We start from the raw sequence: 72,089 nt of genomic DNA, 5'->3' as shown, positions 1-72,089 counted from the left end.
TGATTGAAAAATGAATCGTTAGATTAATCGAAAAATTAATCGTTAGATTAGTCAACTAATCGAAAAAATAATCGCTAGATTAATTGTTTAAAAAATAATCGTTTGGGACAGCCCTAATGGATTGGATGATTGAAGTTTGAAGAAACAAGACATATTGGCAATTTAACAATTTATTCATTTCACAAACAGGAGCCTCTGTAGCATGTGGAAGAACCATACACAGCCACAACAGTCTGGCACCTCCTCCTCATGCTGGTCACCAGCCTGGTCACACACTGCTGTGGAATGGCATCCCATTCTTCAACCAGCATTTGTCGCAAGTCAGCAAACGTGGTTGTGTTGGTCACTCTGGCACGAATAGCACGCCCAAGCTGATGCCACAAGTGTTCAATGGGGTTGAGGTCAGGACTGCTGGCAGGCCGTTCCATCCTCTCCACTCCCACATTCTGGAGGTAGTCTCTGATAAACCCCGCCCTGTGGGGGCGAGCGTTGTCATCTTGGAGTATAGAGTTCGGTCCCAGACTGTGGAGATATGGGATTGCCACTGGTTGCAGAAACTCATCTCTATGTCTCTCTGCATTGAGATTGCCTCCAATGATGACAAGCCTCGTTTTTCCAGTGAGGGAGATGCCGCCCCACACCATCACACATCGGTGCAGCAATCATCATAGCGTTCTCTGCGTCTTCTCCACACTGTGACCCTATGATCCAACTGCCGTAGGCCGAATCTGCACTCATCACTGAACATAATGTTCCTCCACATGTTCAGGTTCCAGTGCACGTGTTGCCAACACCAGTGCAAACAGGCCTGACGGTAAAGGGCAGTCATGGCAGGACTCTTGGCAGCCCTATGAGACCGGAGATTGGCTGTGTGCAGTCTGTTCCGGATTGTCTGGGCAGAGAGCCGTCAATCGTCCTGCAAACCTTGACTGCAAATCTGTAGAAGACACTTAAGTGCTGACAGGGTGAGGAAATGGTCTTCTTGGGGTGTCGTCTTCATGGGACGCCCACTTTGCGGCCTGTCTTTGATGTCCCTCGTTATATGGAACTTGGCCTTCAGTTTGGAGATGGTACTAGGGCTCACTCCAAATAATGCCGCAACTTGGTTTTGCGGAACACCAGCTTGAAGTTGCCCTATCGCAAGGGCCCTATCCAGATCAGTCAAAGCATGCCGATTCTTGGAGCAGACACTTACTGACTGTAGCTGTACTTACAGTAGTAGGGCCAATGCTCACAGGTGCTGCCAATCAGGTGCCAATCAGGCACCTGATTGGCAGCACCTGGGGGTACCAGAAGCTCAAAACAAGTGTCAATAGCAACAGCAAAATAACCTGTTTGAAGATTTGGCAAATTTTTCATGGGCGCAACCCACATACTCAGCACTGCTGCTCATCCCACAAATGCATGTTCCTTACAAATGCGGCACCATTTGAAAGGGAACTAAACAGGCTTTCCAGCGGTATAAGATTAATTGCCAAAAAGCATTGTTACCACAGAGAAATAATCTACAACACAAATTTCCTTAGTTTTTGTGCTAAGTTTATGTGTAAACTTTTAGGCTTCCCCTGACCAAGTGCAATACAGTAGGCTACTTATAAAAGAAAATGTCCAATGCAAAGCAGCTTTTCGCATACCTGAATTGTATTACTTTATCAACTATGACAATATGAAACACTTTAAAAGGATGCTGTGTGATTGCACCATGCACATTTAGACATTAATTTCACTTATTGTGTTAATTTACATTAATGTAGTTTACATTTTAATTTTACTAGTTCCAAGAGACAATGTAAGATTTAGATGAGGTTTCTTTTTCTTTCTTTCGTTCGTTCTTTCTTTCTTTCTCTTTCTTTCTTTCTTTCTTTCTTTCTTTCTTTCTTTCTTTCTTTCTTTCTCTCTCTCTCCCTCCTCTCCCATTCCCTCTCTATCACACACACTTCACAAATTTCAAAATCCTACTTGAAAATCTCAATCACAGTTGGAAGCACAGAAGCATTTGTCAAAATGGCAGTGAAACTGCAGTGATGTGTCAAAAATATCATTAAAATGTATTTAGGAAATAACTATAAAGCTTTTACTATTTTGAAATTGAACAGTTTAAACCCCTCTCTCAGTGAACCTTTGCTTCATGAACTTTAATAGCCCCCTTGCCTGTCCTGACTTACAATACCTTGAAATTAAAGTATCTTGGCACAAAGTCCAGAAAAGATTTATTCCAGTGAAAGACATCCCACTTTAAATGTAGGTCTTTCACTCTCTGACATTTAATTGTACACTTCACACCTCTCAGCATTAATCTTTCTAATTTGATTTGTGACAGATTTTAGTCTGTAGCACATTCCCTTCCTTAACTGATTCATTCAAGTCTTTAAATCTCTCTGTGCTGAGCAGTGGCAGGGTATTGTCAAATCGAGGTCCTGTGAAAAGAAGTATATAAGCATTAAATATGCAGTTGTTGAACCTAAAAATGCCCTTTCACACTGTAGCCTATAACACATGAATTGGAAAAAATACAATTTTAGAAATCCCATTCTTTATAATGGGGTTTCTGTTGTCTAATCATATCCCATTAATGGGTTGTGTATGTACATGTGTAATATCATGATTAAAAAAACAAATCCCGGGGTGCCTGGATAGCTCACCCATGTGCAGAGGCTCGGTCCTCGCCCTGCAGTAGCCGAGGGTTCAATTCTGACCCATAGCTTTTGCTGCATGTCATCCCCCTCCCTTTCCTGTCTTCAGCTGTCCTATCTAAAGGCCTAAATAATGCCAAAACAATTTTAAATTCCCCTGTCTATTAAGTGAAAAAATGCAGCTTATCATATTGACAACATAAAATTTGAATTTAATGTGTAGTGTTTTTCTTATCTTGCATGCAAAAATCCTTAGATAGCAGAGGCATACATGACCACATACTCAGAAATTGTTTTTCTACTAGTAAGGTAAGTCATCTGAATTGTGCAAACCCTAAAACTTAACTACTTAAAAATGGAAACACAAAACACTGAGTGGGTCCAGAGGCCTATAAACAGGAAATATCTTGTCGCAATGTCTGAATGCCCCATAAATTAACATGCTGATATTAGAGTACCTGGGTGGATCAGTGCTACATTACCTCATGCTTAAGACAATATATGGACTTGCAAAGCTGATATATTGCTCACCCCAAGGGGGAATCCATCTTGCCTGACAGACAATGGAGCTACTGAAAGACATAAAATCCTATCAGACTCCACCAATCGCCTGTAATTAAAAGTAATGAAACAGGCAAATGTGCATATCATAGAGGGAATGTGGATGGGATTCTAAAAGATAGTAGATAGTTTGGTATGAGCAATGCTTTTTGTATCTGAAATAAAGCCATGGCATGTTTATGTGTGCTAGTGGTGTGTGCATGGATATGCATAAACAAAAGATGAACCCTATAGTTTTAAAAGTCTTATTTTGCTTGATTCAAGATGTAATATCCCATAACAATAATCTGTATAACTGTCTAGTGTGGAACCTGCTGAATTCTTGCACTGATTATATTTATCGAGGCATATATGCATGTTTGACTAGAATCTGCTCCATGCCATAAAACACAGAAATGATAAAACAGAAATGTAACTGCACTTTTGTTCTGTTCATGAAAGCCTTAATCTATCAGTTGTGTTTACATGTAGCAGAGAGCCAGCCGGATGACTCTGTCCTTCTCTGTGATAACATACTGTAATATTCCTGCCTGGAAGATGAAAAGGTCATGCTCAACAAAGTGAACATTAGCTGAAGAAGATTTTCAAAAGCCAGACCTTGAACTCACAAGGTGACAAACAGTTCCAGGCTTCAACCCATCACCTTAATTCAACTGCTGGTTGTAAAAATCACCAATTTATCAGATGTCTGTGTTATCAGAAATAACTTGCTCTTGGCAGTGGAAAATTGAAGACTCACTCAGGATTGGGTGGTTAGTTTCTGCTTGAGGTGAATTAATCCTACATGAAGCTCTTTTCTTGGAGACCTCAGAAATATCAGATTTTAAGAAAAAGTGAACTCTTATCGGCTAATAAACTTTATAGTTTGGAAAATTGGACTCTTTAAAATCTCATCCAACCCTTTCCTAGATATAGTCTTGATTTCAGTGATAGTTTTGTGTTGATCATTTTTTATTTTTTTATTTCTAACTTACTTACTTACTTACTTATAACTTACTTACTTATTATTATTATTATTGTTTACATAATGTATTATTTAAATTATAACTTATATTTGATTTTGTAATTGTTACTGCTAATCAGGGTTCAAAATTAGCACCATCTACCAGCCAAATGCCGTAAAATATGTAAGTGGCTGGTAGATTTGCTTTACTCACTAGCCAAAAAAACAATGGTAATCTATTGCATGGCTGGTAAAAATAAAAAAATATGCTAACTATTTGGCTGGTGGAGGAAAATATTAACTTTGAACCCTGCTGCCAATCACTTAAGTGGCATTATGGTTAAGTAGCCGCTGATGAGTATCGCTCATCATACCTAATCAGAAACCAGGGGGCACACCATGATACAGCTGTATGTAGTGTTAAATATTGACTCTGGTACACAGTAGTACAAAAAAGCTGTGTCTATCGTTTGAGGTCTAGCCAAGGAAATCATCACGATGCACAAGGGATGGTTGTTTATTTTCAAATTAAATGTATGGCATTAAATCTTTTTTTGTCAAGGAGAAAAAAGCAACCTTGGTGAAAAAGAAAATCAAATCACAACATCCTTATATTTCAACCAAAATTCCTTCCTGGCATCAACACCTATACTGACCTCCAGCACAATCAAACAGTCAGCATGACATATATGAAACTATTTTTTCACTTTGCAGTTTGAGGACAAGTCAAAGTCAAACCTATAGCTCATTCCATGTGTGGGTGTCTCGATTCATTTTCTCTTGACTTCCAATTTAGAGGGGTAAAAAAAAAGTAAACCCCATGGCAGTGACCTCAGCTGTAGGGCCATGAATAATGGGGACTATTAGTTGCAAGGTAGTGCACTCTGAGAAAAGAAGTCATTTCAGCCACAGGGCTGTTTAATTTAGACATGGCATGGGATGAGACATGTTGCCAAATGTTTTGCATAGGTTAAAAAATATATATCTAGTTGTATGTAGAACATGCTGCAGGTCACAAACATATATCACTTGCTTTTTTTCTCATTCCCACAGGTGCACACTGAATTTCATTCTGTTTTTTCCTCTACCTCCATCCTGCTCAAACATGTACACTCATACACAAAATACATTGTTTGGTTTATAATTAGTGGCACAATTTATTGTTATAATAAGACCCACAGCATCTTTTATGCTAGCTACAATGTTAACTATCATGTTTACTTTATCACACTACAATGGCTAAGCACCCCTCAAAATAAAACATTTCAGAAATTATTTTAAAGGGGTGATAGAATGCAAAACCGATTTTACCTTGTCATAGTTGAATAACGACAGTTCGGTGGGTAAATAAGACATACATAGAAACTCAAATCCCATTGATACCCCTATCCTCAGCAAATCTCACATTTCGAAACTGCTGCTGAAAGCGGGCGAATCTCAACAAAGCTGGATGCTGACGTCAGGATCCCAAAACCTAGTCTTTGTCATGCCCCAACATTTGCATAGGCTACACCACTGACCTGAGGTCAGCTTAGTCTTCTGAATCTAGCTAGGTCATGCAGATCTCCAGAGGTACGCTATTTAATTACTAAATTCACTTCTGAGACTTTTTTATGCGAGAAATCAACTATGTAGAGGTCAAATATGGGCCGTTTTACGAAAATTGATGGCTAATTGCAAATTTTGTCAGACTGTGTGTCGCAGTGCAGCAGGAGCTCAGCAGGCTATGTGACAGCGGCCGGTGCTGCCTCGCCGCTTGACTCGCCGCTTGACTCGCTGTGAGCTAGCTGGATCTCCGTCACGAAGGGAAGCCCGCGGCGCTCCATACCCGCGCAAAGTCACCGGTTCTGGGTTACTGGACTACAAAATCCCATGGCCCTGATGGAGCTCCAGGGCCTGCAGTTAGCCGCGATCTTTAGCGACCCATAGGATGAGGGGACAGTAGCAGCTAACGAAATCCCTAATGTTCACAAAAATGCATTAAATTGAAATCGGACACCATAGTTAGCTTTATAAGACTTTGGGTCAGATGTTATATAAGTGGCGTGACGAAATGCAAACTAAATATACTCTAGTTATGCTGGCAGCTGGCAGCCAGCCAGCTCCGCGGAGCTCCACAGAGCTTCAGTAGTCCAGTAGCCGAGAAACGGTGACTTTCACTGGGTGAGGTTGCCGTTTTCTCGTCAGACTGTGTGGAGCTCCTAAAGTCCGACACGTCTTACCAAATTTGCAATTAGCCATCAATTTTCGTAAAACGGCCCATATTTGAGCTTTATATAGTTGATTTCTCACATAAAAACGTATCAGAAGTGAATTTAATAACGAAATAGCCCGACAAACAATGTATAACTTTGCAGTGTCTGAAATATGAGACCTGCTGTCTCGTCTCCAATGTGTTTCTATGGGGTTCGCTCAAACCAATCAGCACGCAGCTCATCTAAATATTCATGAGCATACCATATTTGGAAGAAAAGCTCTTGTTCCAAATAGGGTAGTTAAGGGCCTAATAAAATAGCACTCGGGCAATTTTCAGCCCAACCAATGTTACATACCCTATTTGGAGACCTTAAGAAACAGTGTGAAATACCCTATATAATCATTCTATCACCCTTTTAATAGAGTAAATTAAGTTCACAGGTACTCCAGTAGGGGTAGCTCAACAGATTTTGTACCCCCCAGAGCTAAAACTAATCTGGGCAAACAGCCTTTTCATTATAATGGAACTTCCCTTTGCAACCGGTTACCTGGTACACTCAAGACAGTCAGAAGCATAGGCAGTTTTAAACAAGGTTTGAAAGTATGGCTTAGGTGCCAATCATAGTCATTACCTATTTTTTCTTTTTCTTTCTGTTTAATATGGATGAATTTGTTTAATGTATGATGAATGATTGATGTGTGACCTGCTGCCACTTGTCCTCTCCCCCTGCCCTTATAGGGACCACAATGGAAATAAGTCTTTGGGCTTTATCGTGTCATCCCTGACTATGTATGTATTTTAATGTATGACACAGAGTACTGTTTCCTATTTTATATTTATGTGGTCAAATAAAATCAATCAATCAATCAATCAATCAATCAATCAATCGGTAGTCAGGTAGGGTTTTCATGAATGAATCATAAAGTTGCAAATTTGTTAGAGCTCAGTTACCATGGCTTTGTTGTCAATTGGGTAACACTCAATAATAGCCATCACTAACACAAATTGATAGTTAATTATACTTAAGTGAATTGTATTTTACTGTAAACAATGGCATGATGATTTATAATGTTTACTAATTATTGGTACTGCTATGACTAATGCAATGTTAACAGTTTGTTTCACACATCATAACATTTTATATATTATATTAAGTATTTGTTAATGGTTACCAAATGATTTGTAAACCTTTAGGAAATTGTTTGTAAACTGTCAATAACCATTATTTGGATGGCTATTATAACGTTGCAACTGATCATTATAATATCTTGTTAATAGTTAATAATTACTTTGAGCATCTATAAACCAAATAAAGATTTAATGGGGCTGACCTAATGTTACTAGATGCTTTATAAACCACTTAATTATGAACTAATTATTTGATGCATGTTTTGCATCTTTCATATGTTCAACTAATTATTTTATATTACACTAAACTAATGAAAAATAAACATATGGGTACATTATAACATTACTAATTAGTAAACATTTATCATCATTTCATTGTTTGTTAGCAGTAAAATAACTATTAATTTACCATTTATTAATAATGCTATTATAAAGTGTTACTGTTAATTTATAGTCACAAAAATAAGTTAAAAAACCATTCCCAGATTATCAAAGGACTGTTGTGATTGGGGCTTAAGGCAAAATGAAGAAGACAAAGGGCGGAAAAAGAAGCTTCAAAGACTAAATTCTTTCAGTTGAATTGGTCTTACGATAATGATCCATTTAACCAGTCTGAGACGTTGGCTGCCAAAGGCATGAGGGGGAAATTACTCACCCGTCTCAAGCGGAGAAATGTTTGTTTCCAAGCTCTGCCCTCAAATTATTTCAATCAAAACACAAATTAAGTGCAATTAACGGAGTGCTAAAACGCTCCGAACCAACTGATATGGAATCATTAGGAGTCACCTGAACCACATCTCCTTCCTTCTTTCTCCCTCTCCTTCTCTGTGTCCTTCCCCCTTCATCAATGGGCCCACACTCAGGGTAAACTTCGCACTTCATTAATTAATTCATCACCTAAAAGCTGAGTATTGATTTTCAGTAATGGCTTTACAAATCTGTTGGACACCTAGCTGCAGGGATAATTAAAACGAATGCGTATCTGCAATAAATCATCTTTAAAAGGGTTAAAAGTCTCACAGTTCACGAGGGAGGTAGGTTACAATATCAACAAACAGGCTGTAATATACCCTGGTAATTAAGGACACCAAAGGACAGCTTTTACGATTATTTTTTTACCATAGTAACATCAACCATAGTGAACTTAATGGATGTCATGAAACACTGAGAAGGAAACTGAATCATTGCAGTATAGAAACTTAAAGGTGATGTATTGTTGGAAGGTTATAGATTGAGTCAATGCGAAATACAAGTGACTAAAGGTCATGGAAAAAACACATTCACAGTGAATGGAGATAAGCGTTGCCAATATTTATGAAAAGCATTTCTTCAGTGCAATTTATTCTAAATTTGTTGTATAGGAAGTTTCTGCAGTAAACCTCCACTATAAAAAAATAATGAAAGTATTCTCATATAAATAGCTAATGCAATATTACAGAAAACATAGGTTAATGCCAGCTTTGAGGCCACACACCTAGAGCTAGCTGTTACTGTAGCTGTTATAAAGCTGCTGTCCTGTGTGGGAAACTGTGTGTAAACAGACACCTTCGCAGGTCACTAAATAAGACTGACCCTGACACTTAAGTCAACTACATTACCCAAACAATATTTGTGTCCAGCTACAACTGAGTAGAAAAGCCCAAAACGGATGCAGTCTATTTTTATATACATGCATGTATTATTATGTTTCTTTTCTGTCATTTCTCTTATCTTTGCACATCTGTTTATGGCAAACCCACAAGGTTCCAATAACACTGAGAAACCTACAGATTTTGTTGATACAGAAAAGATTGTTTTATGTCAAACTGATATATAGAAAATCAATACAACTAAATGCCATTAGCAAAGTGACATTACTGGTTCAAGACCCCATGTGGTTTTTGAATGATTGCCTGCAAAGTTGGAGAAAAAATACATTGACAATTAAAACATCTAAGGGGCCTTTTTTTCCGTAGGGAATGTATATAAAATGGCTGAGATGGATGGTTTGATATAATTGATTAAGGTAAGTCATTGATTAAATGTGCCTGTCAGTATGTCTGATATGCTCCAAAGGCAAACACATCATCACCTGAGCAGGAATGCAACAAAAAGCTTTATTGCAGAGTGGGAGAAGACAATGAAAACAGATGTACTGTATGTACAATGCCTATTTACACTAAAATATCAATGGCTTGAGCTCCAACAAGATGAATTTGTCATTAAGAACATGTAAATGTATTCAGCCAACACCTTATATCATAGTAAGCACAGCCTACCTCCACTGGGGCAAGGCCTGTGATTTAAGACAGGAGATTCTGTTTTATAACACTCTTTAAATTTCTTGTTCTTGCTCACTCTGCCTCCCTCCTCCATCCACTCCTCTCTATCTTGCTTTATCTCTTCTTTCTCTCTCACACACACAAACAAACACACACCATGCCATGCAAATCCTCGGCTTACCTCTGCTTTACACCTACACATACAACGCACAATCTTTCTCTATCTCTCTCTCTCTCTCTCTCTCTCTCTCTCTCTCTCTCACACACACACACACACACACACACACACACACTTACACATGGACATGAACAGGTACACAAACAATTTTACAAAGCTGCAGACAAAAACCACAAAAGAAAAAGTGTGCAATCACGATCTATTCTGTACTCTTCAAAAATGTTTTGAACATATTAGAAAATAAAATACTGACTGATGTGGATACTGTGCAGACTTTATACTGTAACTTATGTTACAGGCTAAGCCACAAGCTGTAGGCCTATAGCTTTATTGTAGACCCTTTTTGGCATCTGTCTACTTGATTAGAACAAATGTTATTACTTTTAATAGTTGTACCATTGAGACTAATTTGGACATACTGTTTTCAGGAATTTATGACACTAGTTCAGTGCTCGTTGGGCCAATTGCTTGGCCTGTGGTATTGCTGCTTGTAGAATTATTCAAAACCAAATTGTACCAATTGTACTTACATCATACTACTATATTTACCTGACACAGAACGTTGCAGATTCAGAATGTAATCACAAAATATCACAATGAAAATGTGGAGTAATCAGACATTAACCTCATGGACTCATGCCAGTGTGCTACCCACCTGGCCCGTTATGAGAGCTAATCCGTGTATATCTGCGTTAATCAACCAACAGAGAGAGAGAGAGAGAGAGAGAGAGGGAGCGAGAGCATATTAGTGTTGTCTTTTTCGTTAACAATGTTGCATGTTGATATCACCACAGTCAGCGTTTATAATGACGGTGGTGTTGTCTCAACTCGTATGATCATTAACGAATTCAAAACTTGTGGCTTGACAGTTAACCGTGAAGTATGGATTTGAATTGGGGGGGGGGGGGGGTATTTAGGCGACGGTAATGTTATTAGTGTTATAAGTTAGCAGTAGAATTAACCGGACCCAGGGTGAGTCTGATGAAAACTGCTGTGTCTGCCCAGTCAGCTCCGAGATTGTCTCACATTGCACAGCGCTGTGGAGGAATAAGCTCTGAGATTACGTTATATTCTGGCTCTGTTTACAAGTGGTGGATGTACAGCTCATAGCAACTTGATATGATATAGTGTCTGGCTTTTGTTTGATATTTAGTGTTGGCAAATGGCTTTTTATTGCTTTTATTGTTACAATGTTCCTTTCAGCTATCCACTCGGGCTCCAGGAAAGTGAAGAAAAGTTAGTTTGGTATATCCAGCAACCACGTAACTTTGCTCTACTCTGCCTAATAAGGCAATCAGGATTTGCATTGGTATGATGCTGCTGGTAAGCCACCTTTACTGGCTGTATCCAGTTTGAGCGTGTGTGTGACAAGGAATGACTACTGAACCCAAAAAAAGCAATGGCCCAATTACTACATATTTCAGTTTTTTTACTGAAGTGTTTCTTAAAAGAATGGTTTGACATTTTGGAAAGTATGCTTATTTCCTTTCCTGTCGAGAGTTACGTAAGAAAATTGATACCACTCTCATGTTTGTATGGTAAATATGAGCCAGCAGCTGGTTAGCTTAGCTTAGCATAACGAATGGAAACAGGAGGAAACAGCTAGCCTGATACATTTTCATTTAGCTGATGCTTTTATCCAAAGCGTCTTCCAATAAGTCCATTCAACCATAAAGGTACATTAGCTTCAATAAGTCAAACTACAATGTGTCACATGTAATTGAAACATGTAAGTGCAATAATTATTTATTTTTCATAACCATCATCTTCTTAGCCAAGGTGCAGTCTGAAGATGTGTAGACTTTCAGCTGCTGTAAAGCGTTCTGCATGTGGCGACTGTGTGTGACGTGCAGGTTACCTTCCTCCTCAAAGACAGACACACACATACACACACACACACACACACACACACACACACACACACACACACACACACACACACACACATACTGAGACATCTCATATTTATTAGAATCCGAATGAATGAATGTCTGAGTGAATAGTCAGAATGTTGTGAATGTATGGAGATACCATATTTTTTAGGTTTGAGTAGTGTACTCTGTGGTACACTGTTCCTGCATTACTTTGTGACATGAAGTTTTTCAAAATGAACACATTTACTGAAAAAAATATTACATTCAACCACATTGGTGGTTGTTATTGCTCTCTATTGACTTGTCCTCCATTTGTCATAGATCCTTATCACAGTTTATCTAGAAACTAACACTTGAATGTATTCATCATGAACTAGATGATTATTGCATGATTCCTTGGTGGATGCAGGTGTACCATGAAGAAAAAAGTTAGAGTAGTGAACCTAATGTCTTTTCCTTACAATGTAGAGTGTTGCGAAAGTGAGTTTAAAATAATGATAAAAAAAGGTATTCTGTAATGCTTGAATTGCCCATTATCACTGTTTAGTCCATCTGTTTATCTGGTACTGAGGTTGTTCATTCACTGTTTTTTACTGCCTGCATTTGAATTTTTCCAAAAAAAAGAGAGGGAACAGCTGAATGTGCAAATACTCTCTAAAGTACTCTTTAAAAGCTAAATATTTGTTTTATTAGAATCAAGTCACTAGAATTCTTAATGAATAGACCATCTGCTCATTGTATTGGCAAAGTGTATTGGCTGTAATTTCCCTTAATCTTCCATTTAGCTGTAAAGGAGGGCAGCATGCAATGGGATCCCTTTTATTTAAAATGTATCCTTTTATTGTTATTATTCTTATATCATTAGTTAATTTGGTCTCCTTAAAGTTTTTATTACAACCATTTCACCTTGCTATTTCATAGAGAATGATGAGGATGTTTTTTAGAGGAATAGTTATTGGAAGCTAAATATGCAGTGTCAACAAGTATGTTTTTAATATAATCAAGTGAAAAATATTATAGTGCAAAAGTAAGATAGTGTAGGGAAGTGGCATAACCAAAATCTTCTAATTTGTCCCCAGCTTTATTAGATTGAATAATCCAACAACATGGAGTTAGCTCTTTTTATGTATAGAGAAAACAATAACAATTTTCTTGTCGTTAAAGTTTAAAGCTATGACTGCTAAGTTGCATTGACTCTTATTGGCATAAAGAAGTTAAGGGAAGCTCGGGTATAAAGACTTAGTTTAATTACTTTGTAATTACTGTAATTGTTGTTTTTGAAACTGAAGTCTATTAAATCAGTTGCAGAAGTGTCAACAGCATAAAATAGTGCTGCATATTATTATTTTTCCTCTTTCTATACAACAAAAAGATGTAAGAAAAATGTACCAACTACATAAAAAACACCACTAGTTGTGTGACTTGATATATTGTCCTTGTCGCACAACTCTAAACCCTTTGTGTTATTTGAAATGCCCAAATCGGACATCCAGTATGTACTGTACATATACTGTGACAGACAGGCAATCCATCCACATGCCCTGGAATCTCCAATTCCATGCTGTGAATTGGCCCAATCACAGACTTACTATGCAGACTTAACGTCAGGCATGCAATGCTACACCTGGGACAATGATAAAAAGACTCCCTCCCTTCTGCTTTCCTCTCACCTACCTTTCCTGTCAATTACCACTCTACACATAGATGGAAAACTGCACATCTCAGCAGTTTGAGAGCCACCTCACTTGAGCATTTCCCAAGGTTTGGATTGCAAAATGATGTGAAAAGCTTGAGGTAGTGGCTTTTGAGGATGGTTCCCTCAGGGATGTAAGGACTTACAAATGGCTGCCTTTAAGTCCTAACTGAACATAACAAGGCCCTGGAGTTCAAAAGCAATAAAGCCCAGGGAGAGGTAGACTGGAGTTGAGGAAACGAGGGAAACACATTTTTATTGGAAAAACTAAGACTAAAAATGGAATTTTGCTGGCACAATATTTTTCAAATTAAAATAACCATTTATTTCACAACAACAGTGTGTGTGCCCACTACAAAATAATTGATGTCACGCTATAAAGAGCATCACATTCAAACCAGTTAAATCAGTTTTCCTTTGTGAAAAACCTTTAAATGGAAGATAAAATGGAGAGAAAAATGGAGCGATGGATGTTAAATTCTCAGTTTTAGTGCATGGCTTTGTTGCAAACCCACATGATGAATCAACTGCACAATAGTTAAAATATATAAGAAAGAAATAATAAATTAACCTTGCTGTTAAAAATATTACTTGACTTCATTTTGGCAAGAACAGGAAATCCATGATTATAATCAACTCTGTGTTACCTGCAATGCACGTAAATGATGTTGACTTTATTATCCAAAAACATAGTTTCGCTATTGTAGTAGGGTGACCAGACGTCCCCGGTTTCGGGGACCTGTCCCCGGCTGGACCTGTCCCCGGAAATGTCCCCGGTTTTCACTGTGACTGATAGACCCGAAATTGGAATGAAAGAAAGAAAACATTGACAAAACGTATAGTCGTGCGCCCTACACGCGCAGGCTCAAGACAGCCAGAGCGAGCACTGCTCAGAACTCAGAGATGTTTTAGAATGCCCATGATGCTAAAATTGCTGTTTATTTACATGGAGTCTGGTGGGTGTAGCGAACGCAATTTCGCGGACATTTTATGTTTAAAAAAAGGATCTTACTCTTTAACAGAAAGGTCGACCTCCTTAGAAATCCTTTCCATAATGTTGTCTGACACTTAGAATATTAATCTGAGCCTGTCAGTGGCAAAACAAGCACTTTTATGAACGTAAATACAAGCTGGACAATTGTCTTGTTTCTACCGCTGCCGACTGCAGCGATGTCGTAATACTGGACCAATGTCAAAGGAAAATATTTTCTCAATAGTTTTAATTGTATCTGATACTCAATGAGCTGTTGCAGAAACAAGCCCAGGTGTGAAGCAATAAAGCAAAAGCTGTCAGATAAATGTAGTGCAGTAAATATTACAACATTTCCCTCTGAGGTGTAGTGGAGTACATGTATGAAGTAGCAGCAGGGGCGATTCTAGGATCAGACCTTTAGGGGGGCTCAGCCCCTATGAGAATGTGACACGGATATAGTGCATGCAAAAGTGTTAACCCCCTTGCTGTGACAAATGGTTTGCAAGAAAATTAACATTGAACTTACATGAAATGTTATCATATTTGCATTCTGCACAAATCTCTACACACCCATTACTCTCTGTGAAATATCTCACAAACTCTTCACTCAACACATGCATCAGTACAACAAGCGGTTCCTGAGTAATCCGGTTTTGAAATTGCAACAAAATTTCTACATGGTCTCCAACTTTATAATTTAATCTCATGTAAACTATTTATGTCAGCACAGATTTTTTTTGTAAATTGCTTAGCCAGTGTATCCCACCATAATGGTTATTATATTGCCAGATTACAGACAATCCCACTTATTTATATATATATCCCACTTACAAATATGAATATATATTTCTACTGGTATGCTTCTTAGTGACATTAATGCAGAAATATGAAGAAAAGACTATTCCACCTGTGGGTGCATGGTTAAAATTCTGAAGTGCAAAATAGTTCAGGCTACAGCACAAATATTTCCATAGATAAGAATAATCAAGTCTAACCTCTGAATTTCTTTTCAAAGTGCACCAGATTGACGCATTTAACGGTTAAAATAGACACAATTTTCTTACAGGGGAGCATGCCCATGGACCCCCCTAGGGGGGCTTGTTGGGGCACAAGCAGCTCTAGGTCTAGTGACGTCCCTGGGGCAGTGTCCCCGTTTTAAGTTTACAAAGATAAAAACATTACCTGTTTTGGAGGTATTTACGCTTCTTAGCTGAAAATGTCCCCGGATTTTGTCTCAGAAATCTGGTCACCTTATATTGTAGTAATTTAGCACATTCAAATGTGTTATCAAAGGTACAATTACAGTGAAATGTAATCCCATCAGCTTCTTCAACTTCTCCATGTTTTATCATAAAGCAGAATTTAGGGGGGGCAGTGTCCTTATTTAGGATCCTCTTTGCAGGGACTTGTGGTCCTGCTCGGTGCTGTTTCCTTAGCAGGCAGTGATGTTCACCCATACAGACGCTCTCAATGATGCTGGATTAGAAATTGCTCAGTCGGTTAAGATGCTAAATTGAACATCAACTTGGGTTTTGTACAAAAATACTGTATGTATGAACATGTTCCACTCTCATAAACAATGCACAAAGGACAGTATGTTTCTGTATGGCATTGTAAATAGCCATGATTTTATTACCGACCATCCATCTTCGTCCGCTTATCCGGTATCGGGTCGCGGGGGTAGCAGCTCCAGCAGGGGACCCCAAACTTCCCTTTCCCGAGCCACATTAACCAGCTCCAACTGGGGGATCCCGAGGCGTTCCCAGGCCAGGTTGGAGATATAATCCCTCCACCTAGTCCGGGGTCTTCCCCGAGGCATCCTCCCAGCTGGACGTGCCTGGAACACCTCCCTAGGGAGGCACCCAGGGGGCATCCTTGCCAGATGCCCGAACCACCTCAACTGGCTCCTTTCGACGCGAAGGAGCAGCGGCTCTACTCCGAGCTCCTCACGGATGACTGAGCTTCTCACCCTATCTCTAAGGGAGACGCCAGCCACCCTCCTGAGGAAACCCATTTCGGCCGCTTGTACCCTGGATCTTGTTCTTTCAGTCATGACCCAGCCTTCATGACCATAGGTGAGGGTAGGAATGAAAACTGACCGGTAGATTGAGAGCTTTGCCTTCGGGCTCAGCTCTCTTTTCGTCACAACGGTGCGATAAATTGAATGTAATACTGCACCCGCTGCGCCGATTCTCCGACCAATCTCCCGCTCCATTGTCCCCTCACTCGCGAACAAGACCCCAAGGTACTTGAACTCCTTCACTTGGGGTAAGGACTCATTCCCTACCTGGAGAAGGCACTCCATCGGTTTCCTGCTGAGAACCATGGCCTCCGATTTAGAGGTGCTGATCCTCATCCCAGCTGCTTCACACTCGGCTGCGAACCGATCCAGTGAGTGTTGGAGGTCATAGGCCGATGATGCCATTAGGACCACATCATCCGCAAAAAGCAGCGATGAGATCCCCAGCTCACCAAACTGCAACCCCTCTCCACCCCGACTACGCCTCGATATCCTGTCCATAAATACTACAAACAGGATTGGTGACAAAGCGCAGCCCTGGCGGAGGCCAACCCTCACCTGAAACGAGTCCGACTTACTGCCGATAACCCGGACACAGCTCTCGCTTTGGTCGTACAGAGATTGGAATACCCTGAGAAGGGACCCCCTCACCCCATACTCCCGCAGCACCTCCCACAGTATCTCCCGGGGGACCCGGTCATACGGCCTTCTCCAGATCCACAAAGCACATGTAGACCGGTTGGGCATACTCCCAGGCTCTCTCCAGGATCCTTGCAAGAGTAAAGATCTGGTCCGTTGTTCCACGACCAGGACGGAATCCGCATTGTTCCTCTTCAACCTGAGGTTCGACTATCGACCGAACCCTCCTTTCCAGCACCTTGGAGTAGACTTTACCGGGGAGGCTGAGAAGTGTGATACCCCTGTAATTGGCACACACCCTCTGGTCCCCCTTTTTGAAAAGGGGAACCACCACCCCGGTCTGCCATTCCTTAGGCACCGTCCCCGACTTCCACGCAATGTTGAAGAGGCGTGTCAACCAAGACAACCCCTCCACACCCAGAGCTTTAAGCATTTCTGGACGGATCTCATCAATCCCTGGGGCTTTGCCACTGTGGAGTTGTTTAACTACCTCAGCAACTTCCACCAGGGAAATTGACGACAATCCCCCATCATCCTCCAGCTCTGCCTCTACCATAGAGGGCGTATTATTCGGATTTAGGAGTTCCTCAAAGTGCTCCTTCCACCGCCCTATTACCTCTTCAGTTGAGGTCAACAGCGTCCCATCCTTACTGTACACAGCTTGGATGGTTCCCCGCTTCCCCCTCCTGAGGTGGCGAACGGTTTTCCAGAAGCACCTTGGTGCCGACCGAAAGTCCTTCTCCATGTCTTCTCCGAACTTCTCCCACACCCGCTGCTTTGCCTCTTTCACGGCAGAGGCTGCAGCCCTTCGGGCCCTTCGGTACCTTGCAACTGCCTCCAGAGTCCTCTGGGATAACATATCCCGGAAAGACTCCTTCTTCAGTTGGACGGCTTCCCTGACCACCGGTGTCCACCACGGTGTTCGTGGGTTACCGCCCCTTGAGGCACCTAAGACCCTAAGACCACAGCTCCCTGCCGCAGCTTCAGCAATGGAAACTTTGAACATTGTCCACTCGGGTTCAATGCCCCCAGCCTCCACAGGGATGCACGAAAAGCTCCGCCGGAGGTGTGTGTTGAAAGTCTGTCGGACAGGGGCCTCCTCCAGACGTTCCCAATTCACCCGCATTACCCGTTTGGGTTTACCAGGTCTGTCCAGAGTCTTCCCCCACCCTCTGACCCAACTCACCACCAGATGGTGATCAGTTGACAGCTCTGCCCCTCTCTTCACCCGAGTGTCCAAAACATACGGCCTCAGATCAGATGAAATGATTATAAAATCGATCATTGACCTTTGGCCTAGGGTGCTCTGGTACCAAGTACACTTATGAGCATCCCTATGTTCGAACATGGTGTTCGTTATAGACAATCCATGACTAGCACAGAAGTCCAACAACAAACAACCACTCTGGTTTAGATCAGGGAGGCCGTTCCTCCCAATCACGCCTCTCCATGTGTCTCCATCATTGCCCACGTGCGCGTTGAAGTCCCCCAGCAGAACTATGAAGTCCCCCACTGGAGCCCCATACAGGACTCCATTCAAGGTCTCCAAGAAGGCCGAATACTCCGAACTCTTGTTTGGTGCATACGCACAAACAACAGTCAGAGTTTTCCCCCCCACAACCCGCAGGCGTAGGGAGGCAACCCTCTCGTCCACCGGGGTAAACTCCAACGTAGCGGCGCTCAGCCGGGGACTTGTGAGTATCCCCACACCTGCCCGGCGCCTCACACCCTGGGCAACTCCGGAGAAGAAAAGAGTCCAACTCCTATCCAGGAGTATGGTTCCAGAACCGAGACTGTGCGTAGAGGTAAGCCCCACCAGATCCAACTGGTAGCGCTCCACCTCCCGCACAAGTTCCGGCTCCTTCCCCCACAGAGAGGTGACGTTCCACGTCCCCAGAGCCAGCGTCTGCTGCCGGGGTCTGGTCCGTCGAGGCCCCTGACCTTCACTGCCACCCATGTGGCAGCGCACCCGACCCCAGCGGTTCCTCCCACAGGTGGTGGGCCCATGGGTTGGAGAGAGAGGTGCCACGTAGCTTTTTCAGGCTGTGCCAGGCCGGGCTCCGTGGCAAACCCGGCCACCAGGCGCTCGCTGACGGGCCCTCCATCTGGGCCCTCCATCTGGGCCTGGCTCCAGACGGGGGCCCCGGGCTTCCTCCGGGCAGGGTCACATCATCTCTACCTCGTTTTTTCATAGGGTTTTTGAACCATTCTTTGTCTGGCCCCTCACCTAAGACCACTTTGCCTTGGGAGACCCTACCAGGAGCACAAAGCTCCAGACAACACAGCCCTCAGGTTCATAGGGACACACAAACCTCTCCACCACGATAAGGTGATGGTTCCCGGAGAGGTTTATTACCAACATAAAATATAATTCTATCCCAGCACTGGCTCGATGACTGTCCAGAAGGTTAACTTAAACTGAAGATTCATTACTATGTCAATTAGTTTGCTATTGTTTTGTTTGTCCCTATTTACATTTTAGTGACGCGTCTGTGTATTTAAACCTAATTGACATTGATTCCACAGAAAGAGGTTGGAGCCCTGCCCATAACATTGTTGTTTCCTCACTACTTGATAGTCAATTACAGCTTTATGTATAGACCTGTGTGGTTAGCATCTATCAGTGCAGCCCACCACCACCACCATGCATGAAGTTCACTTAGGATTTAAAAGCCATGGGTAGCTAGCCATTAAATCTGCCCTTTTTTCATAATAACCATTTCATTTTAGAATCTAATTTACACATCACGACGTACTGTACAGGAATAACAAGAAGTGCTTGTGATGCCACACTAGCTGGTTGGGGTTATAAATATTGAAAGAACCCCAACTGATAGCCATTACCCTGCTCTACTCCACCTAATAAGGCAATCAGGACTGACTTGGTATGATGCTGCTGGTAAGCCACCTTTACTGGCTGTATCCAGTTTGAGCGTGTGTGACAAGGAATGACTACTGAACCCAACAAAAGCAATGGCCCAATTACTACATATTTCATTTTTTTACTGAAGTGTTTCTAATAAGCTAAATAAGCAGGGCATGAAATTAACACCCGACTACCCGCCAAATGCGGGTGAATTTTGCAATTGGCGGGTAACACTGTCAATCTACCTGCCACATTGGCATTGGTATTGTAAGTGCAATGATAAGTTAAAGTCCAAAAAGTACTTTATGAAACCATATGAATGTGTGTCCCAGGCCAGGCCAGGATAGGAAATTAACTAACAATGTAAAGATCAACAAGCCACTGACAGTGACAGATATGTTTATATTTGATTCATTCAATAAATTATTATTTTTGGTCTTAAATCCACCAGCCATTTTCATATTACACCAACATTTGCAGCATCCTGAGCCTTTTTGGTAAGGTTACTAGGAAATCTCCGCCCAGAGTAATTCATTCATAGTAATAATTAGTATTCTCCCCAAAACAAGTTTCCTTTTTATTTTTAAAGAACTATACAAAAAAAATTTAAACTTTTTTTGCAACTTTCACTGTATGTGAATCCCTATGCAGGATTATCAAGGCTGGCCCCCCCTACTACAGTACGTGAAGACGGCGCAATGTCCACAAGTAGGCTACCATCAACAGGACAGGATAGGATCATAAAGACACAGCAATTCTTGTTTTTCACCTTTATGAGGCAAAACAAATTGGCTGGTAAAAAGTAACTGTGGCCACTGTGGCACAGTGGCTGGTGGTCAAAAAAGTTAACTTCAGGCCCTGCATGTAAGTGAAACATGTAAGTGCAATTATTATTTATTTTTCATAACCATCATCTTCTTAGCCAAGGTGCAGTCAGAAGATGTGTAGACTTTCAGCTGTCCTGATGTCAATTCCTCCCCAACATTTCCAAAAGATGCAGTTTTAGTCCAGATGACAGTTTCTCCAAATGATCCAGCAATGTCAAAACCTTACTGGTATATTGTACATTCTGCTTTGTGCAGCAATGATGGCTACAACTTTCACCTTCTGCATTACAAACATCATCCATCATGATACAATGGGACATCCCATTAAGTCATTGATTATTCAAATACACAATCCCACCTGGTAGATCCTTTTGCCTTTCATGGTAGAAGGGGTCAAAGAACAAGACCTGGACAGAAATGAACTTGGATGTAAATGTGTGAGTATCACTTCAGATTTTTCTCACCAGAGGATGACTGATGACTGTTTTTCTGCCTGACTGCCACAGTGGGTTAAGACAAGGGGCTTTATGATGCATGGACATCCTTCGTTACTAATTAACCTTCATACCACACTAATTAATTAGATTCCAGCAAGGTCAACCTTTCTAAATGGGACAATTAAGTACCTTCCTCATACAGTGTTGCACAGTAAAGAGCCTAACAAAGCCTAACAAAGAGACAGGAGAGATATTTCTGCAGAGAAAATGGTCAAATGTTTTGCACATTTTACTTAACTAATTAAAATGTCTTAATTATCACGTGCAGAATTTTTGGGGATGCACAGGTAGTTGCTTTTCTAGTTTTCTACCTATTTAATTATTTAAATATATATTCATATTTGTTTATAATCAAGTGATGGCAAAGACATAATCCCGTTCTTGTCTTAACTGCTTGGCAGTAACCAAGTTGCTGCCTATGGATCATAGCATGTACTACATTTATAGGAAACTACAAAGTCTGTAATTTAAGCCAAGGTAAGTACCTCATTGTGCTTTAAAGGTGATCAAAAAACTAGACTGTTGTCTATCTAAGTAGTAACCCGGGGAGAGGAACCAAAATAAGAGATAAAATGTATGATTTATTCATGTTATAACAATAAAAAACCTTTTGTTGTATTCGGAATGTGCATGGGATGTGACAGTGACCAAGGATGGATAGGGGTGAGAAGTTCAAAGAACAGATAATAACAGGAAAGAGAAACACTGTGGTCTGCACAAACACAAAAGAAGGCTGTGTATAGCAACAACGTATTCAAATGAACCAAGGTAATAACTTGGCGATGTGAGCATGCTGTGGGCCAAAGAATGGCTTAACAACCCATTAGAGATTTCACTAATGATTGTGGTAGTTGTAAAGCAGTAACATTAACACACACATTTTGATTTTCTTTGAAAAGCCTAACAGATCTATTACAAAAAAAGACGTTGTGAACGAGAAGATGTGAGAGTTGGGAAATTAAGCCTGCATGAGTACACACACACATTTTCACTACTGGGCGTAATGGACCAGTTGGACAGGACAGCTTGCTTATGTTCAGGAAAAAAAACATGTAAAATAATGACAGAGTACACACACACACACATGCACACACACAATCCTTTACATACACATGTATAAACACATGCAGGCACAGTACATATGTATCTCTTATACATTTGCATACTGTGCACAAACATGTGAGACAGAGACAGTGGGGTAGGTATCATTTAAGAGACTATTCCCCCTGTACACTTGAGCCCATATCTGACTAACAGTGTGGAACCAGCCAAATGTGGCAGCCAACTGTTCCACATCCTCAGGCTATCCCTGGACTTGGCCCGAGTACAACAAATTGTAACATTGTGGTGTGCATGTTTGCATTTCTTTGTGTGTGTACACTGGAGAAGGACCACAGACAACAGTGGGTTTGTGAGATAAAAGAACTGCAAAGAATAGCATAGAGGGATGCAGGTGACTTGAGGTTGTGCATGTGTGTGTAGAGAAATGACATTGCATCTAATCTCTTCATGTGTTCAGACATCATGTGGTTACCAGTGGATCAATGTCAGGTCACACTATATTAATGCTGAAGCAATTCATTAATTAGTACAGTCGGTAGACAGAAAATTCACATACAATTTTGATGAATGGCAAATTTTTTGAGTAATTTATCAAGCAGAAAACAACCAATGCCTTTGCAAATCTGGGGTTTACACTGTTAATTGGACAAAACATGCAATAAGATAATAATAATAATTATTTTTTGGGCATTTAAGGCCTTTATTTGTATAAGACAGCTTAGACTTGAAAGGGGAGAGAGAAGGGGAATGACATGCAGCAAAGGGCCGCAGGTCGGAGTCGAACCCGCTGCCGCTGCTCCGAGGAATAAACCTCTACATATAGGCGCCAGTGAGCTAACCAGGCTCCCTGAAAGGCCTTTTCATATATTCATTATACAGTATGTTGGTTGCAGCACTCAAATAATGCCAGAGTAGTATTTTTCTTCTGTGATTGCTTGTCAGGTTTATGTAAAAAAAAAAGTGTCCCCCTCCTCCTTTCAACCAAACTAAAATAAAATTGTGTGTACAATTTTATGTATATTTTCTTTGAAAATTAGGTCATAATGACCCAAGCATTTCGACTTTAAAACGAGTCACATTTAAAACCTTAATGCCATTTCTGTCAATAACTGAAGCCTACTGATTGTCTCTGTCCAGGTGTGTGTGCCTAATTAAAAACAATTAATAAGTTCTTATGTAGAATGTGTGTGTGTGTGTGTGTGTGTGTGTGTGTGTGTGTGTGTGTGTTTTCGTGTCCACGTGTGGGTGCTCATTCAGGCGTGCATGTATGTTTGTCTGTTCTCCAGACGTCTAACTGTGCCTTTGACAGAGATTAATAAGCAGTAACCCCATTTTAGGACTACCATAAGGCTCTAACCCTATATTTTACTAAACCCCACATAAATAAAACCACAGGGTGCCATTTGCTTGTAAAGACAAAAGGTTCTTTACACATTATTGGCATACTGGAAAATTAATCACTGGAAGAGATCTGAGAGAAAAGAAAGAAAAGATTGTTTTTTGTCAAAGACTGTAAGAAAGAAATAGACAGGCATACGGAAGTAAAAAAAGTTGTTTTTCCCATTTCACTGCACTCGCTTTAAGAACCGTCAGCTTCCAGATGGTGTGTTATCATTTTTTATTTATTTCTAGGGAGTGATGTAGTTAGATGACATGGCTGATGAGAATGTTTCTGTGATGCGCCCTGGGACAAATTAAATGCCATAAAGAGTGCAAGGTTAAAGAGCCTATTACACAATTTGCTTAAATCACAGTAAGCACTGCAGGTTTTAACATAAGGCCCTTCTCAGTGTCTTTTAAAGGAATTCTCATTTTGGAAAATAGACTTGCTGTCTTACCTGGATTTTCCACCAGGTGCCTCTGTGCTGCGTTCTAGCTGTGTTTTGTTCCGTCCTCTGTCATGTGCCATACCACTGGGAGCGTCTCAGAAGCGGAGCATCTTGCCTGCCCGACTAGCAACTTTTATTGTCTCTACAAGAGCTTGAAAGAATAATCACATCTTGATTAAGCTAGTATACCTTCCACTCCAAGCACACCTGCAATTAAACACCATGCCTTCTCTTTTCTGGCGTTGTCCTAGTCTATATCCACGATGTTCCACTTCCTGGATTGCTCCGGTGCAGCCGGAAATTCCGCCGGATGCACCTCTTTAAGGCCCGATGTCCGTTTCCTTCCACTTTCTTTGTGTTGGAATTTTAAACTCCGGTCAATTTATGAGTCCTCATAAATCCAGCAAATTTAAAATTCCAACACAAAGAAAGCGTAAGGAAACAGAAAATCAGGGCAATCCCGGAAGTGGAGCGTCAAGGATATAGACTATGTAGCAGCTAACTCAAAGATCTGTAAGCACCTTTTGTTGACTAAGGCTCGAATATACTCCAGACCAGACGCACATGTACACGGACACCACAGATGCATAGTAGCTTTGTCAATACTATCCGCTTAAAGGAAGCGTTCCACTAATGCCTAATTTTTTTTAGGGTATTGGTCCAAAAAAGGTGCCAGTACCCTAATTCAGCAGTTACATGACATGATCATCGCATGTGTCTTGTATACATTTATATTCATAAGTATATATTTTAGGCTTGAACACGATTACCGACTATTCAATTATTTGATTTAAGGGATCCTGATTAGACTGCCAATCTCGCAGTCAAATCTTTGCAGCGTCTGAAAATGTGGTTACGAAACAAATGATCACTCCATTGGGCTATATGAGGGTGCTGAATTTCAGATTTTACATTATAATAACTCACTAACACTAACTTGAGTACTAGTGGCACTTGATAGATTCTCTGGTGAAGAGACACGTGCTAAAAAGTTTGATATATTTTTTAGCATCAGAGCTTAGCAGAAATGTGTATTTTGCCAACCAGGACCTGAATCCAATGAATCCAACATGTAACCAGTTATCATAACCCAACCCTACCAATCTCTCTAAATCTAGGTAGATACGAGATTTGGTTATGCATTTCCCAAAATGTTTGTTTTCCCTTTTCCAAGATTCAGTTTTTGTAGATAAATATTGTCCACTGGCATACTGTAACACTTTTCACAAACAACATTACTACAGTAATACAAGTTGCTGCCCATATAACACACAAAATACTGTAAGAAGCCAGTTTCACATTTTTTAAGTCTGCCAGTTTTTTCTAAACTATTTAGGTAATTTCATCAAGTCTATTATGCATGTGTAACCTGGTGAAACCCTTAGAGAGAGAGATTGAGTGTTAGCAAGAGAGTAGAAGGGGTAATTAGAAAACACGCTTGTATTATATTCATTCATCCACCAGGGAAGTCCAGCAACACAATGCTTTGGCACACAGAGACAAAATACCACATCTCCAGGTGTAATTTATTAAGGAGTGATGGTAGATAATATGGATGCCCTGGCTCACACAGGAAACAATGTATTATCCAGTTACCATTTCAAAGAGCTAGCACTGCAAAGAGCTTAGATTAATGATGCACCTGTTTGGTCTATATGGAGTACACATTAAAAGCCAATGGCTTGCATATATTTGAGCTTATTAAGAGGCTAGCAATGGAGAGAAGGAGAGTGGTTCATGGGAGATGGAAATTAAAAGAAAGAATAAGAGGACATGAGAGAGAAAATGAAGAAGAAAAAAAAACATAAGTGAAAGAAAAGAAAAAAAGAAAGGGAAGAAGACAGCAGGAGGAAGAAATAGATAAAAGACCAAATGGGAAAAGAGAGACGGAGTGGGAGAAAGTGAATAGTTCATTTTTTAAATGATTTTCATTGGTCTTTCAATTTCTTTTCCTTGCTTATCTTCTGTTGGATCCTACTGTATTTTTACAAATGTTTATCATGTGAAGCACTTTGCGATTTTGTCTGTAAAAGGTGCTATATAAAATAAACGTATTATTATTATCATTATTAGACCAAGTGCTCCCAGAAAGCATACTAAATTAATCAGATACATGTACATAGATGCCACAATGTGTATATTATTATCACATAGGCCATTGTGTTGGGTTTACTATAAATTAATGTCCATTACAGAGCAAGGTTCACAATAAAGACAATAAAGAAACATAATTTGGGGACACATTTATCTCCCATAATGACAAGACGCCCTTACAGCCATTGCCATTAACAGAGACAGTAGTTTCTCTTGTTAACTAGTGGTAGTGTTTATATTAATTTTAACAGGACACAAAGTGAGTAAATGTCCTAACCACTGCTCCTCTTGGCAAAAGACAGCTGTTTATTACAGGCAGTGACGATTTAATGCAACGGCTTTCCTGGGCTGAAGACCAGTGGCCCTGGATTTCAAAGAGCATCTGAATGTCTATAAATAATATCATACTATTATAACAAAACAATAATAATTTTCAATGCCAATGCAGAGACATGAGAGCTCCGGTGCTCAAAAGTGAAATGTCCAGAAAAAGAAAAGAAAAACAAGACCAAGGAGTTACTTATAAAATACCAAAGTGACTCAGCTACCCGACAACTCTGCGGCAGCTAGTGCTAACGCTAGCATTGTGTGTCAATAGAGTGGCTTTAGCCAAGAAGCCAACAAGCAGATCTCCGTATTGCAAATGCAGGTTGTGAAGAGTTTCTGAGTTAAACAAGTACATCTGTACGCCGAAGGGCAGCTTCCGCCCCCGCACCAGCAAAATGGAGAGCCTGCAGCAGATGACACTGAGGGTACAGTAGTTGCTGTAAGCACAAGACCAGATGATCCATACAAGACTGACCCTGCAAATGGGGAGATTCCATTGATGACACTGTTCATGCTTACTTAACTTGTCAAAACAGAGATGCTGACCTGTTCACGTCAGAGCGGCAATAAAAAAATACCCAAAAACGTACGTGGCGTGATGTCCATTGTAAGTGACATTCTTCAGAAGCTGGAATTCAAGGAGTTAGTCAGGAATTTTCCTGCCAAGAAATAACCAGGAGTAGACACTTCAAAGGGTAAGTCAATCTTTAATATCAATGCTTATTATTATGGCATTACTATTCTATACTGTTTATGCAGCTTGCATCTGGTGTTGTCTGTTGTATTGGTGGTAGTGTTTGCAGTGGTGCAGACATATTGCTGATAGTGTTTGTAGTTGCACTTATTTTTTTAAGGGTGACATGTCTTTCTTTTGGAGAGAGATGTTTGTGTTATTTGAAAGATGTGATGAAGCATACATGAGGTAAAAATTATGTGTACAGCATGTTTTTTTGGTGAGGCTTGGCTTAGCAGTATCACTATGTTCAGAGGTAAATGGTTCGATGTGGTGGTGGATACAAAGCCAGGCAGACCATACACTCACTATGCAAGTGCGTAGGCCACCACAAATTACGCAAGGGCCCCGCTTTCCCCTCGTAGTGGGGAGAAACAACTTTGATGAGAGAATGAAGCAGAACTATCCTTCTCGTCACGAAAAAAAAAAAAAAACAACATGAGAGTGAATTGCGGGAACAGCAATCAGGTAAACTTGTGTTTAACTCTCCTTTCCAACTTTGATGTCAGCAAATAACAGCAATGTTAAAGTGCTCATATTATGCTCATTTTCAGGTTCATAATTGTATTCAGAGGAGGTTTACATGGTTTAATTTTCAAAAGCTGAGATGTATCCTTTTGGGCCAAGACTACAGCTGCAATATCTCAAGTTAAAACTTCATTTTAAAATGTTTTGAACACAAAAACAATTGTATTAACGCAACTGAGGGTGTAAAAAAATCACCTTCTCTGCGAAAGACTTTAGTTTCACAGTAGTCTATATCGACGACGTTTCTTTTCCGGGATTGTTCAGGTGCTGCCAGAAATTCCACCGGATGTCCGTTACCTTCCGCTTTCTTTGTGTTGCCATTCTAAACTCCGGTCGATTTAAGAGGACTATGGTTAACTGTTCCTCAGATCTCTGCAGGGTAAATCCAGACAGCTAGCTAGACTATCTGTCCAATCTGACTTTTCTGTTGCACAACTAAAACAATTTTTGAACGTACACATATTCCATCAAAACAAGTTCCTTACCGAGGCTATTTTGCAGCGACACCATCATTGAGTCTAGCGCTTAGCGACGACCAAGACGATTGTGGTTGGTTTAAAGAAATGTCAATAAACCAGAGCATGTTTTTCTCCCATCCCGGGATGTTGTGTGGACTAGACAGACCCTCCTCCGCAGTGAGGTGGAGGAAGGTCTGTCAATGCGAGACTAGTGTTACAGAGTCATCTTAGACTGAAAGAAGGAAAAGATGATGCAGAGACAGAGTATGATGATGTTTTAGGAGTAGATGGAAGCTACTACTCTGGAATGCAGGAAATTGATTAAAAAAAAAAAAAACTACACAAACCCTACTGCTGCCACTGGACCTCAGTTACAAATTGCTCCTGGCTACAGTCCTGCAGCTCAAGATGACACACTGCAAGTAAAACATTCTTATTTACTTTAAGATCCTTTAATAATTGTGAAAGCACTCTTCTATAGTTTGTATTTTTCCAAATTTAAAAAATAATCCAAATTGTGTTGAATTTTGGACTTTACACTATGTAGGATGGAAGTCAATGGATGAATGGAGCTGTGTTTCAGAGTGCTCCCTGACCTCCCTTATGGACCTTTACTGACAAATATACAGTCTGGCTAATCGTCAGAGGACTGCACTTGCTATTACACACTGCACAGCCCCACAGGGACGGTCAAAGAGAAAATAATGGATAATTTGCTGATCTGGACATATTCTTTTTCTCCCTCTCCTGCTGTGGATGCATATGTGTCTCTGTGCCTGACTCTCTGTGTGTGTCTATGTGTGTGTGTGTGTGTGTGTGTGTGTGTGTGTGTGTGTGTGTGTGTGTGTGTGTGTGTGTGTGTGTGTGCGTGCAAAGGTAGAGAAGTGAGTATGTGCACATGTGCAGCAGAGGGAAGAGAGAGAAAGAGAATAAATGACTGTAATAATTGAAGGTGAACATTACAGGGCATCTGCTCTCTTCCTGTGTTTTTCTCAATGTTTCTCTCCCCCATTGCCAAATATGTATTGATTTCCATGCATATTTATAATCTGCATAGTGGGTCTCCAGTGTTTTCAGAGGTGATAGGCCTGCTTGGTGGAGCAGAATCAACAATATTGAATATACACAGACTCTCCAATCCCTCCTCTAAGCTCTGATGATGTGAAGCATTCGTTTCCAACTCTAGTTTGTTCGGGGCATTGTGTACCTTGGGTGTGGTGGAAGGTTGGTTTTATGTTGCGGTCAAGCATTATTTATTCTTGCTTCTCTTTTCAGTTTTATTCTCTAAATCCAATTTAATATAGATGTATGTACTCCATTGTGCTACAGTTTCTGAATTGTATGCATTGGCATACAATCTTACATACAGTCATATGTTATTGCCTATTAAACTCTACAGTTTATATTATTTCTGCATGCCATTAGATGTGATTATATGTCTTCATACTTGCATTACTTAAGTCTTCAAGCTGGTTTATGGCACTTTGATGAGACAGCATCCCCCAAAGACACCCAACATGATTAAGTCCCCACTAATTATGGGATTAATTGTAATTTTACACAATTGTGTTCTACTTTTTCACTCTACCTTAACACTTATTCCGTTAATTTATCTTCCATTTGACATTGAGAGCAACTATGACTTCATAGTTTATTTCCTATCAATAGACTCTTTGAGCATCAAGCTCTCAGAGGGGAGGCACAGGATAAAGACAAGAGACAGGTCTCCTAAGTGGCTCTTCATCTGCCTGCTGTCAGGCTTGACCTTGCTCTGATGGCTGTGTGTGTGTGTGTGTGTGTGTGTGTGTGTGTGTGTGTGTGTGTGTGTGTGTGTGTGTGTGTGAGTGTGTGCGTGTTATTAGTGCATGTTTCCTTCGTGGATTTTGTGTGCGATGAGAACGTGAGCACAATACTTTTTGTAGGTTAAGAACTTTGTGTGAGCATGGATTGTGTAGGTGCTTATAAGCATATGTATTTGGGACCAATATGTGTAGTTTCTGACTAATTTAGTAGTAAGTCTTAACCCTTCATAAAGCATGTTTCTCATCTTTCTCCCTCTCTTGCTCTTTGTGATTTCCTGACTCACGTTATTTTAACCAAAATGTGTTTGTCTCAAGGTTTTTTTACTGTCCTAATCACTTAATGAACCACAAAGGCGCTGCACAACATGTGTGAGGTACACTGGTCTTAGAGAGGGGCAGTGGTGGCCTAAAGGTTAAAGAAGCGAGCTTGTGACAGGGAGGTTGTCGGTCCAATCCCCAGACCGACAGGATAAAATCTGGGTGGGGAAAGTTAAAGAGCAGTGTTTGTCCCTCCCTCATTACCACCACTGAGGTGCCCTTGGGCAAGGCCCTTAACCCCAAACCACTCCAGTGGAGCTGCATAGTGGCCAGCAGATCAGACTGTGGTTGTACCGGGCAGCGTCCAGGTATGAATGTGATCAGGGCGTTCCTGCAAAAGAGAGGTTGCCTCTCAGTGAACCTTCCCTGAATAAATAAACGTTTTATGGTGTTATATATGTGTCTCATTCCTGAGCAAGTAATTGTATGTTTTGAGCACAGAGAACTATATTTTGCAAGCACATTACATTTTGAATAGGAATTAAATCTCACAAAAAATAATTTTGTTTAAGCAAACAAAAACCTATTCCGTGCTCAATAAATGTATTTGCATGTTTGCTATTATCCATATTATTGTTTTGAAATGAAATGTATTCAACAACTGATTATTAAATAATAATTAAACACAAGATTGTTTTCCACATTACAGTAGTAAGTTTCCACCACAACATTAGGAAGACAGAGCTAATTATAGTCTGGAGAGCAGGAAAAGATGGAGCAAGGTAAAGTCACTGTCTGATCAAGCTGTTAAGTTCCAGTGACTACCACCTCACACAGTGTCAGGTATTCTTGTCTTGGAATCACAATGTTTACATATTGACCTTTCATTCCATTACAATGAAAGGTTTTGGAGGTCCCAGCTGCAATAGATAACAGCACATCTGATGGAAAAGAAGAAGAAAAACATAATTATGAGAAACTGTGTTTCAAGATGAAAACAATATTATCAACAGTAGCTGTTTTTAGATATTGATGATGCTATTGCTGTGAAAACTATTGACAGAAATTGATGTTACCTGGGATTATCATTGCCATTGTCATTGATGAAATTTCCAGTGCGGATCTCAGCACCATTGATTCTTTCCGAGACAGCATCTCTTCTGTTGGTGATGGTGACAGTGTTGATTTTATACGTCTTCAGGAGGTCCAGTCTCCACCATGGTTTTACATCATTTCCTGCGTGGCTACAGGATCCCTGTCCCCAGTCGCTAGCACGATTTCCATCAATGGCCCTTTCAGGGACGCCATTGTCTTTCACAGAGGACTGAGTCACTTGTCCACCTTTAGCAATATTAAGATCTGTACAAATTTACAAAATGTGTCATTAAAGTTAGGCACAGACATATTACATGTGTTGATCTGACGAAATTTGTCTCTAAAGAACAGGTAGTCAGTATTTTTGATTGAACTTTCAATGTGACTGTCTGCTCAAAGTATTCTATTGGTCACGTTATATGGCATAAATTACCAATTGGAGTAGTTATTTCTGAAGGCTGACCAGTGACTTCCACCTCACACAGTGTCAGGTATTCTGCTCTACCAAGAATCACAATGTTTACATAACGACCTTCCATTCCATTACACACAAAGGTTTCGGCGTTGCCAGCTGCGATAGACGAGATAAGAGCACATCTGACGAACAATAAAATTAAACAGAATTATGCGTAAAACTGGGTTATCAGACACAAACAACTAAGCATACATCTTACCACTAGTTGTATTTAGATTTTGATCATATTATTGCTGTGAAAAATATGGCTTTCTGTTAGGGAATTATGTAGATATCCAGTGCACAAATTCCCGGTCACTTACACAACCAATGGTAAATATTCAAATCTAATATAAGACAGAAAGTGCTGTTACCTGGGATTATCGTTGCCATTGTTATTGAGGGAATTTCCAATGCGGATCTCAGCAGCATTGATTCTATTGTTGAGATCATCTCTTCTGTTGGTGATGGTGACAGTGTTGATTTGATATGACTTCAGGAGGTCCAGTCTCACCATGGTTTTAAATTGTTTAATGTGTGGCTACAGGATCTCTGTCCCCAGTCGCTAGCACTATTTCCATCAACGGCCCTTTCAGGGCCGGCATTTTCAAACACGGAGGACTGAGTCACAGTTCCACATTGAGCAATATTAGAATCTAGACAAAGTTATAAAATGTGTCATTAAAGATAGTTTGAGGAAGCCACAGATTATTCCATGTGTTGATTTTACCAAAGCTGCCAAAGAACAGGCAGTCATCATATTTTTACTTTTACTATAACTTTTACTGTGACTGTCATGTAAGTCATGTATTGGAAACATTATTGTTATGAAATGTGATTTAAAAAGACAGATTGAGAAAGGCACACATATTATGGATGCCTATTACATACTAAACAATTGAAATTATTGGGGAAAAGTCAATAATTTGATTGAACAAATTGAAAGAATAATCTCACCAGATTGGCCACTTGTCTGTCCTAGAACAGCCACAACACAAAAACTACGACTGGAGTCATCATCCTGTGGAGCGAGTTCACACTCACATAATATTATTCAATCTTAAAGATCGTGTACTCAACATGCAGAACAATAATATAGCAGTAAACAAATATGTGCTATAAAATATAGCAAAGTAGTGGCGTTCTGAACAGAGAATGAAGTCACACTTTTTCCGTGTGTGTTGTAATCAGAGTTTCTCTGTATTATGTATTGGTAACCTGTCCAGCCACACGTGCATGTTGGTGGATCTAAGTGCATGTGAGTCGCTCCCTTTGGCATCAGTATTTAAGGACATGGGGATGAGAACGGGCTGTTGAAATTGTTAGCCCTTTCCTTCGGGTTCATTTCCCGCTGGCTGGCTAGTCGCCAACGACTCCCTGCCAGTCTACACTGCTCGCTGCCCAGGTCGGGTTACTGCGTAAAGTCGGTGCAAACACTGAGTTAACGCAGTAACCCAATGAAAACACCAGCCGCTGATGAGCACCGCTCTCCCATGGAATCATGCAGCAAACATGAAAAAGAAAAAATTTAACATAAAAATTGAGAAACTTTCTTTCTCTCTGGCTTTGTGCAGCAATGTGTATCTTTGGAAGCCTGTTTTTATCAATATCAGGAATGTTGAGGATCCTCTCACAAAACTCTTTACCCTAGCTCTGATGCACATTCAGACTTTCAGATCTAAAAAAATTATTTTTTAATAGTAATGTTTATTACCTTTTCGTTACCAAGCTGTAATGTTAAGTGATTCCAGATTTAGTTTATTTTACTGACAAAATTCCAAATGTAAAATAAAAGGAAGAATAAAGTTGATAAGTATTTCTAAGACCTACCTTAAATCTCTCTTGAGCGCACTGGAAGCAGCTGTGATTTGAATGTCTGCAAAGAGAGCTGCAAGTCTTTTTATACTTTTTTTCCAAGCATGATTGACAAATGTTAGATTAATAGATATCCTGATCAAACATCCTGGTGTTGTTATTGTTTACCTTTCAAAGGTCAATGTTCCTGTCTGACCACGTGATTTTGAGGACACACGCTGTGTTTGCTCAAATAAAAGACAAAGTTTGTGGCAGGAAGTAGAGACAATGTCCAACTACATACAGTACATGAGTTCTGGTGCAAGGCATATGAGAAGAGATATATCTGTTACCAGTTAAATATAATGCAATAAATGTAAATTAAAAAAAATGTAAACCAACCTGTTTAAAGGTTTAACTTGTTTTCATGAACTACACGTACATAAAGTACGTGTGGTTCATGAAATGTGGAAGCCTGTTGAATGTCGAGGATCATCTCACAAACCTTTTTACCCTAGCTGTGATGCACATCCACACCTTTAGTTTAATTTTTTTTTACTTAGTTATGATTACCTTGTCATTACAAAGCTGTAATGTAAGGTGATAACTGCTTTGTTTAATTTTTCCATGTGCTTTCTAATGCACTGGTAGCAGCTGTGATTTGCACAGAATCCACGTGCACGTGACAGCATGTGTGAATATTTTCTCGCATATTAGTCTCGCATGTGTGCGCTGTCTGAGTGGCAGCAGGTCCAAGTAGCTCTGTAGTATGTATTGTTTTTGCGTGAGTTTCCCTGTGTTGTATGAATGGCACATGATGTATACTACTTTGAGAAGAGTAGTGTACACAAGAAAGGAACTTCTGGTACTACAGAAGATCAGATATGGGGCCAGACATCCCATACCGGCTGAGCTGGCCGGCCCCTACACAAAGCAAAATGCGCTGTCCATGGTTCTTAAACAACAGCGAACAATAGTCACATGTAGTCCGATGACATCATGTAAGTGAATATTAATAGCCATTCGGATTTGCCGTTGGTAGAATTTGGCCAACATACTTGCCTTTCAGGGCTTCCGTACAGTTTCCCTCTATCTCATGTCTTTCCTCTGAAGTAATCTCCATCCCACCTAGAATAGTTTCAGACAAAACATTTAACTGACACATGTCAAATTTACCCTTATAAGATTCCTGTCCTGATTAAAACATCAAGGTCTCTAATATAAACAAACATAAAAAACATGAACAAAATGGGACATGACCACATAACAAAAAAAATAAATAACATGGACAAAACATTATTATCAGTGTTGCTGCATTGTGCTTATGTTATTTTTAACAGTTGAAAAAACTTTCTTTCTCTCTTACTTTGTGTAGAAATGTGTATTTTCTGGAAGCTTGTTTTCATCTCACAAACCTCTTTACCCTAGCTGTGATCCATACCTTAAGATCCTGAAAATTGTTTGGTTTTTTACATAGTTATGATTATTACCATGTCATTACAAAGCTGTAATGTAAAGTTATACCTGAGTTAGTTCATTTTTACTGTCAAAATTACATATGGAAAATATGGAAAAGGAAGTATAAAGATCAGTAATTCTACCAAAGACCTACCTTGAACCTCTCGAGCGCACTGGAAGCAGCTTTGATTTGCATGTGTGCATATCGGTGAATCATGTTTGTGCAGAGCATGATTGACAACTGTTGGATTAATAAATACTCTGGTCAAATAACACATGTTGTTTTTATAACTCTTCAAAGTTCAATGCACCTGTATGACCTATTGATTTAGGGGGCACACTGTGTGCTCAAATAAAAGACAACGTTTGTGACAGGTAGTAGAGACAATGTACAACTATATACAGGGCATAAGTTCAGGAGCAAGGCTTATTAGAAGAGATATATATGTTATAGGTTAAATGTAATGCAAGAAATATTAATAAGAAATGTGTACACAACTTTGTTTTAAGATTTTTAATGCAACAACTCATTAATGTAAGCATAAATAAATAAATAGAGTAGCTGACTGCATTATAGATCCTTTTCGAGCATGTAGTTTGTGGTATGTGTTGAACTGCATTCCATTATACAGAGATATGTTTGTTACTAAGCCCAACCTCATTGATATGAATGGGGTTGACACCAACACCTGATAGTATGACGCAATATAATTCAAAGGCACTACAAATTGCCACCTCCAAAATTATCATACCGTTTAATTTACACCTCTCTCAAACTGTTTCACCTAAAACTGAACATTATAGCCTCCACGAAGGTATGTCCTATTGCAGGACAGTTGTATTACATTAGACTGAATTAGTTTTGGCTAGGTGTAGCTAAAAACTGGCAACTGAATATATGTGTAAATGCACTCGTACATCTAGTGTTTATATTTTAGTGTTTATAGTTTGTAGCTTATTTGATGTAGAGTGGATGTTGTTGCTAAGATAATACCATGATGATAGCTTAAAGCAAATACAAGGAGTTTTTAACTTGTTATGAAACGTATCTCAATTTACTACTGATGCCTCTTTATGACCTGCATTAGCAAAAAAAAAAAAAAAACATCAGCCAGAAGATTAGCTATTTCTATATAGTTACTCTTAATGCCTGTTACCGGATACCAATCCCCACAAAATCAGACCACACAATTTACGGCACACAGACCAGAAGAGCCTATGTTTACATTTACCCAAGCAAAGTTTTGCAGTGAATAATATGGTAGCCAGTTAAAAGTCAACAGGAAGAGATTTATCTTTAGAGAATTTTGTTATTTCCTATATCGTGGACCTGGTAACAGGGTGTAAGCAAAGCATGGTACTTGTTCTGTTGTCGGCTGCAAAAACCAACAGAAAAGTCTTCCTGTAGTCAATCATCTGAGGATGACATGACCCAGTAGATTATTTATTTTTTGACTGAAATGTGCCTACCAAAACTGGAATACTATTTCTCATCTGGGACCAGTACACAGTAGGATTAACACTGTGCCTTGTTGTGTTTTTCTGCATTAAACTTTCATAAAAACTGTTATGACTCTACATATCTCAGTGGATTAAAACCATGCCAGGAATCCTACGCTAGGTGTGTGGTTATACCAGTCTGCAGAACGGCTGTGGGTCCAGAATAGTGACATTCTGTCCTTAGTATGTGTAGGGACCTACAGAAATACAGCTAAATAAATACAGAAGTGTTTATTTCATACAGCTAAATATATGAATAAATTGTTTAATTTCATATATTCACACTTATTTATGTTTGTACTGTATTTATGTTGACACTACACTGCAATAGAATATGTACAATCAATTTGAAACAATCATTTAAACTTAATCGTACTTGTAACCTAATCTCAGTTTACTTCTATTTAACATTTTTATTTATTTATTACTGTGGCTATGTTACTTTATACACGTATTGACTTGCTCTTTTCTTACTCTTATTTTACCTTGAATTTGACTGTGAGCAACTGCAACTAAATAATTTCCCTAAAGGGATCAATAATGTATCCTGATTCTGATATCTGGGTAAATTCAATGAAATTGAAATTTCCCATAATCCTTTGTTTGGCCGTGAATTGTAATGTATTTTCTGACTGGGTAATCTAAGCCAATCAGAGATCACTATGTTGGGAAGTAGGAAAAACGGGGAACTCTGAGCTTGACTGATGTTTGTAGACTAAAGTATTTTTAAAATATTGGCACAAGTATCATTTTGCAGCTAACACAGTCGCAGTTTGGTAACTTGTTATCCTGCAGTTTTAAGTGAAGTGCAACCATGTTAGCCGCGTTTGTTGTTTTCACTATATTTGGAAAAGTTTTAAGTGTTAACGTTAAACTGTATTAACGTTAAGCTAGCGCCGTCGGGACAGTCAGCTGTAAACGCCAACCGCAGCTTTCACCGAGGACTTCGCTGGAGGACAGTGTAATTGCCACTCCTTATAAGGAGGGACTCCACCGCTGGACCTACGTTGCCACACAGACGGATTGCTTGCTATACCTGGCCTGCAGCTGTCTCATCAGCCCAACTGTTGACTCTACTCAGCTGTTTTTTCTTCCTTATCGCGGATCGGATACGTGAGTAACATAGATGTTTCTATCGGACACAGTGTGTCTCAGCTCATTAAAGGATCTGATGATTGATTGATTCATGTGCACAAACTTAAGGGGCCCCAACGGTTAAACGGTAAAAACCCAAGCATTTAAAAATATTGAGCTGGTTAAACCCACAAGTAGGCTATCATTTAATTGACTGTTAATTGTGTTGAAATATAATTCATGTTAAAGTGTTAACTGTTTAATATTTGCTAAGCTAAAATCATCTTAGGCTTTGGTTAGCTCTGGTGTGTTGTTGTTTGAGTTTTTTTTATTTTAAAATTTAAATCTACCAGAATTTCATATCTAAAGTGGTGGTTCAGAATTTTGGACATAGGACCTCATTTCCAAGTTAGCTAGTGTGTTATTTACATAGACGGTATATAAACTGGACCAACAGATCCCGTTGCTCTGGACGGAGACCAGTGAAGGATATTAGAAGCACTTTTCCGGTGAGCGCTGAGCGTTACTGGCAGCCTCCAACTGAGAGAGACGACGTAGATGTGACGTGAGCCACGTGTCTGAAAGTTGGAAGTCTTCTGGTAGCTGGGCCAAGAGAAATCTCAGTCATTCCCTATCTTGCAGAGACGGAATGCGTAGGTATATGTAAGGAGATGACATAGGCACAGGCTAATTATTGCTAACTAAAATGCTAGTTAACATTGAAACTGCCTGTGAGATTATCCTGTACTATACGGTAATTCCTCTACTATGTGACAGCAAGTCGCGTAGTTATGACACAATCGTTAGTCTATTTTTACAAAACCGTCTGCTACGGAGCCATAACGTGAGATACAAGGTAATGGAGCCTTTTATACATTGTCATGTTTCTTTAGAAATAAACAATGGACAAATAAAGTCTTTACACGCTCCAGATGTAAAGTTATTCGCTGTCAAAGTGGCGCCAAAATGAATGGCAGTCAATGGGATGCTAACGGGAGGTGATGGCTTGGTAGCATCAAAATGGCGCCATAGGAGCTACGCGTTCTGGGGAGAGGCTTATTACCCCCTTGGTTATTTATCAGTGGAGACCGTTTTCAACACGTTTCATCCAGTCCTTCTAGTTGCAGAGTTTGCTGGTGCTAGGCTAGCGCAAGTCAACGGTTTATACTAGCCTGCCACTAAAAACAGTCTTACCCACTCCACAGTACACCCGAGGCAAATAAATTATAACGCCAGACTATCAATGTAAATGTCTGTGTTGATAGAATAATGCTCCTCTGTAACGCTGGGCCCTATCCAACAGGACAGTCAGAGGAAGTCGAAACCGGCTCATAAGCCACTGGCCCTCGTTTGCCAGCAAGTCTTCTTGCTGTCTAAAGATTCGGTCCCTCCAAATCCTTCCATTTGCCACATCTTCTAACAGCGCAAGATCAGCCATGGTGCGTCATTACTCATTGTGATGGCATGCATTATTTTTTTGGGTGGATAGATATGAAAGTGGATAGATATGAAAGGGGGAGAGAGATGGGGGATGACACGCAGCAAATTGCAGCAGGTCGGATTCGAACCCTGTGCCGCTGCAGGACTTAGCCAACATGGGGCGAACGCTCTTACTGGGTGAGCTAGAGGCCGCCCCATGGCATGCCTTTTTATACCAATCAATTTGATAGCATCTAATAAGCTACAGGTGTCGGAATTAATCTGATTGTAAATGGAAGATAGTTCTGTGCAGATGTTATTTTTTGCACCTTTCAAAAAGGTTAAGTCATGCGTTACGATAAAAACTCATTTAATAAAGCCATACCAATAAACGCGATTGATTTTTGATATTAATAACGATATTAAAACTATATGCTCCGCCAGATGGAGGCATCAAGTACAGCATCAGTTTTACACATTGTTTACCGTATTTATGAGAATAACTTACATACCATGCCAATATAATTACAGAACACCCCAGATCGATCAAACAGGTGTTTGTGTAGGATATCAATTGTAAGAATGGCTTTGTGAACTCTTTATATCATCAAAAACAGACAATGAGTGTTGTTTTGTGGGAGGAAAGTAATGTTTATTTTGCAAGCCCAAGAAAAATTACAACACACAATGCCAGACACTGCCAAGAAAACTATTTCGCTGCTTTTTCCCATTGCATAGGATCACAAACAGAATCCATGAGAGACTGAGGAGCCCTTGTAAGGTCAACTGATTTCACAATTCCCATTACATTTATGAAAAAATACAAAACATGTTAACTTCATGACAGCAAACATGTCAGATTTTACAAATACTGTAAAAAAAAAAAAATACAAAAGTGTCCGCAATATACTCCTTTGTCACGCGGGGAGAACATTTTCACACTCCCTTAAAAATCGCGCAGGTCTTTGAGTTGTTGAGTTAGAGGAAACTTTGTGAAACAATATATATGTCAGATATTTTATTTGTGATTTATTTGTTTTTATTTTTGTATTTGTTAAAAACATTGTGTCAATTTGTCGTGTTGCTGTACCGGCGTGTTGGTTCCTCTATGTCTGTCCACCAGTCACTAACTGTCCTTCTGAGCTGCTGAGCAGGTAGGGTGCAGTTGCTCTTAACTGTTCTGGTGCTAATTATTTGTAGGTTCATATGAGCAACCCCTTTCACCCCTTGCCACAATGTCATTTGATACATTTGTATTATGAATATTCAATATTGTTCAATACTTTTTTTACCAGTAACAGAAAAGTAATTTTCAGAGTCATCCACAGGCCTAAAATTGGGATTCAAACTCAGCCTGTACCTGTGCCTTTCGAAAGACCCAACTGAACCTACCTGTTGTTGCTGTAATTGAGACCCACACCTTGGCTTTATATTTGTTATTTCTTTTTCAAAGAGAAGGTTACATATGTGCTTTGGAAAGTGGCATCAAGCTGTCAGGTTTGGCTCCGATTGTGTAACTCTAGCTGATAGGCTGGATGTAGGTTACATTTGGACCAAGCCAGGATCATTGTTTCCCGTTTGTGTACAGTCTTTGTGCTAAATTAGCCAGCTACTGATGGTAGATTCATAGTTATTGTTCAAATATATCGGGATATCAATCTTCTCATCTTGGCAAGAAGCAAAAATGATAATTTCCCAAAACATTGGAACTATTTCTTAAAAGTACACAAACCATAAACTTTACAGAAGAGTTAATAAAATTCACATTGGAGGAACTCAAACAACTGTTCAACAGCAACAACACTGTTGTGAATATGAGCACAAGTTATGTTAAATGCCTGGTACTGTAAGGCAACCAAACCTCTTGACATCAATTAAACCTTGCTATAACGGTCATAAAATGAATATTTTATTGATGGAAAAGATATAATGTCATTGACCATAAGTATAAATATTCTATTGACGCAAAAGAAGCAGAAACTTGCGTAGATTAGCGTTAAAATGATGTGGACATGAACTGAGGAATTACTTCAGACTCAGCCACAGGCATATTCAATGGAATCATCTGATTCTATCCCAGTGACTTCCACCTCACACAGTGTCAGGTATTCTGCTCTACCAGGAATCACAATGTTTACATAACGACCTTCCATTCCATTACACGTAAAGGTTTCGGAGGTCCCAGCTGCGATAGACGAGATAACAGCACATCTGACGAACAATAAAATAAAACAGAATTATGAGTAAAACTGGGTTAACAAACACAACCTATGCATAAATCTTACCTCTAGTTGTATTTAAAAACCGATCATGTTATTGCTATGAAAAATATGGCTTTCTATTAATACTTTCTATTAGAGTTATGTAGATATCCAGTGCACTAATTCCCTGTCACTTGCACAACCAATGTTAATTGTTCGAATCTAATATAAGACAGAAAGTGCTGTTACCTGGGATTATCGTTGCCATTGTCATTGAGGGAATTTCCAATGCGGATCTCAGCCCCATTGATTCTTTCGTGGCAACAATCTTTTCTGTTGGTGATGGTGACAGTTTTGATTTTATACGTCTTCAGGAGGTCCAGTCTCCACCATGGTTTTAAATCATTTTGTGTGTGGCTACAGGATTCCTGTCCATAAATGCTAGCACGATTTCCATCAATGGCCCTTTCAGGGACGCCATTCCACCCCAGGGAGGACTGAATCACGTTTCCACCTTTAGCAATATTAGGATCTGGACAAAGTTACAAAATATGTTGTTAAAGATAGTTTATGGAAGGCACAGACATATTACATGTGTTGATCTGACCAAATGTTCTGCCAATGAACAGGCAGTGAGCATATTTGATTGAACTTTGAATGTGACTGTCTGCTCAAAGTAATCTATTGGTCACATTATATAGTAGAAATCACCAGTTGGAGCAGTGTTTCCTGAAGGCTGACCAGTGACTTCCACCTCACACAGTGTCAGGTATTCTGCTCTACCAGGAATCACAATGTTTACATAACGACCTTCCATTCCATTACACGTAAAGGTTTCGGAGGTCCCAGCTGCGATAGACGAGATAACAGCACATCTGACAAACAATAAAATAAAACAGAATTATGAATAAAACTGGTTGACCGGACACAAACTTATGGAGCTAAAAGAGTCTCAATAAAGATAAATGCACACACTACATTCACATATGCACACACAGGATTCATACATGCACACACATGATTCATAAATACACACACAGGATACACAAATGCGCACAAAATTCACAAATACACACACAAAATTTAAAAAGCACAGCAGATTCACAAATGCATACAAAATTCACAAATGCACACAAAATTCATAAATGCAAACACAATTCAGAAATGCAAACAACATTTACAAATGCACACAAGATTCACAAATGCACAGGACAAGATTCAGAAATGTTTTTCTAATGCACACACAAATATATCTTGATTTACAAACTGCTTGCGGTCTGTGAACTTCACTGCATTTGTGTGTGAATTTTGAGACTGCCCTGACTTGGCTCGACACACAAATGCCTTTTTTTTTTAAACAGGGAATGATCTACAACCAATCAGATAGCTCCCTTGTTTTAGCCAATCACAAGAACGCACCCCACGTGGGGGATTGTTTACTTATAAGCCAATCACATGAACGCTTTCACACAGCGCTATATGAATGTGGTGCGGGCGTGGGCTAGGTGGTGGAGTCATCCATTCTCGTAATTCACGTAATGTTTTGCTCAACTTTAGGAGCTCCACACAGTCTGACGAGAAAGCGGCAAACTCCATACCCAGTGTAAGTCACCGTTTCTCGGTTATTGGACGACTGGGGCTCGGGGCTCCGCGGAGCTCCGGAGCTGGCTGGCTGCCAGCTGCCGGCATAACTTTCGTATATTTACAGTTTGAATTTCATCACGTCACTTATAAAATAGCTACCCCAAGGTCTTATAAAGCTAACTATGGTGTCCAATTTCAATGTAATGCATTTTTGTGAACATTAGGGGTCTCCTTAGGAGGAGCTGCTAGCTAGGCTAGCTATGTGTCCCATTTAATCCTATGGGAAAGATCGTTGCTACACTTTCGGCATAATTTTCGTATATTTACAGTTTGAATTTCGTCATGCCACTTATAGAACATCTACCCAAAGGTCTTATAAAGCTAACTATGGTGTCCGATTTCAATTTAATGCTTTTTTGTGAACATTAGGGGTTTCGTTTCAGAGGTCTAAGAGGAGGCTAGCTAGCTCTCATTGATAGAGCTCCATCCAGCCGCAGGCTCTATCAATGAGACTCGCGGACAAGAGGCATTTATTTCCATGATTGTTTGTTTAAATAACTCAACACACATATCCATTATGAGATTAACTGGAACCTGCAGTAAGAGATTGCGGGCGTAACAAGCTCGCTGACCGCGCTCTCACTCACACACAGCGGCCATTTAGCAGGAAGAGAGGAGCTGCAGACCCTGGAGCTCTATCAGGGCAGAGGCGTTTGGTAGTCCATTAACCCAAAAAACGGTGACTTTGCGCGGGTATGGAGTGCCGTGGGCTGCCAGCCGTGACGGAGCTCCATCTACCTCCCAGCAGGCCGGGGTCTGTGAAGGAAGGCAGGCCGGGCGGCGAGGCAGCAACACAGGCAGCACCGGCCGCTAATTTGCAATTAGCCATCAATTTTCGTAAAACGGCCCATATTTGACCTCTACATAGTTGATTTCTCGCCTAAAATGTTGTCAGAAGTGAATTTAATGATGAATAAGATGGTGAAAATTGTTACAAATGTCCCGTTGTTGGTTGTTGCTCCGTCTGCAAGTTCCGAGTTGGCAGTGTGCGTGACTTATAAGTTCGACCAGTCAAGTACACCTAGGAAAAGGGGAAAGGGAAAAGACCCTGCTCTGAAGTAGGAGCTAAAAAAGTACGCTACTGAGGCCAGAGGAACTTAAAAATCCCCAAATATTTCCTGTTGGAACACGACGAAAAATGTGTTCTAGGAACGTTCTAAGAACTGCAAAAATCCCTCCAGTCGGAAAGCCCCTCATGACTCCACCACCTAGCCCACGCCCGCACCACATTGATATAGCGCTGTGTGAACGCGTTCATGTGATTGGCTTATAAGTAAACAATCCCCCACGTGGGGTGCGTTCTTGTGATTGGCTAAAACAAGGGAGATATCTGATTGGTTGTAGATCATTCCCTGTTTAAAAAAAGGCATTTGTGTGTCGAGCCAAGTCAGGGCAGTCTCAAAATTCACACACAAATGCAGTGAAGTTAACAGACCGCAAGCAGTTTGTAAATCAAGATATATTTGTGTGTGCATCAGAAATACATTTGTGAATCTTGTCCTGTGCATTTGTGAATCTTGTGTGCATTTGTAAATGTTGTTTGCATTTCTGAATTTTGTGTGAATTTGTGAATTTTGTATGCATTTGTGAATCTTCTGTGCTTTTTAAATTTTGTGTGTGTATTTGTGAATTTTGTGCGCATTTGTGTATCCTGTGTGTATTTATGAATCATGTGTGTGCATGTATGAATCCTGTGTGTGCATATGTGAATGTAGTGTGTGTGTATTTATCTTTATTGAGACTCTTTTAGCTCCATACAAACTATACGTCAATCTTACCAATGCTTGTAGTCAAATATTGATCATGCTATTTCTGTGAAAAATATGGCTTTCTATTAAGGAGTTATGTAGATATCCAGTGCACTAATTCCCTGTCACTTGCACAACCAATGTTAATTGTTCGAATCTAATATAAGACAGAAAGTGCTGTTACCTGGGATTATCATTGCCATTGTCATTGAGGGAATTTCCAATGCGGATCTCAGCCCCATTGATTCTTTCGTGGCAACAATCCTTTCTGTTGGTGATGGTGACAGTGTTGATTTTATACGTCTTCAGGAGGTCCAGTCTCCACCATGGTTTTAAATCGTTTTGTGTGTGGCTACAGGATTCCTGTCCATAAATGCTAGCACGATTTCCATCAATGGCCCTTTCAGGGACGCCATTCCACCCCAGGGAGGACTGAATCACGTTTCCACCTTTAGCAATATTAGGATCTGGACAAAGTTACAAAATATGTTGTTAAAGATAGTTTATGGAAGGCACAGACATATTACATGCGTTGATCTGACCAAATGTGCTGCCAATGAACAGGCAGTGAGCATATTTGATTGAACTTTGAATGTGACTGTCTGCTCAAAGTAATCTATTGGTCACATTATATAGTAGAAATCACCAGTTGGAGCAGTGTTTCCTGAAGGCTGACCAGTGACTTCCACCTCACACAGTGTCAGGTATTCTGCTCTACCAGGAATCACAATGTTTACATAACGACCTTCCATTCCATTACACACAAAGGTTTCGGAGGTCCCAGCTGCGATAGACGAGATAACAGCACATCTGACAAACAATAAAATAAAACAGAATTATGAATAAAACTGGTTGACCGGACACAAACTTATGGAGCTAAAAGAGTCTCAATAAAGATAAATGCACACACTACATTCACATATGCACACACAGGATTCATACATGCACACACATGATTCATAAATACACACACAGGATACACAAATGCGCACAAAATTCACAAATACACACACAAAATTTAAAAAGCACAGCAGATTCACAAATGCATACAAAATTCACAAATGCACACAATTCATAAATGCAAACACAATTCAGAAATGCAAACAACATTTACAAATGCACACAAGATTCACAAATGCACAGGACAAGATTCAGAAATGTTTTTCTAATGCACACACAAATATATCTTGATTTACAAACTGCTTGCGGTCTGTGAACTTCACTGCATTTGTGTGTGAATTTTGAGACTGCCCTGACTTGGCTCGACACACAAATGCCTTTTTTTTAAACAGGGAATGATCTACAACCAATCAGATAGCTCCCTTGTTTTAGCCAATCACAAGAACGCAGCCCACGTGGGGGATTGTTTACTTATAAGCCAATCACATGAACGCTTTCACACAGCGCTATATGAATGTGGTGCGGGCGTGGGCTAGGTGGTGGAGTCATCCATTCTCGTAATTCACGTAATGTTTTGCTCAACTTTAGGAGCTCCACACAGTCTGACGAGAAAGCGGCAAACTCCATACCCAGTGTAAGTCACCGTTTCTCGGTTATTGGACGACCGGGGCTCGGGGCTCCGCGGAGCTCCGGAGCTGGCTGGCTGCCAGCTGCCGGCATAACTTTCGTATATTTACAGTTTGAATTTCGTCACGTCACTTATAAAATAGCTACCCCAAGGTCTTATAAAGCTAACTATGGTGTCCAATTTCAATGTAATGCATTTTTGTGAACATTAGGGGTCTCCTTAGGAGGAGCTGCTAGCTAGGCTAGCTATGTGTCCCATTTAATCCTATGGGAAAGATCGTTGCTACACTTTCGGCATAATTTTCGTATATTTACAGTTTGAATTTCGTCATGCCACTTATAGAACATCTACCCAAAGGTCTTATAAAGCTAACTATGGTGTCTGATTTCAATTTAATGCTTTTTTGTGAACATTAGGGGTTTCGTTTCAGAGGTCTAAGAGGAGGCTAGCTAGCTCTCATTGATAGAGCTCCATCCAGCCGCAGGCTCTATCAATGAGACTCGCGGACAAGAGGCATTTATTTCCATGATTGTTTGTTTAAATAACTCAACACACATATCCATTATGAGATTAACTGGAACCTGCAGTAAGAGATTGCGGGCGTAACAAGCTCGCTGACCGCGCTCTCACTCACACACAGCGGCCATTTAGCAGGAAGAGAGGAGCTGCAGACCCTGGAGCTCTATCAGGGCAGAGGCGTTTGGTAGTCCATTAACCCAAAAAACGGTGACTTTGCGCGGGTATGGAGTGCCGTGGGCTGCCAGCCGTGACGGAGCTCCATCTACCTCCCAGCAGGCCGGGGTCTGTGAAGGAAGGCAGGCCGGGCGGCGAGGCAGCAACACAGGCAGCACCGGCCGCTAATTTGCAATTAGCCATCAATTTTCGTAAAACGGCCCACATTTGACCTCTACATAGTTGATTTCTCGCCTAAAATGTTGTCAGAAGTGAATTTAATGATGAATAAGATGGTGAAAATTGTTACAAATGTCCCGTTGTTGGTTGTTGCTCCGTCTGCAAGTTCCGAGTTGGCAGTGTGCGTGACTTATAAGTTCGACCAGTCAAGTACACCTAGGAAAAGGGGAAAGGGAAAAGACCCTGCTCTGAAGTAGGAGCTAAAAAAGTACGCTACTGAGGCCAGAGGAACTTAAAAATCCCCAAATATTTCCTGTTGGAACACGACGAAAAATGTGTTCTAGGAACGTTCTAAGAACTGCAAAAATCCCTCCGGTCGGAAAGCCCCTCATGACTCCACCGCGCTAGCCCGCGCCCGCACCACATTGATATAGCGCTGTGTGAACGCGTTCATGTGATTGGCTTATAAGTAAACAATCCCCCACGTGGGGTGCGTTCTTGTGATTGGCTAAAACAAGGGAGATATCTGATTGGTTGTAGATCATTCCCTGTTTAAAAAAAGGCATTTGTGTGTCGAGCCAAGTCAGGGCAGTCTCAAAATTCACACACAAATGCAGTGAAGTTAACAGACCGCAAGCAGTTTGTAAATCAAGATATATTTGTGTGTGCATCAGAAATACATTTGTGAATCTTGTCCTGTGCATTTGTGAATCTTGTGTGCATTTGTAAATGTTGTTTGCATTTCTGAATTTTGTGTGAATTTGTGAATTTTGTATGCATTTGTGAATCTTCTGTGCTTTTTAAATTTTGTGTGTGTATTTGTGAATTTTGTGCGCATTTGTGTATCCTGTGTGTATTTATGAATCATGTGTGTGCATGTATGAATCCTGTGTGTGCATATGTGAATGTAGTGTGTGTGTATTTATCTTTATTGAGACTCTTTTAGCTCCATACAAACTATACGTCAATCTTACCAATGCTTGTAGTCAAATATTGATCATGCTATTTCTGTGAAAAATATGGCTTTCTATTAAGGAGTTATGTAGATATCCAGTGCACTAATTCCCTGTCACTTGCACAACCAATGTTAATTGTTCGAATCTAATATAAGACAGAAAGTGCTGTTACCTGGGATTATCATTGCCATTGTCATTGAGGGAATTTCCAATGCGGATCTCAGCCCCATTGATTCTTTCGTGGCAACAATCCTTTCTGTTGGTGATGGTGACAGTGTTGATTTTATACGTCTTCAGGAGGTCCAGTCTCCACCATGGTTTTAAATCGTTTTGTGTGTGGCTACAGGATTCCTGTCCATAAATGCTAGCACGATTTCCATCAATGGCCCTTTCAGGGACGCCATTCCACCCCAGGGAGGACTGAATCACGTTTCCACCTTTAGCAATATTAGGATCTGGACAAAGTTACAAAATATGTTGTTAAAGATAGTTTATGGAAGGCACAGACATATTACATGCGTTGATCTGACCAAATGTGCTGCCAATGAACAGGCAGTGAGCATATTTGATTGAACTTTGAATGTGACTGTCTGCTCAAAGTAATCTATTGGTCACATTATATAGTAGAAATCACCAGTTGGAGCAGTGTTTCCTGAAGGCTGACCAGTGACTTCCACCTCACACAGTGTCAGGTATTCTGCTCTACCAGGAATCACAATGTTTACATAACGACCTTCCATTCCATTACACACAAAGGTTTCGGAGGTCCCAGCTGCGATAGACGAGATAACAGCACATCTGACAAACAATAAAATAAAACAGAATTATGAATAAAACTGGTTGACCGGACACAAACTTATGGAGCTAAAAGAGTCTCAATAAAGATAAATGCACACACTACATTCACATATGCACACACAGGATTCATACATGCACACACATGATTCATAAATACACACACAGGATACACAAATGCGCACAAAATTCACAAATACACACACAAAATTTAAAAAGCACAGCAGATTCACAAATGCATACAAAATTCACAAATGCACACAATTCATAAATGCAAACACAATTCAGAAATGCAAACAACATTTACAAATGCACACAAGATTCACAAATGCACAGGACAAGATTCAGAAATGTTTTTCTAATGCACACACAAATATATCTTGATTTACAAACTGCTTGCGGTCTGTGAACTTCACTGCATTTGTGTGTGAATTTTGAGACTGCCCTGACTTGGCTCGACACACAAATGCCTTTTTTTTAAACAGGGAATGATCTACAACCAATCAGATAGCTCCCTTGTTTTAGCCAATCACAAGAACGCAGCCCACGTGGGGGATTGTTTACTTATAAGCCAATCACATGAACGCTTTCACACAGCGCTATATGAATGTGGTGCGGGCGTGGGCTAGGTGGTGGAGTCATCCATTCTCGTAATTCACGTAATGTTTTGCTCAACTTTAGGAGCTCCACACAGTCTGACGAGAAAGCGGCAAACTCCATACCCAGTGTAAGTCACCGTTTCTCGGTTATTGGACGACTGGGGCTCGGGGCTCCGCGGAGCTCCGGAGCTGGCTGGCTGCCAGCTGCCGGCATAACTTTCGTATATTTACAGTTTGAATTTCGTCACGTCACTTATAAAATAGCTACCCCAAGGTCTTATAAAGCTAACTATGGTGTCCAATTTCAATGTAATGCATTTTTGTGAACATTAGGGGTCTCCTTAGGAGGAGCTGCTAGCTAGGCTAGCTATGTGTCCCATTTAATCCTATGGGAAAGATCGTTGCTACACTTTCGGCATAATTTTCGTATATTTACAGTTTGAATTTCGTCATGCCACTTATAGAACATCTACCCAAAGGTCTTATAAAGCTAACTATGGTGTCTGATTTCAATTTAATGCTTTTTTGTGAACATTAGGGGTTTCGTTTCAGAGGTCTAAGAGGAGGCTAGCTAGCTCTCATTGATAGAGCTCCATCCAGCCGCAGGCTCTATCAATGAGACTCGCGGACAAGAGGCATTTATTTCCATGATTGTTTGTTTAAATAACTCAACACACATATCCATTATGAGATTAACTGGAACCTGCAGTAAGAGATTGCGGGCGTAACAAGCTCGCTGACCGCGCTCTCACTCACACACAGCGGCCATTTAGCAGGAAGAGAGGAGCTGCAGACCCTGGAGCTCTATCAGGGCAGAGGCGTTTGGTAGTCCATTAACCCAAAAAACGGTGACTTTGCGCGGGTATGGAGTGCCGTGGGCTGCCAGCCGTGACGGAGCTCCATCTACCTCCCAGCAGGCCGGGGTCTGTGAAGGAAGGCAGGCCGGGCGGCGAGGCAGCAACACAGGCAGCACCGGCCGCTAATTTGCAATTAGCCATCAATTTTCGTAAAACGGCCCACATTTGACCTCTACATAGTTGATTTCTCGCCTAAAATGTTGTCAGAAGTGAATTTAATGATGAATAAGATGGTGAAAATTGTTACAAATGTCCCGTTGTTGGTTGTTGCTCCGTCTGCAAGTTCCGAGTTGGCAGTGTGCGTAACTTATAAGTTCGACCAGTCAAGTACACCTAGGAAAAGGGGAAAGGGAAAAGACCCTGCTCTGAAGTAGGAGCTAAAAAAGTACGCTACTGAGGCCAGAGGAACTTAAAAATCCCCTAATTTTTCCTGTCGGAACACGACGACAAAAGTGCTCTAGGAACGTTTAGTTCTAAGAACTGCAACAATCCCTCCGGTCGGAAAGCCCCTCATGACTTCACCGCGCTAGCCCGCGCCCGCACCACATTGATTTAGCGCTGTGTGAACGCGTTCATGTGATTGACTTATAAGTAAACAATCCCCCACGTGGGGTGCGTTCTTGTGATTGGCTAAAACAAGGGAGATATCTGATTGGTTGTAGATCATTCCCTGTTTAAAAAAAGGCATTTGTGTGTCGAGCCAAGTCAGGGCAGTCTCAAAATTCACACACAAATGCAGTGAAGTTAACAGACCGCAAGCAGTTTGTAAATCAAGATATATTTGTGTGTGCATCAGAAATACATTTCTGAATCTTGTCCTGTGCATTTGTGAATCTTGTGTGCATTTGTAAATGTTGTTTGCATTTCTGAATTTTGTGTGCATTTGTGAATGTTGTGTGCATTTCTGAATTTTGTATGCATTTGTAAATCTTCTGTGCTTTTTAAATTTTGTGTGTGTATTTGTGAATTTTGTGTGCATTTGTGTATCCTGTGTGTGTATTTATGAATCATGTGTGTGCATGTATGAATCCTGTGTGTGCATATGTGAATGTAGTGTGTGTATTTATCTTTATTGAGACTCTTTTAGCTCCATACAAACTATACGTCAATCTTACCAATGCTTGTAGTCAAATATTGATCATGCTATTTCTGTGAAAAATATGGCTTTCTATTAGGGAGTTATGTAGATATCCAGTGCACTAATTCCCTGTCACTTGCACAACCAATGTTAATTGTTCGAATCTTATATAAGACAGAAAGTGCTGTTACCTGGGATTATCGTTGCCATTGTCATTGAGGGAATTTCCAATGCGGATCTCAGCCCCATTGATTCTTTCGTGGCAACAATCTCTTCTGTTGGTGATGGTGACAGTGTTGATTTTATACGTCTTCAGGAGGTTCAGTCTCCACCATGGTTTTAAATCGTTTTGTGTGTGGCTACAGGATTCCTGTCCATAAATGCTAGCACGATTTCCATCAATGGCCCTTTCAGGCACCCCATTCCACCCCAGGGAGGACTGAATCACGTTTCCACCTTTAGCAATATTAGGATCTGGACAAAGTTACAAAATGTGTCATTAAAATATATATGGAAGACACAGACGTATTACATGTGTTGATCTGACCATATTTGCCACCAAAGAACAGGCAGAAAATTTGTTAATTAAGGTGGTAGGGTGGGGTTTGCATCAGACCGGGGGGTGGCTTGTTTTTGCGATAGACTACAGACTCTGTACTACATTTAACAATTATTTATTAAACACTCAATATTACATTTAAATAATAATATATAATTAAAGCTGCAAGCAGCGATGGACGGGCCCTCGCTCCTCTGTGCGCTTCGGGGTCACCGGCGGTCGCCGCTCCTTGCGACCATGCATTTGCGCGGCACTCAGACACCGCAAATCGTCACCAATGAAAAGGGAACTCCCTGCTGCGTTCAATGATACCTCACACAAGACTCTACCTTAGATGGTTCAGCATTTATGAAAGGGGGCGTGGCTTGAACATAGGGGGCGGGCCAAATCATCACCAACTCTCTGCTGAGTTCACTGATACCTCACACAATGGTCAACCTTAAACGGTTCAAATGTTATGGAAGGGGGCGTGGCTTAAGCATAGGGGGCGGGCCACACCATCACCAATGAAGAAGCAACTCTCTGCTGAGTTCAATGACACCTCACACAAGACTCTTCCTTAAATGGGTCACCAGTTATAAAAAGGGGCGTGGCTAAATGATAGGGGCCGGGTCAACCCATCACCAATTAAAAAGGAAGTCTCTGCTTAGTTCAATGATACCTCACACAAGGGTCTACCTTAATCGGTTCAAATGTTATGAAAGGGGGCGTGGCTTAAGCATAGGGGGCGGGCCAAAACATCACCAATGAAGAAGGAACTCTCTGCTGAGTTCATTGATACCTCACACAATGGTCAACCTTAAATCGTTCAAATGTTATGAAAGGGGGCATGGCTTAGCCATAGGGCGCGGGCCTAACCATCACCAATGAAGAAGCAACTCTCTGCTGAGTTCACGGATACCTCACACAATGGTCAACCTTAAATCGTTCAAATGTTATGAAAGGGGGCGTGGCTTAAGCATAGGGGGCGGGCCAAACCATCACCAATGAAGAAGGAACTCTGCTGATTTCATTGATACCTCACACAATGATCAACCTTAAATCGTTCAAATGTTATGAAAGGGGGTGTGGCTTAAGCATAGGGGGCGGGCCAAACGATCACCAATGAAGAAGGAACTCTCTGCTGAGTTCAATGACACCTCACACAAGACTCTACCTTAGATGGATCAGCATTCATGAAAGGGGGCGTGGCTTAAGCATAGGGGGCGGGCCAAACCATCACCAATGAAGAAGCAACTCTCTCCTGAGTTCAATGACACCTCACACAAGACTCTACCTTAAACGGTACAAATGTTATGAAAGGGGGCGTGGCCTGAGTAAGTGGGCGTGGTTAAAGTATAGGGGGCGGCTCAGTATCACATGTAGATCACACATAAGTTTCATGTAAATCGGATGACGTTTGTCATATAAGGCTGATTTCCTGGTGCCAGCGGGGGGCGCTATGACCAAAAGTCAATATTGGCCTCTAGATGTCCTCAGGCCTGGACTCTTGTTGATTGTGGGAAATTTCAAGCAGATATGACAATGTACACTCTAGTTACAGCCACTTTCTCGTTCATCGCTAAACACTCAAAATGGCTGCCACGCTCACACCGTTTGACGAAAAGTTTTTCTTTTAATAACTTTTCATCTATAAGATGTTGAGATGGTACAGACCAAATTTGAAGTCCATAGGATGAAATCTCTAGGAGAAGTTCGTTAAAGTATAGCACCTTGACTTTTAGGTCTACTTCCTGTTGCTACTAGGGGGCGTTATGACTTTGAGTCAATTTCGAGCCAATTGGACAATGTACACTCGAGTTACCCCCACTTCCTGTTGAGATGGCGAAACGCACAAAATGGCCGCCCCGCCACGGCCACGCCCTATGACGAAAAGTTTTTCTTTTAATGACTTTTCATCTTTAACGTCTTAAGATGGCACAGACCAAATTTTAAGTTGATCGGATGAAATCTCTAGGAGGAGTTCGTTAAAGTACGACATGTGGAAATGTCCAAAATAGCACTAATTTCGAACTTTCAATTAAAAATGGCGGACTTCCTGTTGGGTTTAGGGCATGGCTCCAATGATGTGTTTTGTACGTCTTGACATGATACATATGTGTACCAAGTTTCATGAGTCTACGTTAAACGCACTTCAGGTGCTCAATTTTTTTTAACTTTGTAGGGGGCGCTAGCGAGCCATTTTTGTGTGCCTGTTCCCAAAACCCTTAAAATACGTAAACTTTCACCAGGCTTGATGCGACCGCCAATTTTGGTGAGTTTTTGAATATGTTAAGCCCCTCAAAAAGGCAATTCATTTGCCGGGAAAATTATAATAATTCCTTCAGTTTCAATAGGGCCTTCGCCGCTGTCGGCGCTCGGGCCCTAATTAATAAATAACAAGCTTTTCTAAATAACAGTTGCAATGTGCAGTTTTAACAAACACCATACAAACTATACAACACTATACAAATATTTAAAAATATTTTCGGGGGTTCGGATTAATGAACAACACACAGCACAGCAACACAATCCCTTTTTTTCCTTTTTGAGTCTGGCCTTCTCAGCGCCACGTTTCCCTTTTCTTTTTTGGCTTTCCATCATTAGATTCACACACTGTTAACGTTACCGATAGACTTCCAAACGTGACGAGGAAAAGAGGTGTACAATGGCTTTACGTCCTAGGCCGACCAGGGCTATGCCAATTGGGGAGGGGCCGCTCACTGATCCCCCTATATTTCTGAAAATCCTAGACGTGGTTGTGACCTGCGCTTCGTTAGTGCTTTCTGATTAGCCTGTGTTTGTATTGAAATAAAAGGCTGCTGCGGCCCGCCGTACGGGTTGAGCAGAGGCTGCACAGTTTGACCAGCGGGCAGCGGCCGCACACCAGGCCGCCGGATGGTGTTGCTAAGAACTTGCAATTTATAACTATTATCAGACCGGCCCTCGCAACCTCAAAACACTACTGGCCCACCGGGAAAAGTCCTGACTCTCCCGATTGCCACTCCGCTACTGGTCTTCCCCCAAAAATGTTTTATTTTTTATTTTTCCCCAGATAAAGAATGTTGTAGAATGTTTGGTGAACGATGATAGATAGCGCGATGACATTCAACCATCAGATGCCGCTGTTCGGACGCATCACACGATTCGGTGGCATATCACATATTTAAAGATTGTAAAAACTGATTATTTTCCAATTCATGGCATGTTTTTTGTTTTTTCATGTGTACTGCAGAGAAGGGAGACTGGCGTTGGTCACGGTTTGGAATGAAAGGGAGATATTGCTCATATACATTTTTTTTTTGATGACGTAGTTAAGGTGGCAGGCGTGTGTTGCTTAGCTGCAAAGTGCTGCGGGAAACCCTGCAGTGAGCATACAGTATTTGATTGAACTTTGAATGTGTCTGCTCAAAGTCATCTTTATATGGTACAAATCACCAGTTGGTGCAGTGTTTAGTTATGGAATATGATAAGATTGATGATAGATAGATGGGCACACATATTAAATATATCCATTAAATATTAAAATGTGAATTTATTGGGGAAATATCAATAATTTGATTCAACCAATTAAAGAATAATCTCACCAAAATGGCCATTTGTCTGTCCTAGAACAGCCAACAAGACAAAGACCGCAGATGGAGTCATCATCCTGTGGAGGACATTCACACTCATAAAATGTTATTAAACATTAAATAAAATACCTATGCATTATTGTTTTTAAACACGCAAACGTAATACACGCACACAAATATTTTAAAGAGGAACATTTGCTTGTCTCATTTTAAGGTCAATAAAGAAGCCACACTCCATCTTATACCATTGCCATCTTTATAGAAACATGCCCAAATCGACCTGTTTCTGTGTATTTTGCTTGCACCGCACCTTCTCCCCCTCCCTAAAACATCAAGGGATCCAGCCATTAAGTGTCTTGTGAATGTCTAGTCTGGGGTTGGAACACAAAGCTGCTATGGGCCTTTACCATTTCCCAGTTTGTGCATCCCAGATTCCTCTCCTCGATTCCCCTCCTCGAGTCTTAGTCCCGCCCACAGGAGATTCGAGCTGAGGAGTCGAGGAAGAGCCGCGAGGAGAGAGGAGTCGAGGCAACAGGCATTTAACAAACACGAGACATCTCTGCCTCCGAGCCGTCATTAAAAGCAACGTCAATTAAATATGACGAGCAGCACCACTGCATCAGCTGTCTATTGTTTTGTCATACGCTGCATTTTATGATCTCTGTCAGAGGAGCAGAAGTGTTCATAAGAACTTCTATATATTTACTTTGAATTTAATTCACAACGTAGATGAGCATGTACGGGGGTTGTACATTTTTATTTGTTGTATTTAACACAGACACACCCACACACACACACACACACACACACACACACACACAGATAGGCCTATACAGTATATTCATAATAGCCTATGGCCTACATACATGGTTATACAGTGGTGCTCATAAGTTTATGAACCCATGCTAAAGTTGACTAAAAATAGGAATAAAAAATCATCTTTTGGAAATTGATTTTAATGCCTTAATTAAAAAAAATAGGAAAAATCCAACCTTTAAGGACACCAATGTTCTTTGTGAATGAATAATGTATCGTAAATAAATAAAAGGCATAACTAAGTACACTCCTATGTTAAATTCCCATAGAGGCAGGCAGATTTTCATTTTTAAAGGCCAGTTATTTCATGGATCCAGGATACTATGTATCCTGATAAAGTTCCCTTGGCCTTTGGAATTAAAATAGCCCCACATCATCACATACCCTTCACCATACCTAGAGATTGGCATGGGGTACTTTCCATAAAATCATCTCTCAATGCAAATCAAACCAGCTAATAGGCTAACTGAAATAAAAACCATGTCAATCTCTAGGTATGGTGAAGGGTATGTGATGATGTGGGGCTATTTTAATTCCAAAGGCCAAGGAACTTTATCAGGATACATAGTATCCTGGATCCATGAAATAACTGGCCTTTAAAAATAGAAATCTGCCTGCCTCTATGGGAATTTAACATAGGGGTGTTTTATGATACATTATTCATTCACAAAGAAAATTGGTGTTCTTAAAGGTTGGATTTTTCCTAATTTTTTTAATTAAGGCATTAAGATCAATTTCCAAAAGCATGGGTTCATAAACTTATGAGCACCACTGTATATTTAGTGTAAAACACTACAAATGTTTGTATGAAAAGAATTATACAAATATAAAGGCTAGGCATATATTATGCACACAAACGTACTCTAGCTGCGTGGATCGGATCTTTATCCGAACAAGCTTAACATCTACCACGTTCCACTCACCTGAATCAATTATTTTCTCCGATTTAGAGACCCGCATGGATGTTTCACCGGCCCTCGGCTGTCCCTGCAGGCTCCGTTGCATTTTAACCCTCATGTTGTCCTCGGGTCAACTTTGACCAAGTTTTTTTTATATCAGAAATATGGGACGTTAAAATAAGTGCCGAAAATGTCAAAAAAAAATGACAAAACGTTGGGAGAAGTGTGAAAAATGTTGAAAAAAAGCGACAAAAACCATAAAAACTTAAAAAACACCGGAAGAAAATGTCAAAGTTTGAGAAAGCGCCCAAAACTTCGAAATAGTGACAAAAACGTTGGAAAATAAGCGATAAATCGTCAGACAAAGCAACAAAAACAATAGAAAAAGTGATAAAAATGTTGGAAAAAAACAAAAGTGTTTTTTTCATAGTTGAGGGGAAGACAACACAAGGGTTAAATGACGTAGTGTGTTAATGTATGTGTTTTCTATAACAATTTACTTTAATGATTAGAGATGTTGTTTGTAAAAGTTTCCATGCGTGCAGAAATGCCACTGCAACTGATATCGTTGGATATTTAAGCAGTAAAACTAACTTTAATTATAAACTGGACAGAGTAAACGGAACTAGACCTTTTAGATTCTGAAATAATCCTGGTAAATTGTCTGTCCGACAGCAGCTCTGTTATGTTCACCTTTTAGAGAATGTTAATAATATATTCCTCGTTGATTGTGTATTATTTCACCCACCCACTATTAATCAGAATGATAATTTGTAAACTATGATCGGCCCGATCCTTAACGTTGGATTAACCATGGAGCCACGGATATTATCTCTCTCTCTCTCTCTCCTTTTCTCTTTCTCTCTCCTTTTCTCTCTCTCTCTCCTCCTCTCACTCTGGAATGCCTCTACGTTTTCATGCGGCGAGTGAAAAGTCTTCTGCAAGGATACATCAGTGTATCCTTGATTTTTAACTCCTTGGAGGAGCCTCCTCGATTCTTGATTCTTACTCTTCGATGTCGGAGTATCGAGGATCGAGGAGTCGAGGAGGTACAAATTTAGGAAATAGGAAAGGCCCTATGTTTATCTGTATCAGTTTATCTCTTAAAGTGCTCATATTATGCTTTTTGGCTTTTTCCCTTTCCTTTATTGTGTTATACATCTTTTTGTTCACGTTATAGATTTACAAAGTGAAAAAGCCCAAAGTCCACACCAAAGGGACTTACCATCTCCAACAGAAAACACTGTTCATAAACTGCTCCAAACAGCTCTATTGTAGTCCAGCCTTTACTTCCTTGACAAACGTGCGTCACTTTTGCCGTTTTTCCATTACATGGTACATGCTCGACTCGGCTCGACTCAACTCGACTCGGCCGCGGAGCCCCGTCCTCCTTTTTCCATTGCAGGGTTATTGTACTGCCTCATGTGTGAGGCGAGCATTGCTGGTCATCATAGCGATGCCGCAGGAAACTGCTGTGACCTAACGCGACACACACACAGAACGTCGAAGGTGTGTTGGTTTTTATTCTCAGCATGTGTCTGTTGCCACAGCCAGAAGACACATTTTGTTTCAAAAGAAGCTGGAGGCAGCAAAAACAAACACAGCTGGCTAAACTATTTAAAAATGGCGGGTTTGTTCAGGACACCCCCGTCTGTCGCTAGCAATGATGACACAGTGATTAGTGACGATTCTCTCCAACCAATCAGTAGTCTGCAGGTTTTCACGTCACCTTTTTGGTATCGCCTCAGCTCGCTTGGAACCTCGACGGAGGTGATACTAAAAAAAGTACCTGTTTGCAGCAGAGATGTATAGTAACGAAGTAGAACTACTTCACTACTGTACTTAAAGGTCCAATATGTAATATATTTACTGTAATAAATCCAAAAATGACCCCAATGCGTCATCAGATATTAAAGGTCCCATGGCATGAAAATTTCACTTCATGAAGTTTTTTAACATTAATATGCGTTCCCCCAGCCTGCCTATGGTCCCCCAGTGGCTAGAAATGGCAATAGGTGTAAACCGAGCCCTGGGTATCCTGCTCTGCCTTTGAGAAAATGAAAGCTCAGATGGGCTGATCTGGAATCTTGCTCCTTATGAGGTCATGAGGAGGAAGGTTATCTCCCCTTTCTCTGCTTTACCCACCCAGAGAATTTGGCCCACCCATGAGAGAGAGCATCATGGCTTTCAAACGAGCAAAGTGGCAGTTGGTCAAGGCTACACCCCCCCACCCCCCTCCACCTTGCCCCTCCTCAATAGCTACAGACACAGAAATGGTTCATACTAAGGAAAGCTCATTGTGGGACTGGCTCTAGTGGCTGTAATTCTGCACCAAGGCTGAATTTCGGGAAAGAGACTTCAGCTACAGTATTAGGGGACCACTAAGGTCTATATAAAAGCATCCAAAGAGCACCATGTCATGGGACCTTTTAAGGAAACATGCTAAGTTGAAATACTATCTTTTCTGACAACAATGCTAATGCCAGTATTTTCTCCTTTTGAAATTTCCGTTCCGTGATGGAATTTCTGTTTGTGTTTTGGCCTGTTTGTTGTTATCAACTGCCCAGTTTGACAGCCAGGCCGGGTTGCCAGATATACCTGTAAACATGTAAACCCAGCGCGCTACAGCTGTAAGGTTAGTACAGCCATAAAAGCAGCAAACAAACAAACAGGATCAACGGAGATTGATTTTACCTGACAAAAAAAACGGCATGTTTCTAATAGTTGCGTGACCAGAGACGTAGCAAACCCATCTGGGTAAATATTGGAGATGTATTTGAAAGATGGAGACAGCTTAGAGCCCAAAAGGACGCAGAGTTGGCTAATTCCCTCCAGAACAGGTAAGCATTAGCTTCAGGCTAATTTATCACAGCTACTAGGAACGGGCATTTTATGTCATTTCAACATTTGTGTAGCTACTCACATTGAATTATATAGCTAGAGTACCCGAGTTGGTTACTCGCAAAAACAATTGAGACACAGCCAGTGAATTGATCCCGACTGGTCCTGGCTAACGCCGCCATGCTAACCCTGCTAACTGCTAGCTAACATTACCGGAGGACCAGGCAAGCAGCCACAGCTGTTTACAACGTGTAGCCTGTTCAGCGGCTGTAGCTGACAACGGTGAGTTATTTGAAGCCAAGAGAGGGGGGCTGTAAATCGGAAAGAGAGGACTTTGAGTTTGCAGTGTGTTTAGCGATTGTTGCCGTAATTCTAAGCCAATAAAGTGTGTTCAGTCGGGTGGAAAAGGACGGCAAGGTAGTGGTATTTTTAGCGGTTCCTACTGTAATTCTAAGCCGAAAAAGTGTGTCTGTCAGTTGGGTACAGAGCTCCACGTGAGCACGGGCTTTTATGACTGTCAATATAGCCAGCATCTAACGTTAGCTACTCCGCTGTGCTGTGGAGTAATGTCTGGCTATGTGAGACAAGCGTCTAGCAACATTGTTGTGGATGCTGCGGTCTCAGCCTGGCAACCAACGTGAACTTCGAGTCTGGGGAGGAGGGGGCGGGGGAGACGACTCTATCCAGCATTTTGAATTTGTACTGCAGTAACTATTTTAAACACTAGCTGTCAGTATTACATATTGCACCTTTAAGTACCAAAAGGCTGTATCTGTACTCTACTGGAATATTATTTTTTTTCTCCAACTTCCACTTTTACTTGAGCACATATATTCGATTTTTTATGTGCTGCAGTGTTACTTGTTACTGTTGTGAATTCCACACGCTACGGAGACTGTGTATGTTACAGTGTGTGTAGTTACGGCTACATTAGTTACGTACGCTAATTACGTAAGTTACGTAAGAAATCCCCGAGATCGCCTGTTCAGAAGTCAGAGACGATGTAAGTTTGTACTCTTTCTATTTAGCTATTGTTAAGCTATTCCTGAGTTGTTTCAGTCTGCCATGAGTACTGAATGTTAACCGTTTTACCCTGTGATGTGAAGCTGTTGGTTTATCTGTACTTTGCTAGCTTGCTAACTTTCCTGTTCATCACACATGTTACTAGCTAGTGTGTGATATGTTTTTTAGGGCTTTAATCGTTACTGTGCTGGAGAGGATGTTCATTTTACTTGCACAGTGTGATAATTGTACATTTTATTTCAGTATTTGTTAATATTTGTTATTTTTAATATAATATATTTAATATTTGTTAATTCCTTTGGCTACAGCCTTGGCTAAACATTTGACATAATATAAACAATATGATATTCAAACTTTTGACTGCTTTCTTTAATAACTACATAACACAATACTTGTACTTTTACTTTCAGTACTTGAGTAGTACATTTTAAAATAAACTACTTGCAATACCTAAGTACAAAAAATGTTGAATACTTTAGTATTTCTACTTAAGTGTGGTGCTTAAAGAGCACTTCAACTTCTACTCAAGTCACTTTTTTGATAGAGCACTTGTAGTTTTACCCAAGTATGGGTCTGTAATACTTTATACATGTCTGGTTAGCAGGTACCAGGGACTTTTTTTCATAATGGAAAACCAAAAAATGCAAGTAGAGTCGAGGCGAGTTGAGCAGGTACCATGTAATGGAAAAACGGCATTTGTAACACACGTTATAATGCTCGCCTAGCTGCTAGCGTGGCACGCCCTCATACTCTGCATCTGACTAGCTAGCTGTGCTGACCTAGTTACTGCGCATGTGCGACTCCCAACAAAGATGGAACAGAAGTGAGATGTCTCACTCAAAGGGGTAAGCCTCTCCTCGGACCGCGAACCTCCTATGGCGCCATTTTAATGCTACAAAGCCATCACCTCCCGTTAGCATTCCATTGACTGCCATTCATTTTGGCGCCACTTTGACAGCGAATAACTTTACATCTGAAGCGTGTAAAGACTCTATTTGTCCATTGTTTATTTCTAAAGAAACACAACAATGTATAAAAGGCTCCATTACCTTGTACTAGCATTTTAGTTAGCAATAATTAGCCTGTGCCTATGTTATCTCCTTACATATACCTACGCTCTCCGTCTCTGCTAGATTGGGAATGACTGAGATTTTTCTTGGCACAGCTACCAGAAGACTTACAACTTTCAGACACGTTGCTCACGGCACATTTACGTCGTCTCTCTCAGTTGGAGGCTGCGCAGTAACCCTAGCCATCACCAGAAAAGTGCTTCTATTGGCCTTCACTGGTCTCCGCCCAGAGCAATGGGATCTGTTGGTCCATTCTTATATACTGTCTATGGTCTTACTCTGTAGCTAAAACAGAGAGCTCAACACACAGGGTTCTTGAAGAGGAGCTGCAGCAATGTGCAGTACAACAAAAATATGGTGTTTTTTGAAAATCAAACCACATAAACCTATTCTGGTACAACCTCTAAATACAATTATGAAACTGAAAATGAGCATAATATGAGTACTTTAAAAAAATATATATATATTTTTAGCTGTGTCCGGCTTATTCCCAACGTGGGCATGGCTTATACTAGAAGTTAGAAATTGTGTAGTTGGCAAAATGTTCTGAATTCAATTGTTTTACGCAGCCATTTGTACTCCTTATGCATACCTATCTATAAATTGGGACATCTCTGTGTGTCCCCACACAGTACAGCAGCAGGGGCTGGGAGTTGCTGAATCCCTACAAGGCTCATTGACTGCGGTTCCCGGCTACAGGTTCCAAAAACTGAACTCTTTGCTGTCTAGCCTACATGCACATGAAGAAAAAGATGACGTTGAATCTCTAGATGAGCCGCAGCCGAGCCGCGCTGCAACATGTGTTTACAGGTAGGGGCTCTCCAGCACGTTGCTTTGTTGTGCACATTTCTCCGGCGCGCTGCTCAGCTGGGTTCCCTGCTTCTACCACCTGGGCCACATTGCCTAAAACTACCACGATGTGTGACTGCTACATGAAAAAGCGGACACGTTGAATCGCTACATGAGCCACAGCCGAATCGCGACCGATTAAACCTGCAACGTGTTTCAAGTTGAAAGTTACAAAAAAACACATTCAGTGTTCTGTCAACAGAAGTGACCATGCAGGAGCGCGCCTTTAAAGGTGCACTATGAGTTCCTGCATGACGTCACTTCTTTATTTTTTTTAAGATTATTTTTTGGGGCTTTTTTTCCTTTATTTGAAAGTGGATAGGCATGAAAGGGGGGGAGAGATGGGGGAAGACACTCAGCAAAGGGCAGCAGGTCGGATTTGAACCCTGCGCCGCTGCAGGACTCAGCCAACATGGGGCGAACGCTCTTACTGGGTGAGCTAGAGGCCGCCCCGCATGACGTCACTTCTGTTGACGTTCCAAGTAAATACCAAACAAAACAGAGCAAGCTCGCCCCTCCCCCCATGTTTCCGTCATAGACAGTATATAAACTGGACCAACAGATCCCGTTGCTCTGGACGGAGACCAGTGAAGGATATTAGAAGCACTTTTCCGGTGATGGCTGAACGTTACTGTGCAGCCTCCAACTGAGAGAGATGATGTAAATGTGATGTGAGCAACCTGTCTGAAAGTTGGAAGTCTTCTGGTAGCTGGGCCAAGAGAAATCTCAATCATTCCCAATCTTGCAGAGACGGAGAGCGTAGGTATATGTAAGGAGATAACATAGGCACAGGCTAATTATTGCTAACTAAAATGCTAGTTAACATTAGTAATTAAACTTAAACAGCTAGTGTAAGTCGAAACTGCCTGCGAGCTTCTCCTGTACAAGGTAATGGAGCGGTTTATACATTGTTGTCATTATTAATTGTCGAACTGTGCGTGGTGCACCTTTAAGCTATTAATCCAGTTTAGCTTTTGCAATTTAGCTATTCAGCATTCACACGCATTTTCTGCAGGAAACACATTTTTCTAGTCCTTATTTAAACCCCGTCCTCAACAAAAGAAAAGTGAATCTTAATTAAAGCAGTGCATCTGTTAATGGTCACTAGTGATATTAGACTGGGAGGTTAGTGAGAAATATACATATATATAAGTCAGAATTTCAATCGTCCTTATATGATTTTATTTAAAAACTGGAAGGTAGGTGGACCAGATGGATGTAAAATTGGTCTAAATTGTTGATGATTAAAAAATGATGAAATCATTGACAAAACACAAGCCATTAAAAGGGGCCTTTGTGCATTTTCTTTAAGAAGACATTGACAACTAATCTGGTGAAAACCGATTAAAAACGTTATTGAGGATGGGACTATGTGTTGTAATTTGAGTTATGACAATGTTACGTTTGTGGTAAATGTTGTCAAGAGATAGGGTGGGGCAGAAAATTGTGCATCAGTTCAGAGCACATTATATAATCAGAGTTATCTCTACAACACTTGTTCTAAATATTCAATAATTACTTATAGTTAATGTCTGTGTGTTATTTTCAATAGTTGGTGGTGGGGTCCACACGGCACAAAATTGAAATACGCATAAGCATGCTGTACATAGGAATGTACAGAAAATGATGTCTCCTGCCGACAGTTCAACATTAACTGTCGGTGTTTCTTCTTGTTTGTTTCTTTGTTTATTGCAATAACTTTTATTTTAAATTCATTTAATCCCATGTTTTCCCTCTGAAGTAATCTCTATCCCTTCTAGAACAGTTTCAGACAAAACATTTAACTAACACATTGTTGGATCTAACTTACCCTTATAGGATATCTGTCCTGATCCAGACATCAAGGTCCCAAATATGAATAAAGAGTAAGAAAAAAGAAAAAAGGGACATGATCACAACAATATAAAGGGTAATAACTTCAACATTAGTAAAATGCACATAAACATTAGTATCACTTGGTTATAAGTATGTATATTAGTCATGTTGTATTTATGTATTGTTATTTTACAGTTCAAAATCAAACTCTTCTTTTTACTCTTCCTGCTGAATTGTGCAAAGCCGAATCTTCTGAAAGCTTAACCCTAGCTCTGATGCACATTCAGACCTTAACATTTTTTTTATTTTCACACATGTATGATTATTACCTTGTCATTACCAAGCTGTAATGTAAAGTGGTATTTGATGTAGTTCACTTTTTACAGTTACACATGGAAAATGGAAAGAAAGTTAGAATGAAGTTGATCAGTAATTCTACTAACCACTTACCTGGAAGCTATCGTGCGTCCTGGAAGCACCTGTGATTTGCATGCGTGCATAGAGAGCAATTCCTTTTTATACTTTTTTTTGCAGAGCATGATTGACAACTGCTTGTTTAATTTAAACCCTGGTCAAATAAGTGTTGTTTTTGTATCCTATTCATCTTCATATCTTAAGAGGACACACCCTGCCTGTTCAAATAATGGCCCAATTTTAGCCAACCCTCATTGATATTAAATGACAATTCCGGCGTAAAATGAACCTAGGCGTTAATAACATATGTGTACCGAGTCGAACGTTCTCTGGGATCTGTTTTCATGCTAAGATGGCGGCCAAATGTAAACACGAACGCTACTGTCTTTATAAACTATCTTTTTAATAAACTGTCTGTACAAAGTTCTCAATGCTTCGGTTTGCATGTAGGGACCCTCATTATGCTACCGTTTAAGTGTGGTGCTATTTTGAGCCTTGTTAGTGGTAGAAAGCAGTGATTTACCCTCTGCCCCGAAAGCTAGCGTTAGCAGCTAATCACCGGTTTTGCGGTAGCTTGTTAAAAGCTAGAGATGCATTCGATTAGCATGAAAACAGATCCCAGAGAACGTTCGACTCGGTACACATATGTTATTAAGCCCTATGTTCATTTTACGCTGGAATTGTCCTTTAATGGGGTAGAAATAAGTAGTAACACCATTCCTCTTTCCAACCTCTAACCTGCTATTCAGTCCCTGTCCTAGTTTTCCTGTTTTCTGTTTAAACCCCATCTTCCTTGCATTATATTCTCTAGTGTGTGTGTGTGTGTGTGTGTGTGTGTGTGTGTATTTATTGGGGTGGGTGTGTTTGTGTGTGTGTGTATTGGTGTGTTTGCATGTGACAAGCCACATAGCCACGTAGGTCAGGCCTGCTTTTCTAATGATGCCACGGTCTGCTGACCTGACTTGTTTATCTTAGGTCTGATGTGTGTGGGTTTTTTAATCCTTGCATTAGTTTTAAACAGATCTTTTTTGCGGTTTGCCTGCTATTCAAATATCATGTGATTCCTGTTCATATTGTGAGTGTTTTCCCAGCTACATACTGTAATAATAAGAGCCTCAATCTCCTGGTGACATGTTGACATATTGCCTTGTTAGAGAGCAGTCAAATCAGCCAGACATTATTCTGGCCACTGACTGGCTGACAGTCTCCCATATGGGACACACTCCAGAGTGTGCAGTGACTGCTGTCTCTAAGTACTTAACCTCTTGTTAGAAGAGCGGACAGTAATAAAATGTGTGATATGGTTGATGTACACACCATCTGGTCCTTGGTCAAATGCTCAGCGATAATTTGGAGACATTATCACACAGGAATTATCATATGGCATTGGAAATTGATAGTGATGTATGTATTTGGACATGTATTTTAAACTTCAGTTAAGGATGGTAATGATTGTTAAGGTAGACTGCACTGACTTTATTTGATGTAAATGGCAAGATACAAAAAGCTTTATAGGGCTGTATAAAAAGTATTAAATCTTAACTGTGTAATTATCATGATAAAGATGATGGTTCATATGGTAACAGTTAATATGGTGATAATATTTCAATCAAATTTCTTGCAATAAGACGGTGTATTCAGTTGCTGAGTCAGGATTAACTAGAAAAGTGCACTCAGTACAGTGTAGATCTCCTCCAGGTGTGTCTCCCTTTCCCCTCCCAAACAAAGAAGAGTGAATCGGTATAAAACAGAGCAGTCCACACACATACACACATGACTGAACGCATGATTCCCTCAAATCCCTCCTGGTGGAAATAACAATGGATGTACAATATTAAGACAACTGGATTCCTTGTACCAAAATAGCACCCCATTTTTTCCAGTGTTGCTCACGGTTTCTACAGGCTTCAGCTTCAGTCAGTCTGACTGAGTCGGGCCAAATTCCAGTACACAAATTGCATATGGCACGTGAGTTACCAGGTTGAGAACGCTGAACCCAACATCCCACGATGTCAATGGTCAACAAAAGCGGACATCAAAAAGCAGCTAGATGCTGGCTATGTTAACAGTCATAAAAGACCTTTGCGGTGCTCTGTACCCAGTTCACAGTCACCTTTTGTTGGATAAACTTAACTGCTATGGCCACTGATAAGGAGGGGGAGTCATTTTGGCAGGGGGGAGATTTTCGGCACAACAGGTTGCATGCCAGTTTAGAACAGTGGGAATCATACCGTCCAACATTTCATAACTGTGAACCTGGCAGTGGTAGCCACAAGAATAATGTAACATACCATACACTGCAGAGCAACCTGTAAGAATGTTAATTAGGCAACACGGTTGTTTTGCCAAAATTAAATTGCATGTTTCTCTTATGAGAAAGTCATAAGCTTGCCCGCTCCTCCGGTAATGTTAGCAGTTAGCATGTATTAGCGCGACGGCGTTAGCCAGCACCAGTCTGTATCACTTCACTGGCTGTGTGTCTCAATTTTTTTCGTAAGTAACTAACTTACAGTAAGGCTGAATCCCATTTCTCTGTCTTACCCCTTCCCCTACCCCTTCGTCTTACCCCTAGCCCTTGTCCCTCGAAACAGAGTGGTAAGGGCTAGGGGTGAAAACATACCCCTATGAAATGAGACACCACTTGGTTACGGTTACGTCATCATACATTGTCGCTAGCTGGCTGATACATCACCAGAGGTGACAAGTATTGATCACAAACTTCCAAGATGCCGTCTGAAAGTGCGTGTATGTCGATTGCGTGGGTTTTGACGACAGTGTCATATGCATGTATATATTTTATAGTTCTTTTATGTTCACTTTGGTGGTGGTGGTGCAGATGCAGATGTTCTTATCTGTGTACTACTTAGGTCTGTTTGCAATAAATATTTGTATACACACTGCATGGTGTGTTGTATATCTGTTTCAGTTATCACTGTTTTGAATGTCGGTGATGTTCAGAAACACTTTTTGTTAACAAAAATCTGCCTTTATTGCCCAATAAAGTAAACATAACAGGCAAAAACATTATATAGTGTGAAATATTACTGCTAAAATATATTTACTTATATCAGTAAGGACAACACGTATTTGACAGAAGCAAGCAAGAAAAAAAGAAGAATAAAGAGGGGTGTTAAGAGGGAATCTCAGTGAAAGAACAGACTCTACACCGGCTCTCCAAGGAAGCACTCTCTGCTCAATCGCTTGCTCTTAGGTCCCCTTTAATGACATCTCTAGCACCCGATTGACTCCCCGGCTGGAGTATTTGTTTCAGTCTATTGTCCCAGAGAGATGTTCCTAACATGGGGTGTTGGGCATGTGGAGGTGGTGGGAGGCGGTCTATCAGACAATCAAATGAGAGCATTTTCTCTTCCAATCATTTTTGATAGTGTGTCTTTTTCTTCTCCTCTGGCTTTTGGTGCTGCAAAGAGAAGGGAGTAGAGATTGCAAAAAAATGAAATTGTCCTTTTGTCCTTTGCCATCAGGTCCACAAAGAGCGTTTGTCCTTTTTTTTGGATAAGTAATTTTCAAGCTGCTTGTTTTTCATTTCTCCTTTCCATAGATCTGAATACCAATGGTCAGCTTCCTCTTATCCACAACCAGCAACGCCGGGTGGCTTAGCTGACTGAAGTACTTGCACTATTATATGTTAAGAGGCCCTTCCTCCAGCTTTCCTATAATTTCTTTTTAAAAAAAACTTAACAACAAAAAGTCTATGTAACTACCTCCATGTGAGCAGAAATGTCTCATATCTGATGCGTTCCGGACGTTTAGTAACCAGCAGAAAAATATTGAACACAAAATGGTGAGAGAGGTGTCCCACTCCTGAGCATAGTTGCTCCTCCCTCCTCTCTAAGAGTGCAGTAAAAGTGATGCTGCCTCAAAAATGTGGCAGAATGTAGCCATTCCTGTTATATATCATCAACTAGCACTTTTGCCTACTGTTTCAGCTGATGCTATGCCACACAAAAAAACTCTGACTAAAGTCTGATTTCCTGTCAGCAACAACTTCTCCAGGATGTATGTGGTAGGCATTTTCAGTTCCCACTGGTTGCATCGACAACAGAAGCCATGATAAAATAATGAGGGAAGAAGGGAAAAGAGGTAAACGGAACTGTAGGCCTACATCTTGAGTATTTTTATACTCTCTTTTATACTATCTCCATCTTGTTTTTTTTTTTTTATAAACCAGACCTGACAATTTTTGGACGAGAGGGTAGAGCTGTGGAGGATGACGCGGCTGAGCCAGTATCATCTGTGGATGCAATGGTGCTAAACTCGGCAGACTTTTCCTTAAGTTAACAGCTAACGCTAGTAGTAGCTAGCTAGCTTTGGTTGGCAAGATGCTACTGAATGCTAAACAAGACATTTTTAGGTGACCATAATGTATCAATCAACTTTAATGAAGTGTAAACAAAAAAGTCAAATCAAAAAATCAAAAGATCTTTATTTTTCCCGTGAGGGAACTTCATTTGTGGTCAGGCACATAAAAAAAAAAAACATACAACAATACATAGTCCGTCCCTCCAGGATTTCGCGATGTCGCGATCACAAATATTCACGCAAATTCAACCAATCACCGTGAATTCGGTGCGACTCTCAATTTTGACCAATCACCGCAACTTTACCGCAATAACCGGAGTTTCCCGCGACTTCAACCAATCCCAGCAGTCCCACATGCCAGACTTTGCGTCAGTATGTGACTCTGAGAGCCACTGACAAGCAGGAGTGATAACGGGTTGACGTAACACACGTACGTCGCCAAATTAATTTCCTTGTTTCTGATATGAAGACGATGTGTACATGTGTAACATCTCACATTTACCAACAAAACGTACAGTGAAAGACCGTGCAAAAATTTCAGAACGTCCTGGCAACCTGTATACATTTTAACATCAATGTACGCTGTAACGTTTTTCCACTCTAAAGTCGCTGAGAGCTGCTGCTGTTTCAACCCTGTCGGTTCTCTGCAGCGGGCTGGGCTGTTGCTCAGTTCCCCCCGCTACTGAGCCGTACACGATGACCTAAATTGACAGCTACTCTCGTTATTGTAAGTGCAATGATAAGTTAAAAGTCCAACAAGTACTTTATCGAACCGTATGAATGTGTGTCCCAGCCCAGGATAGGAAGTTAACTAACAATGTCTTGATCAACAAGCCACTGACATATATGTTCAAATTTGATTCATTCAATAAATTATTATTTTGTGTCTTAAATCCACCAGCCATTTTCATATTATACCAACATTTGCAGCATCCTGAGCCTTTTTGGTAAGGTTACTAGGAAAACTCAGCCCAGAGTAGTTTTATTCTCCCCGAAACAAGTTTCTTGTTTAGTTTTAAAGAAGTATACCAAAAAAAAAAGCACAATTTTTTATTTGCAATTTTCACTGTCTCACAACTTCATTGCAACAACAATACAAAAGACATCGCAACTTTTAATCACAATTTTTTACAAAAGCTCCCGAAAAATCCGGCATTTTGGGCCGCAACAATCTCAAAAAAAGGCAGAGAAATCCTGGAGGGACTGCATAGTCAATAATAATCGTACCCGAGAATAAATAAATACTTAAAAATAGTAAAAACTAAAAACTCTGAGGGTAGGAGACACACACAGTGAGAGGGTTAAAGTTTAAGACGAGCACGCCAAAAACAAGTTAATGGCTATTTTAATGTACACAGTGCCTTGGATATGCATTGCGCTACCATGATTGACAGGTCAGCGTTTAGCCACGCCCTAAAGCATGCCCTGCCCTAAATCAATCGAGAAGTAGGGTCATTTTATAATAGACTTCTAAACAATCAGACTTCTTTTTACAATCAGTGGAGTCGCCCCCTGCTGGAAATTAGATAGAATGCAGGTTTAAGGCACTTCACGTCTCAGTCCCCGAAGCTCTGTTAATTATTTATTACAGTCTACATCTGCACAGGTGTGCATTGATATATATGTACTGTTGTTTTGCAGCTATGATTTGACAGAATAAAGCAAAACTATTTGTGACCAAGAAGGGACTTACACTATCAGACCATCTGTCTTTTCTTTTTTCCCTCATCCTCAAATCTCTTTTTTTACCTCTTCAGCTTCTCTCAGTGCTCTCCTTGTCACTGGCTGCTGTTCCACACACACAAGCCTGGTGGCAGCAATCAGTCATCCAAATCAAGAGCCTAATTCTTCTCTTTCCATGGTATTATAACGCTGGCTGATAACATTACACGTTACTCTGATTAAGTCTACTAGAGAAGGTTTTGTGCTTAAAAATACATTTTCCTGTATGTTCAAAACTCATAAATGTCATGTTCATCCCAAACAGGTAGGTTGAATTAAGCAAATAAATCTACAGATTAAATATTATCATGCTAAACTGATTTCTTTTTTTTCTTTTTTTTTTACACTTTTTTAGCACTGATAGGACTCACCCTCGCCAAACCACATCTCTACACCTAGTCAGAATGCTTGAGCTGTTGCCAGGTAGCAATTAGCACAGATTTTACTCCAGTTCAAACTAATTCAACTTGTAACTAAACCAAATCAATGTGCCGCAGAGTGATTAGTTCCTACGTGACCATAAGCACACAACTTGATACACTCATTTCATTGAAGATTGGGTAGCAAGTGTGGCGATAAAGTCATGCGGTTGGTAAACTGGCCAGTTATCAACGGTTATCTGAGCCGAAGCAAGTCTTATCTACCACCCCTCAGAAATGCCGACAACACCCACCAAGTATGTTTGTGCCTAACCAAACTTTAACACAAATAACACCTCATAAAATTGATTTATGTTTTTCCAAAAGTGATTTGTAGTGGTTTTGGAAGGCACAA

The 72,089-nt window shown here is 40.6% G+C and overlaps 1 protein-coding gene across 1 annotated transcript; it reads right to left on the bottom strand.

Moving 5' to 3' along the window:
* Positions 1-31,001: 31,001 nt before the first annotated feature.
* LOC116049772 lies at positions 31,002-65,367 on the bottom strand. The gene is made up of 14 exons (XM_036006525.1): positions 65,310-65,367; positions 64,855-64,872; positions 55,559-55,623; positions 51,625-51,913; positions 48,739-48,902; positions 48,277-48,565; positions 45,415-45,578; positions 44,953-45,235; positions 42,088-42,251; positions 41,626-41,914; positions 41,266-41,386; positions 31,910-31,952; positions 31,458-31,740; positions 31,002-31,322 (listed from the first exon to the last, which is right to left on the bottom strand). Exons 3-14 carry the CDS (start codon positions 55,620-55,622, stop codon positions 31,274-31,276), a joined length of 2,202 nt encoding a protein of 733 aa, XP_035862418.1. The 5' UTR covers position 55,623; positions 64,855-64,872; positions 65,310-65,367; the 3' UTR covers positions 31,002-31,273.
* Positions 65,368-72,089: the final 6,722 nt, after the last annotated feature.

Source organism: Sander lucioperca, chromosome 10 (genome assembly GCF_008315115.2).
Source record: "Sander lucioperca isolate FBNREF2018 chromosome 10, SLUC_FBN_1.2, whole genome shotgun sequence".
NCBI lineage: Eukaryota > Metazoa > Chordata > Actinopteri > Perciformes > Percidae > Sander > Sander lucioperca.
The sequence above is the reverse complement of the archived record's forward strand: the minus strand, read 5'-3'. Positions and strand labels throughout refer to the sequence as shown.

Coding starts and splice junctions, on each gene's coding strand:
- LOC116049772 (XM_036006525.1), bottom strand. CDS start 55,622: ATGATGACTCCATCTGCGGTCTTTGTCTTGTTGGCTGTTCTAGGACAG. Junction 41,915..42,087: donor AGGAAACACTGCTCCAACTG/GTGATTTCTACT, acceptor TTTTGTAACTTT/GTCCAGATCCTAATATTGCT. Junction 31,323..31,457: donor AATGGCAATGATAATCCCAG/GTAACATCAATT, acceptor CTTTTCCATCAG/ATGTGCTGTTATCTATTGCA.